The sequence below is a fragment of the Betta splendens genome, chromosome 15, assembly GCF_900634795.4.
Source record: "Betta splendens chromosome 15, fBetSpl5.4, whole genome shotgun sequence".
NCBI classification, from domain to species: domain Eukaryota; kingdom Metazoa; phylum Chordata; class Actinopteri; order Anabantiformes; family Osphronemidae; genus Betta; species Betta splendens.
Genome location: NC_040895.2, coordinates 4577997 through 4650085, shown reverse-complemented (window position 1 = coordinate 4650085; position 72089 = coordinate 4577997). Strand labels below are relative to the sequence as shown.

General features: G+C 41.7%; 2 protein-coding genes across 33 annotated transcripts in view; both read left to right on the top strand.

The window, feature by feature from the left end:
* The window catches only part of LOC114842031 (regulating synaptic membrane exocytosis protein 1-like), a 66141-nt gene extending 56350 nt beyond the window's left edge, over positions 1-9791 (top strand). For 29 of the 32 annotated variants that reach the window (XM_055502587.1, XM_029127455.3, XM_029127453.3 and 26 more), the window contains 10 exons: positions 209-309; positions 515-621; positions 1425-1585; positions 1699-1913; positions 4562-4594; positions 6022-6190; positions 6404-6516; positions 6615-6716; positions 6874-7013; positions 7428-9791. In XM_055502587.1, the coding sequence (XP_055358562.1) occupies positions 209-309; positions 515-621; positions 1425-1585; positions 1699-1913; positions 4562-4594; positions 6022-6190; positions 6404-6516; positions 6615-6716; positions 6874-7013; positions 7428-7646 (1360 nt within the window). In that variant the 3' untranslated portion in view covers positions 7647-9791. The remainder of the gene's footprint in view (positions 1-208; positions 310-514; positions 622-1424; positions 1586-1698; positions 1914-4561; positions 4595-6021; positions 6191-6403; positions 6517-6614; positions 6717-6873; positions 7014-7427) is intronic. The other 3 variants (XM_029127456.3, XM_029127482.3, XM_029127480.3) reach the window with 1 other exon arrangement.
* Positions 9792-20045: 10254 nt separating this feature from the next.
* On the top strand, positions 20046-65416 carry bcl11aa (BCL11 transcription factor A a). The gene is made up of 3 exons (XM_029175125.3): positions 20046-20411; positions 24002-24445; positions 59636-65416. Exons 1-3 carry the CDS (start codon positions 20357-20359, stop codon positions 61873-61875), a joined length of 2739 nt encoding a protein of 912 aa, XP_029030958.1. The 5' UTR covers positions 20046-20356; the 3' UTR covers positions 61876-65416.
* The last annotated feature ends 6673 nt before the right edge of the window (positions 65417-72089 follow it).

Genomic DNA, 72089 nt, shown 5'->3' with positions numbered 1-72089 from the left:
ATCCCTCACTCTCAAACTCAGAACGGTTACTTCTTCCATACCGTATGTTATTGCTACTAAACAGAAACACAACAAAATGTGTACAAAACCGAGAACCAATGGTTTATTAACTTTGATACGGATCTCTTTTCTTGTTCAATGTTTTTCATGATTCTTTTTTCCACTCTTCAACCCTATCATCCTTTCTTCTCATGTTATTTTGTGGTAGGGGCCACCTCCAAGGTGGAACCTCCTCAGTGACGTCCTCATCATCACGCAGAGTGAGGCAACTTCCACAGCTTCCACCCAAGAGCAGCAGCGTAGAACAAGGTACAGTAATTATTGTTTATGTGTGTGGGGAGACGGAGTAGGAGCAGATACCTGCTATCAAACATCAAAAGTGCAACACTAATGTCCCCTGCACTCTACTGCAGTGATGGATTTCACCTTACTATGTAACATCCTCTGTTTAAGCTGTTCCTCTTTTTGCTGATAATACATATCTCTTATCTGGATTATACTGCGTGTGTTGTAGCCCTTGTAGCAGAAGAGCGCGTTCGTCAGCTCCAGATGAGGGTTCACTCCAACCGGGTGTCAGCTGCTAGCACGTCCAGCCAGCAGGACCTCAAGAACAAACGGGAGGTGAGCCACCATTATGTTCTCTGGAAAAATAACCTGTCAGACGACGCCAGATGAGGGCTTTAAAAGTTCCACCCATGTGCCTGCTGAAGTGCATTGCCTTGTCTAAGAAAGCAATTAATCTGGTTAAAGTAACGACCACTTTATAAAATAAAATTTTTTCCAACTTGACAGCCACTGATGGATGCATCCAACACCTTGAATACATCAGTATACTCTGGAATTGGGCAGGTTTTTCTGTCCTCAAATTATGGAAAGCTGACAGTTTGATGGTCTATATGCCATTAGCAGAAGTTTTTATATGCATCATGGGAATGCTGTCTTCATGATGGATGACATTGTCCCCCTTCTGACTGAATGTACAATGATTTAAATCTCGCTGAGTATGGGCACTGTGTAGTTCCACAAAACTGACTGAAGAGTAACAGTGTAATTTTATTGTGTTGAGTAATTTAGTAAATCCTCCATTGCTGAAAATACTGATAACGTCACGTGAACCTTTTTTGCATTGCAGCTCACTGACCGTTTTGTCAAATGTCGGTGTCAAAGATGCTCAGTAATAATTATAATATGATGCATGTATACATATCGGTGAATGACTTACAGTAGTGTTACTGTAATACAGTACAGTTGTCTAAACAAGATTTTTGTTTTGAATTAATTTAAATTGTAAGAATTTGTAGTACGCTTTATATGACTGACTGTTGATGTAAAGGTACTAAAAAGTGCAGGTTCAAAAAAATAACATTATGCAGCATTATGATGTCATGTCATTGATTCATTTGTAAAACAATGTTTCCCTTTAGCTCTACAAGGATCAAAGAAGGAGCAGTGAGAACGTTTCCCATAAGTCCTCAGATAGTGATGTCAGTGACGTGTCAGCCATCTCTCGAACCAGCAGTGCCTCCCGCATCAGTAGCACCAGCTACATGTCCATCCAGTCAGAAAGACCTCGGGGGCGCTTCAGGTACATGCACAAGCAATGATCGCTCACAAGTTAATTTTGTTTTGTGCAATGTTGTTTTTGCTTTGTTTTCACTTAAGTTGTATAAATAAGAGTTATTATTGGTAATTGAATAGCCGGGCCATGCGAGCAACTGGCCGCCACATGATGAAGAGCACTAGCGTGAGTGGTGAGATCTACGGCATGGAGCATGCTGATGGAAGCCAATCAGACACTGCGCTTGGGAGCCTGGGTAGTGGGATCAAGAAGCGTCGTTCAAGCCTCAGTCAGCGAGTTGTTGCCATCCTGCCATCAAGACGCAGCCGGAGTACCTCACAACTCAGCCAAACAGGTCAGAGAGCAGACTGACTAACTGAGAATTTATCACATTAGGCATGTAGACAAGGAAACATTCTGGATAAAGGTCCAACATCTGAATCATCTCAGTTTTTTTTTTTCAACCTAAAAATGTCAAAATGCATCTTACAGTATCTTTAACAATGCTTCTTTCCCCTGGTTTGCACATGTCGTAAGCTCACAAGTCAACCGGACCCCTATAATTTAAATTATTAGGTTGAATGTGATATTGTATAATAAACCTTCCGGAATAAGTCGATATCATGAATTATATAAAGTCTCAAGTGACGAAATTTGCTATGGACAACTTTCATAGCTTATCAGCTTAACATTTTGTGTATGAGGAAAATTTCTTTGTGATTATAGCAGATTTCATATACTAATTCTAGTGGCAGACATTCTTTTCTTTAAGGTAACAAATCATCTTGTTTTAATGTTATTTCTATTTAAATTTATATTATATAAATATCTGAGAAATTATAGAAATAATATAATAAGCATAGTCAAATTTGACCAAGAACAATATTCAAGTGAAACATTCAGTGAGTTTTCACATACATTTGACATAAATGCAAGTGGAGATCAGCCAAGGCATGTTTTGTTCTTCTCTTTGAAATATTTAGTTTATCTAATTATTTTTCATCATGTAAATACAACATAAAACCTTTTGAAGTTTTGAAGTACATAGAGATTTTACAGTTTTTATTGATCGCTTTGACCTGTTTAAATGTGTTTAATCAGACATGTCTAGCAAATGTTTAAACCCGTTCTCATTGGATTGACACATTTTATTATTCCTTGCGCAAAGTAGAACACATGAAATTTTGTTCCGGACTGGCATTCAACATTAAATAAATACAGACACAATAATTAATGATGCAATAATAATGCAAATAAAAAATGTAAAGACAACATTTAAGTCAGTTAAATATAGTTTCACCAATATTGCAACTCACACTTTAAATTAAAATTGACATTGAAACTGATACTGCACAGTAATAAATAATACAATAATAAAACATGAATCAAAAGAACTTACCAAACTAATCCCACATGTATAACAAGTTACCGCCATTACAAAGGAAAACCAAACATGAAAATCACATGACACCACAAATGAACAAACAAAGCAAACACTGGATTAAACAGCGCCACCTGGCTGCTGGAAGACAAAGTGGAGCAGAAACACTTACAGTGAAGTTCTATCTTTGTTTCACCATCACCCAATCTTACTGGTGTGTTCATTGTTTTCCATACATTGGATGATGTAGTATCACAAGGTGTGATGACAGCATCTAAGGACAAAAATCAAAACACACATTTATATCATTTTCATAAATTTTGCATATTTGAACCAATGTAAGAAAATTCTGTTAAGGACACTTAAGTTATAAAATAAACATAGACTAACAGTTTACTAATTTGTTTAAATAATTTTGACTTTAAAAATAGCTGCTACATTGCCATGATCTTTCCAAAACAGTTGCTCGGTGTCTTCTCTGCTGCAGCACACACTTTTCCATCACCGTTTGGGTGACATTGACATTATGATAACCACATACAATATATGAAGAGAACTCAATAAAACATGAATTGAACGCATGATGACCAAAACTTTATTTAAAAAAATAACCTAATTAAATAAAGTATTAATTTAAATATTTGTTTACATCTACAGTAAATAAATTCTGGCTAATAATATATGTTGAAGACAATCTGTAATTTTAACATTGTTTTTTATTTCTAATAAGTGTTTTTTACAACCATTAGCATTAAACATTGCTTCAACGTTTTATCAATGTGACGAAAACAACTGACATTAGTTGAATCGTATGTCAACGTTGATTTTTAGATATTTCTAAGGCATTTTCACAACTGTTAGCATTAAACGTTCTTTGAATGTTAAATGAATGTTACAAATACAACTGACCAACTGATCAACCAAATGTCAATGTTGATTTATAGGTATTTTTTAGGCAGTTTTACAACCGTTAGCAATAAACATTGTTTCAACATTACATCAATGTCACATCGACAACTGACATTATTTCAACCTTATTTTAACATTGAAGGTCGGTTGTGTGCCTGCTGGGTATCTTCATCTGGATCCAATTCTTTGCATAAAAGGGAAATTTGACATAAACTACAGAGACATCAAATAGCAACAGGCTACAATGACAATCAATGATGCACTGATTCACACTGAGATCAGTGGTTTGTATTTTGCTGTTTACGGTGTAATGACAGATTGAACGTGTTCATGTACTTGTTTGCAAGTTGTGTTGTTTAAAGGCAAAATTAGCTTTTGCTGCATATTGCAAGTGTTTTGATGCGGTTAGAGCCTTTTGCAAACAGAACGTTCCATTTTCACATTGAACCAGCTGTTTAGACCTGTATATTAACTGTTTACAAAATGTAGAGTGTCATTGGATAACTGCTTGAAAGCGATCAATAAAAACTGTAATGCACATAATAGATACATATTTGCTCCCTGTGCGGAATCCCATACCGTAGCTTTACATGTCTTCATTTTTGCTGTTTCTGATGTTGTTGTTGTTGTTGTTGTTGTTGTTGTTTATGGGTTTTGTTGTTGTTGTTGTTGTTGTTTATGGGTTTTGTTGTTGTTGTTGTGTGTTATTTCAGAGGCAGCGGGTAAAGCGTCGGACAGACAGAAAGGTAAAAGTAGTAGTTAGTTTGAAAGACAAACAGTCAGACCCTGATATACAGAAGACTGTGATAAGAATGCAATGTCATGCAGAAGGGTTAAAATGATGCAGTTTTTATTAGTTGCACATTTTCTCCTCCCTTTTGCAAATCTGTTAACACTGACATTATTCAATCAGTCCAAATTCCATTGTTTTAGCTTTGTGACCAAAGGAAAACCAGCTGTTCCTAACTATTAGAAACCAGTAAGACCAGTATGATCTCACCATAGCACCTGTTTGACACTCCTCCACAAAAGTCTTCAACTTGCAATCAGCCTTTAGACCCAAAAAATAATGCCAGGTCTGTGTTATTCTTTACCAGCATGGTAATGTAATATCTACAATATTTCAGTTTTCTGCCACAGTTTGAAAAATTAATGTGTGGTGATGGCACAAAGGCACAATGTTTCCCATTACAGAATGTCATTAAATAAATCAAAGCATTTCTTCATCTGGATCCAATTCTTTGTATAAAAGGTAAATTTGCCATAAATTACAAAGACAACAAGGAGCAACAGGCTCCAATGACGATCAATGAAGCACTGATTCACACTGAGATCAGTGGTTTGTATTTTGCTGTCCACTGTGTTATGACTGATTGGACGTGTTCATGTACTTGGTTGCAATTTGTATTGTTTGAAGACAAAATTAGTTTTTGCTGGATATTTCCAGTGTTTTGACACAGTTACAGCCTTTAGCCAGCAAAATGTGTCATTATGACATTGTAGCAGCCGTTTAGACCTGTGTGTGATAATGCAAATACTTATACTTATCTGATCAAAGTACGTGTCATAAAAATCAGTGCCATATAATTGTTTTTAATGTGTAATTTTTTATTCACCAAACTTTAGAACAAGAATAAAAAAGAATATGTGGGCAAAACAATGTAGCTCTGTATGTTTTTAAAATGTTTGTTTAAAAGGGCTGCTATGAAAAAGACACTGTGTACTAGAAAGGTAACAACTGCAAGTGATGTTTGCAATATTAGTATGATAATGTAATAATTGTAAGTTTGCAATATAATATGATAATGACTAAATTTAGTTATTTGACCTTAGTGGCCAACTCCCAGGGTTTTACAGAGACTAAATAGAGCAGAAGTAGAAGTAGAAGAGTACATCTTCATGCATTTTCAGTAAGTGAACAGCATGTTTGTGATATGTCATATTTATAGTATAGTGTACAGTGTAAGGATCTGATTGTACTGAGAAATGCTCTACAATAGGTTCATCAATCTATATAATAGTAGTTTAGATTTTAGAAGAAGCAGAACTTTAGATTCTCAAGAAACCACAACTACAGGCTGAATATGTTGTGGCCCAGTTTCAGGAGATGCCTGAAACAGCAAACGCAAGCAGAGACCAATGACTTAACGCATGGTTATTGTTTGCTACGCAGAAGCGACAACGGGTAAGAAGGCCGGCAAGGCGGGTGGCAGCAGCAGCATTCAGAGGAGTGTGGAGACGGGCATGGCGGTGGACTATCCCCGGGGAGCGTCAGCAATGAACCGACAGGCCAGCAGAGAGTCGACTGATGGCAGCATGAACAGCTACAGCTCTGAGGGGAAGTATGTACACATGCATAATAATAGGTTTGATATTGAAGCAATAATTAGTAATGCAGACAACTGTATTTTAGTCTCTCAATCCAGGCCAAGTCATTGAAATTCCTCTTTAAGGCCAAAAAATCCCTCACTGATTCACTGCTATCTTGTTACCATTATGGATTGAATTAAGGGGAAAGGTGAGGTCAGAGAATAATCTTTGACTGTTTGTGTCAGTCTGATCTTCTCAGGAATGCGTTTGGGTGCTGATAGTCAGTTCAGTGACTTCCTGGACGGTTTAGGCCCTGGTCAGCTGGTTGGACGGCAAACGCTGGCCACACCTGCGATGGGTGCGTAAAAGCTGCATCGTTTCATTAGCACATTTCGGCCATTTTTAGATTTGAATTTGTTTTTGATTTTTTTACTATGCTTGCCCCTGTTTCTGCAGGTGATGTCCAGATTGGGTTGATGGATAAGAAAGGTCAGCTGGAGGTGGAGGTGATCAGGGCACGAGGCCTTACTCCCAAACCTGGCTCCAAATCTCTCCCAGGTAACACAGTTATTTAGATGTAAAAATCAAATACAACTGTAGGCAACCTGATTTCACAAGATTAATGTGTGATAAATTTAGATGTAATTATCATATTCAAACATCCCTTCTCTTATCTGCCTCCACCTTTCCATGTATCACTCTCTCCTTCTGGCAGCGCCCTACGTGAAGGTGTACCTGCTGGACAATGGAAACTGTAAAGCCAAAAAAAAAACCAAGATTGCACGAAAGACCCTGGAGCCACTCTACCAGCAGCATCTGCTTTTTGATGAGAGTCCCCAGGGCAAGGTGCTTCAGGTAATATTCTGTGAGGAGTGTCTTCTCCTCAAGCAACCATTTTTAAAGGCGACTGGACTCATGATGACTGTTGACGTCTTTTATCCTTATAATAGAGAAGGATACATCTGTGCTGTTCAATTTTCTCACTCTCAAAAAGACTTGATATCAAAAACTTGAAACCATACTTTCAATTTAATCTTAAATTACTTTAGAGTTTAGCTGGATTTAAATTAAGTGAGATCTATTTTTTTATGTATTGAATTGTATGAATGTAGACATACTTTAAATATTGAGTCTGACTTAACAGATTAAAACATTTGGTTAAAAGGAGGGTTAACGCTTGTCTTCAGCTACGACAGATATTACTTATATAAATGATGTAACACTCCTTTAGGTCATGTCTTAATCCAATCGTGTCCTTTCTTCTTGTAGGTCATAGTATGGGGTGATTATGGACGATTGGACCACAAATGTTTCATGGGTGTAGCACAGATCTTATTGGAGGAACTGGACCTCTCAAGCACGGTTATTGGGTGGTACAAACTGTTTCCACCATCTTCACTGGTGGACCCTACATTAGCTCCACTCACACGGTTGGCGTCTCAGACATCACTGGACAGCTCAGGACCACCACCGGGCGTTCGGTCCTAGTGACCGCATGGTGACCGCAAACCCCCTCCTAGTATCCCTTAAATGACAAATTAATGGACCACAGCTACTGAACCACAACTGTGCAGAGGGCCTGAACCAGCCCTAACAGCAACAAGAAGCCCTCTGCCAACCAATGAAAAGCAAGACGAAGAGACAGGGAAAGAGAAAGAGAAAGCAATGGAGACAGAGAGAGAGAGATAGAACTAGAACTAGCCAGTCAAAGCTTAGCTGGAGTCTGACAATCATGTCTCACAACTTCCCTTTTCCTCCTCTTTATACATTTATGTTTTCAAAGCTATGCTTTTCTTGTTTTCTTCTTTCAGCTGCAACAGTGGAGGCTTCTATCCACCATTCCTTGTTGATCTGTTTACTGTTTTTTATTCCTTTTATCTCTTTTGTCATGTCGTGTGTGGCCCAAACAGAACATTTGATCAAAGTGGAGTCCTCCACGCACTGACCCTCCAGCCAATCAGAGAAGACTTTACTGCAACGTCACAGGGATGAATAGTGTAAAGACAGGGGTTTGTCATAAATAAGTACAAGTCAGTTGGGGCATGGTTTGGTAATGTTTTTGAGTGAGGTGTGCATGCACAAGCATGTGCACAGTATTCGTTCTGAGATTTAGAAAGAAGCACAAGAAGAGCTTGACTCCTTTATTCGGACAAACACAAACACAAGTTTTGCTTTTCATCTAAAGAAGGAAAGGTAATGGAGGCCAAATTAACAATTTGCTTTTTGGAGTGTCTTTTTTTGTTTTGCTTCAGAATTGTACCATACAAAGCAGACTCCCTCTATGTATGTACGTTTGGGGTTCGAGCAATGGCGGACCCAAGGCTGAGAGTAACGGTCGGGTCAGGCTAGCCCGAACGCCCTTCGCCAGGCCCCTCTTCCTTCCTGACACCTCAGACTCTCCCATGTAGGAGGGAGCAGCATGACTCGGGGACGTCCTGCCCCGGCCCCAAGCCGCATGCACGTTTGTTTGGTTACGTTGCTTTTATTTCTTTTTTTGTTTTGTTTTGTTCTCTACTTTTTTGTAAAATCAAAGTTGAAACAAATTAACAAGCAATTCTCAAAAAAAGAAAAACAGAAAAAAAGACTAGACTATGTGTTAGTTTCACATACTTTTAGGCCAGCTTGTATGTTGCATGTTCTTGTACAGTTTGCTCGTACTGAATATGAATACAAACCAAGAAAAGCCAAGCCATTCCTGCCCCCTAACAGGACCAATGAGGGGGATCAGCTCAACCCAGGCCACGCCTACTACTCTGGGTCTAAAGATCAATTGTAGAAAATCTTCAGAAAGACTTTTTTTTCCTTTCGTTTTTTTGTTGAAACCTTTCGACAATAGTGCTGTTTTTTAATACTGAGCATACTTGAGCCCCTGGCGTATCTGAGGAACTAGGTGTTTAAACTGTAGTTTACAACAGTCGGGGCTAGAGACAGAGATAGAGAATGTGTGTATAACAGCTAAATGTATATGAACTATCATTATGAGTTTGACAGAAATTATAAAGATATAGATATATGAATATAAAGAGTGTATTTGACTGCACACCCATCACAGACACGCACCTAAACACATACAGTAGACGCAAACCGTGTACATACTTATCAGGCTGAGCAGCTTGAACTTAAGTGATGAACAAACAAAATCTTGTCTGACATACAAACCAATTCCTGGTTTTGTTAAAGGGGAATTTGTGCCAGGCCAATGTGTCTGAGCTGCTGAGCGGCACAGAATCACAAAGAGGCGCTAATTGGCCTTCATTATTGTCCCAGTTGAAGTAGAAGCAATTGGAATAACGTCTCCTTAAAGTCTCCCTCCTCTTTATTTATGACTTACGGTTTGGAGTGTACTTCTAAAGCCAATGAGAAATCTGGTTTTGCAGACATATCTCGCGGACGTTTCTGTTGAAATTCTTGGCGTGTGGTTGACTGCCCTTTCCTTTGTCAGTATTACATCAGGAATACTGATTGTTTACAGCCCATGGCTCCCAACTCACATACCACGATCCTAGACGAAAGACGAAGTATTTACTGCAACAGTTCTCGTTTGTACAACAGATGTGGCTCTACTGATGTGTATGTTTTATATTCAAGAGTTCATTTTTATTATTTACAAATAAAAGACTGTGTGGAAGACGATCATAGCTTTTTATGAAGCGGAGTGGCCTCGGTTTATTGTAAGGTGAAGGCACTGTGAAATTGAAACTGAAATGCAGATAAGATACACCACTTGTCCAACAGAGGGCTATCATTCAGGTCAGAAGACTTGTATAACGTGAATATTCACATGCAAAGCTGGAAGCAATGTTATTTCATGTTGTGGGACGAGAACAGACAAAAATAAATCTGAAAGAGGACAGCATTTTTGCTAAGGTCCATAAAGATTAAAATAAAAATGTAAAACCCACAAAACTGTAGGTTATGAAGTGGATGAGATAAAATCATTTTATGAATAGGTCAACATTAAGTCATTTCAATGTACAGTACTAATGCTCACTGACCGTTATGCATCTGGGAGTTTACCCATTAGACTGACACCGTGATTTTCCAGCTCTTTTTTGGGCTCACATATGATCATGACCAGAATCAGAATCTCGTTTAGTGCCATGTACAGGGAAGGTTTCACGATATTAGTATTTGCTTTGGTGGATTGGTGTTCACAAAGAACATAAAGGACATATGACATAAACATAAACCAGTGAGGTAGGTGCAGTAGCAAAAGTTTTTAATTTAAACATCAGTTCAAAATGAATTAGTAAATGTACAAAGCCGAAGTGTGATGCAGAAGGTGATTTAAATAAAGGCTAAGTAAATGACAAAATGAAAAAAGAGGGGAATTCTTTCAAATTTCGACCATTAATTCAACCATTAATCTGCAGACGCTTTGATTAAGTTGTGTCACCTGTGAGAAATGTGCTGCAGTAGGATTGTAGTGTTTTGCTCCGAGTGAGAAAATTCCTGAATGTCTGTAACTGGTCACTGAATGCGTTTTGTGTTATGGCTACTGTATGAAACACCATTACCATGAGAAACTCAAACTACTCGGGCACATTTTGAGCCCTTTGGTGCCATCTTGTGGTCACTAGAGGGATGGAATGAGAAATAGAGATAGAGATAAAATGAAGGGAAATTCACTTACTGTAAGCAGTTCACAAGAAAAACAGTATAAGAGACAGTGTGCAAAAGACATTCACAAGTGTTTCAAGTCTACAACAGATTTTTACAAAAAATAGAAAAATTGCAGTATACAAATACACAAAATAGTGTGACATGGTGGGTAGCACTGTCACCTCACAGCTAGAAGGTCCTGGGGTTGATTCCTGGAGGCGGACGGGGTGCCTTTCTGTGTGGAGTTTGCATGTTCTCGTGTGGGTTCTCTCCGGGTTCTCCGATTCTCCATTGCCCGAGTGAAAATAACATCTGCACATACAATAAGTTAGATATTAAACTGCTCCTTCTTCCCACACTGGGTGGGTTTGACTCTCACTGAATGAGCTGTATACTCTATCTCTCCCTCTACTGTCTAATGTAGCAGGTGACAGGTATTGTCCATAATGGATGTGAGCTTGACTCCAACATCCTCCACAGAGTCCAGAGGCATCTAAGGACCAAGATGGTCCTACTAACGAGCTTACCAGTCATTTCCTGTCCCAGTCTGTGCTGCTTAAACCCAAGGCAAAAACCCAGGGGAGAACTGAGACATCCACAGGGTCCTTGGCAGAGGTCTGCACACTCTGAAGCGCCTCAACCTGCTCAGAAGATGGAGGCAACTTTGACCACTTTTGTGTGTGAATTCCTGTCTTCCATCGCCTTCATTTTACTGGTGTTTAAGCATGAGCATCCTCCAGCTCATTCCCTTCAGACACCAGCACACAATGGCTGAGTCGTCAGAGAAGTTCTGGGGATGACGACTGCTGGTGTTTTATGTGAATCATCAGGTGAAGTGGACCAGTGACAGCAACAAGCTGCACCTGAGGGGCCCAGTGCAGCAAACTACCACCTCAGACACACAGTTACGCCTCAGTAAATAGTTGTCCATGCAGCAGGTTGTTCATCCACCGCTGCCCTTTTCAGTGTTCCTTGCAGTGGTGTTGGCTGAATCTGCCTGAAAAATCAGAAAACATCACGCTCACAGCAGTTCCAGCTGTTTCCGGGTGAGTCAGAACCTGGTGCAGCACGTAAATGAGAGCATTGTCCATCCCAGTGTTTGGCCTGTGGATAAACTGCAGTACTGTCCTGGAAATATATAATTTAAAAAAATGTGCCTCAGTGTGCTGATGTATCGTTTCCCCTATTCATTTGTGGTTGTAGTCATATTTGAGGTCTAAAACATGTTCTTTACAGGGAAGAGCTTTAAATGCAAATAATAACTGGTGAACTTTTCACGTCATGTCATGTTACATTTGCAGTCTGACAATAGCAATCTAAAATCTGTTTGATTCTGAATTCATACATAATATGGACAGTGACTGACGTGTGAATTCTTAATTGCAATAAATTATGTAAAATCAAATATGAGACATATCAATGAGACTAATGTCGTGATTCTCATATGATTACCCAAACCATTGTTGTCCAGTGATGACACTGACAGCCACCATGTTCTAACCCATGAAAGTAAAATTGTGGTAAACTTCTTTTCCAATATAAAATAATTCACTCCTAACTCCACATTTGTTAAGGTTTTATCACACAAACCTGACATCTGAGATATGGGCAAATGTTATGTTTCAGCTCTCTAAATTTGAGTCTGAGTGGTCCTTTTTGACTATTGTGTTATAATGAGGCACAGTAAGACTATTGCATTTTAAGATGCATTTTATTCCTCCAAACTCAAAACCAAAATATCAGTTTTTATACTCAAAAGATGGATATGAAAATAGAATATAAACTCGAATTTAAAGAATTACTTCTTTAAAGTTATTATTTGTTGTGTCTGAGTCACGTCTGCATTTTCGTGTTTTACTTTACTTCTAATCACCAGCACACGTCCTGGCTTTCTTTAAGTTTAGGTTCTAATTGATGAGAGGTGTTTCCTCCGGCGAATATGAAAACGACGATAATTCATTTGGTGCTGCTTATTGTGAATCAAAACAAACAGGGAGCGTTATTTTGAATTGATCACTGTGACGATAATAACGTGCTGCTGTCAGACGTCTGGCATCACGTTGCAGAGTCAGCTGCTGGAGTTTAGTGGAGTCTTCCTGGAGGAGCGCGGCTGCTTGACAGGCAGCCTGAAACAGGGTGTCATGTCAGATTACATTTGTTATGTCGTCCGTCGGCGTTAATGGTTTGAGAGCCCCCCCACCACCCCGGTCTGGCTGCGTGGCAGCGCCTCGGAGCCCATTAGAAAGTCGCTGCCGTGATAGCAGTTATTACCATAGCACCGCTTCCCCCGCGCGGCCCCTCACCGCCGCTTAATCTAATTAGGTAACGGGGCCCGTGGCTTATAGATAGGCTTGATGGAGAGGAGGGAGTTGGGGGTGGGTTCCATTGAAGTCTATTAAAAATACATGATTTATTACTAAACTCTCAGCCAAGCGGCTGCTTCCAAGGGCTCCCCGACAAGGTGTGAAAAAACAACAACAACGACGACAACATATAACAACATATAATAATAATAATAATAATAATAATAATAATAATAATAATAATAATAATAATAATAATAATAATAATAATAATAATAATAATAATAATAATAATAATAATAATTCATGAATGTTGACTTGTTGACTTGTGATATTACTAGAGACTAAATTAAATTATCTGTACAGTATCAATTATGTTTTCCTTCAGTAAATACATGGAACCGATTTAATCGCGCCTCTGACTAATTAGTCCAGCTCTGGACGGTAAACAAATTCATCATTACTCAACACATTTAGGCGTGTCCGTGATTCTTCTGATTTTATTAACCATTTACGTCTTGTTTTTAGAATTGACATTTTACTTATCTTTCCTTTCATCTGCTATTGGTTTTATTGACACGTTACATTTTAGATGCTTTCATATTTTTTTTCTCTTTGTTTTGCATGTTCAGTCTAAAATGTGCTTTCTTTTCGGGGCCCGTTCGTTGGAATTAGGCTGCATGGGCCGCTTTTCCCGGTTCCCTTCGCTCCTGCCATGCCTCTATTTGGACGCCAGAGGGAGGTAGAGTCCGTGTTTGGAAAAAAAATCGAGGCTACGTGTGACTCACAATAGACAGTGCAGCTTTAGATTTTTAATGGTGTTTTAGGTGTTAAGTCCGAGACTCTGTTAGAGAAGTGTGTTCATTAACTCTAAGCCACAGGCTGGAGTCGTCCGACAGCTGGCGCCTGGAGGAGACAACGCCGTGGTCAGTTTGAGCGCAACTTCATTTAACCCTAGTTAACTACATCGTGTCAGTGGTGAGTTTTGTGTTTCACTCGGCTCTGACTTCTGTGTCTCAGATATTTACCATGGTAAAAACGCATAGGCTGCTTGGTGATTTAGGAGTATTACACAGATGTGAATTAAACTGCCAGCGGCCCATTAACCTTTATTGGCAGCTTCAAAGATCAATCGGTTTATGTACAGTCGGACCCCAGCGGACTACCACCTCTCCTGCTGTTATAAAGCTCCTCTCCGAACAGGCAAAAAGCTCGCTGGTCCCAAGTGGACCATCCCTCATTCGTGCCCCCTCCCTCTCGTCCATCTTAGTGTAAAATTAACCACAGCGGCCATAAGCACGCCCGTGCGTTACACGGATAGAAGTGGATTATTTGGTGTTTATGGTGGAAGACTGAGAAAGACAAATTTACACCGTGCACGTCTCGGTGCAGATGCGTGGACCTGCTCCAATCTGCAGCGGAGGCTTGTGGTCTGGGGCCCTCCGGGGGGGTCCTATGAGGGGATTCCAATTGGTCCCAGTGCAACAAAACGCAATTTTACAGTGCTGTCAGTCACTTAAGGTGGATATTCCTGTGAGATTCAAAAAGTGTAGACGTGAATATTTTCCACGGCTTGTTGTGAAGCGGTCATCTACAGTGAGTAGACGCCTGGTTTCACAAACTTGGGGCTTTAATTTCTATGACTGACTGATTAGAAACTCAAACGTCACATCAGTGCCACACATCTTGCAGAAAAGGGGAGGGGTGAGTTAGGGGTGAGGGATGGGGAATGAGGGGTGGGTTTGATAATTTGGTGTATAGCCGTGTAATCCCGTCTGATTTCATCTAATACCACGACCGACGCCACGACGTGCGCACACATCCCCCAGTGTGATAATGGTACGTTGTGAAATCCAGCCCGCTTCAGTTATTGTAAAGCTCGTTGGGATGGAAGGATTGTGGTTTGGATGTGCAGGTGTGTGTGTGTGTGTGTGTGTGTGTCTGTGTGTGTGTGTGTGTGTGTGTGTGTGTGTGTGTGTGTGTGTGTGTGTGTGTGTGTGTGTGTGTGTGCGCGCGCGCACGCCAAGACGGAGACGTGTCGGGGAGAAAATAACGGAGCATCGAATTCCTTCACAGAAATCCACGGACTAGATTAAACAGGGATTCAAAAGTGATTCCAGTCAGAATTGAACACATGAAACGGGAAAAGCTAGAACATTAAATGTATTTATAGCCAAAGCCTAAAAAAACCATAAAAATAGAGAAAGTCTGACATTGGTTATAACCACAAAACGTCAAGTCATGCCTGCTCCTTAATATCGCAGATCACTGGCAGCAGTTCTACGACACCGAATCCCACTATTTATTGTATTAGATTAAATGGGAATAAAGTTTAGTTCGGGCAGGTTCAGCGCTACGAAGACAACTAAAGCAATTTTAAAGGCGATTTTTATATATTCAAATCTAAGCAACCAAGGCGCCTTGATTATAAAATATTTGCGGTTGCGTTCCGTCAGCCGATATTTTGGTTGAAGCTCTTAGATTGGTCCATTTGATTTCCACTGAGTTTGTGGCCTAATCCGCCGCAGTTTACGTGTATTTCTTGAAGCCCTTTAATTGTGACTTTGTATTTAACGCTGTTAAATTCACCTTGCGCCTCTTTGCGCGGTCTAACAAAAGCAGCTGGATAGAGAAAGGAAAAAGAGAGGGGGTAAAATGAAGGTATGAACAGGAGCATGATGAAGGGGAGGGGTCTGATTTATCTCGGGAGCCCCCCTGGTCATTTCCATATATTGAAATGCACCCCCCAAGTCAGTCAATTTTCCCGGAGCTGTCGTGCGTGCCGGGAAAGCGCGCATGTGACCACCGTCAGGCTGATGCCCTGTGGTCTTTTCACGCTCCCTACAAATACCAAATTCCTCGCCTTTTTACCGGATCGTGCGCTCAGTGTATACACGTGCCGCATGTATAGACTGATGAAAGTTAAATAAAGTTAAAGATGACAAAGTGTGGCACACACACACACACACACACACACACACACACACACACACACACACACACACACACACACACACACACACACACACACACACACACGCTGTGCGGCTTGTGGTTCCCGAATGCATTTCTAGTCATCCATCATTTGAACCGCCTGTCCTGTCATTGGGCGAGAGGCGGGGTTCACCCTGGACTGGTCGCCAGTCCATCGCTGGCCACACGCAGACAGACGACACACGAAGCGTTAAAACCCCCGCCTACGGGCATTTTAGCTCTGGGAGAGATCACCTGAGCGACTCCAGGTGCTTTACTGTGTGGGGGCGGCAGCGATAACCACTATACTCATATCTGTCTAATTCCTCTACTTTCATGTTTAAGCTGTGTTTACGCATACAGGTGTACACAGCGGCGGCCAGATGCTCCTTCTCGTGCGCACAGAGCAACGCAGTACCTTCACAACATTAAATGCGAAGTTGTGATTGATTCATGACAGACGCGCTGCAAATGAAGCGCGTACATCCGTCTGCGCGCACCCCGGGTCCTCGGCTCTGTACGGACTTTGATCGTTTTTCTTCCTCGTCTTAGAATGTGTGAGTCTAACTATTGGGGGCTGTGTGAAGTAGCAGGAGTAGGAGGGAGACGGAACGCGGAGTTATTAGGAGATAGAGCGGGCTGTATAGAGAGGTCAGGGTTAGTGCTTTCGGACGTACATATCGGACCGCTTTGAGCCTGGTGCCAATTGAGGGTGACGTGGGACGCTCTTCATCAGCTTTACACAGGCATGTCCAGCAAACCATCCGCTGTTGTGCCACTTTGCGTAAAAGTGTTGAGCCAACAATTTGTCTCGTGAAGCCAATTTTACATCCTGCCAACTTCCCGTAAAAGCTATTTCACAAAGCACGCGTTCCCTTTGATGTTTCTTTTCTTTAGACACTCCCTAACACTCCGGCGTGTCGCCCAGCCTTCAAAGACTTCAGGATCAGGGTAGACGGCACGTTGGCCGCATGTTACGATCCACAAAACAACGAGTCACGCCGGACACTAAGAAGCAAATGCTAAAATCCTCCCCGTTTATCTCTTATAGGCGCCTTACGCCAAACTTCAGCATTTCTTCTTACGTCTAATTATTATGGCAGCGTTATTGGCTCATTTAAGCGCAGGTATAGTGGCATGTATTTACCTTCGTAAGCAGATTTGTTGACAGAAATGATCGCAAAATCCAACTGTAAATCCTAAAATCACACACTTAATCTCACAACGATAACTTCTATCTCAGTTCCAAAATGTTCAATTGAGTTAAATACTGTTGTAGAGAGATTGAAAAAACATAATTTAAGCGCCCAGGGAACGTTTATCATCTGAGTACTTTACTGCTAGACTCCTATAGTTTGTCTGAAATCTGGACAAATCTTTGGCTGTTGTAAAAAAAATCTTTGGAAATATTGTAAAATGTGTCCATGTATAAAATAAAATTAATTAAGTAAAAAGAGTTAAATAATAAATCAACTCTTAATGTAAAATCTCGACTGCGCACAAAGAAAATAAACTATACTGTTCCATAAAAATAACAACATAAATTTAGTCCATTTACTGATATTAAATTTCATTTCACATTCATATTAAAACCACACATGTGCACCTTATGTTACTGAAATCGTGATTTAAAATACGTCGAACGAATATTGTGTCAAAATGCACCAGTGCTTAATTCTCCTGCGTCCTGCTCGGCACCGATCACACACCTCTTCTTTTCGATGCTGTGATCGTTGTTAAAAGTCTACCGGATCTTCTGCAAACTTCAGCTAAAACCTGCAGAAACTTTAACGCACGCTTACAAACAGGATAATCGCCCTATGCCTGTGCGCGATAATCGCCACGCACGCGCCCTTAAACACACACACACACTTGCGCGCGCGCGCTTCTACCACACACCGGCCCCGTCTAATAAGCCACGGAGCGAGTTGCAACCTGCGAAAGATTCCGCTCACTGGTCATGCATTTTCCCCCTTGAACCTCCTCCTCCTCCTCTCTCTCATTCTTATTCACGCTGTCTCTCTCCCATCGCCCCCCTCCATTACCAGCACCATCCTCCTCCTCTTTCTGTGTTGCGTCCCTCCACCACCACCCCCTCTGTATTAAGTGCGCGTCCTCTTCGGTCAGTGTGAGTAGCTCCAGGTCTGCGAAGCACGGCTGCTAGAGTCGCCGCCGCTGTCGCTGCTCCTTCGTCGTGGTTTCGTTCCGGCGCAACCGACGCTTCCTGCCGCCTCCACCGCCGCTGCTGCAGCCGGTGCCACGGGTCTGGTGAATCTCCTCCAGTATGATCCCATCTATTCTCCTGCACCCTGTTGTCCAATGGTTGCCTTCGTGCCATTTGGCGCCGTAACTCTCCGCACTTTGAGAAGAACCGGATCGCGTCAGGTTGCGCTGCGCCTTCGTCGTTTTAAGCCCCGCTTCTTATATTACCAAACCCCCTTTATTACACGACTATTTACAATCTCTTCCCCCTCCTCCTCTTCCTCTGCCGCTGCTTCTTCTTCCTCCTCCTTCTCCTCCTCTCCACCCCTCACCACCATCAGCGCACCCTCCCATGTACCATATGCAGCTCGAACCTGAGGCACATCTGAAAGTTATTACATGGGCGCTCATGGGCCCGCTTGCACTCCCACGATCTGCGCGGGGCCGCGGTTTGATTTCCACGCAGAACAATAGTAAGAATGACAAACAGAAAGAGGGAGAGAGAGTGAGTGAGAGAAAGAGAGGAGTGCTTTGGACTTAACGGTGACCCATCCAAACTTCACCTTCTATGCATGGAGACGCGTCTCAATTCATTGCCAAAGCCTTAATTCCATCATTATGCACAAATGAGATAAAGAGATCTGAAGGTTTGTTAAAACAAAAAAATTGACAATAAAACTTTTTCTTTAACTTGGTGTAAAATTGCAGATTCCTTAAATGATCGTGTTGAACGAAAAACTGTTGTAAACAAGTTTATATCTCTTTTGTTATGGTCATACGTATACACTGTGTCAGGCAATAATTTAGCCCATCATCAAACTTAATAAACACAATAAATGTAAGGAACTGATTTTGCATTAGAATATTTAAATGTGCTGCGGGGTGAAGTGAAACAGGATCCTATCGATGTTTTATTTGGCCTTGTTCTGATTCTGATCACTCTACGGTCTCTCTGCATAGGTGGGGACTCCCAGGTTGAAGCCCGTGTCTATGCTTCTGTTGCTCGTTCAACCTGTCCGTCCTGTTCGCAGCGCAATGGCATTTTAACACGTCTACCTTTCTCTCCCCCAAACATAACCTTTATGTTTATGCACGCGCTCTGAAGAAAAAGGTGGGAAGCACAAACACATACGTGGACGTGCACGCGCGTCCAGGTGAGTTTTTGCTAAAAAGGAGTAAAGCGAGTGCCGTACACACATACGTTTTTCCGGAGCGTAGGGAGCGATTTTATATCCGCCCCCTCTAGCGAGCTCCTGTCCGCAGTTTCCTTTGCCCTGTTTCGCGTCCCTTTCTCCCCTCGCGTTCTCTCTCTCTCTCTCTCTCTGCATATTGGTTTCATTAGACATCTCTGCCTCTCTCCTCTTTCATGCTTGCGCACGCGCGCGCGCGTGACACACACACACACACACACACACACACACACACACACACACACACACACACACACACACACACACACACACACACACACTCCTCCCTCCAAGTGCCTCTTGTCCGCCCCCCCTGATCTCTATGTCCATTGGCTTCCACCGGGTCTATTTCTCATGTCCAGCCCCCCTCCTCTCCTCCCTCCTCCTCCTCCTCTCTCTCTCTCGCTCTCTTCCTCTCCCTCTAATGACCGTCCATTGGTGTTGTTATTGCGCGTCCCTTCCGTCCCTCCTCCTACTCCCACTCCCACTCGGGTGCCTCGGCCCTGCCCATGTTTTCGTATGTCGGGTGTCCGTCCATAGCCTGACGTTCAAGTTCGCCGGGAACGTCACGTCCGTGCACTTGAACTTGCACGGCTCAGAGGGGGGGGTGAGGGGAGGGGTGGTGGGGGGAGGGGGGTTTTGCCATTTTTTTCCATCTCTCTCCCGTTCTCTCTCTCTCTCCATCCACCTCTCTCTCACTCTCCCTCTCTCTTTTTTTCTGTGCACTCCTTTCTCAAAAAAGCCATGACGGCGATCCCGCGATCCATCTTCGCCTCTGCGCCATCTTTGTATTATTTCTAATTTATTTTATTTTTTTCTTGTGGATGTCAAAGGCGTTGGATGAAGACATTTTTTGCCCCACCGGAGTCTCCTCTCTAACCCTCACTCTCCCCGATGTGATCCGCGCTGAACGCCGCCGCCAGCCACCATGTCTCGCCGCAAGCAAGGCAAACCCCAGCACTTAAGCAAACGGGATTTTTCGCGTAAGTAAACATGCAAAACAAAGAGAACAAAAGTCGTGTCTGGGTCTAATTCAGTTCATTCAGCAAAATATGTGGAAGGCAACAAAATAGATGTTTGTGGACACCGGACACACCGCTCGGACCTGCGGTCAACTGGACTTGTCAGTGTGGCCAGAAAGTGCGACACCTCCGTGCGTAAAAGCCGCTCGAAGAACACTGAGAAACAAAGAAAAAGTTTTTGTTTAGGTCCACACGCGTTAATACCCCTCTTTTACGCGGACATCCTGTGCATTTCTATGGTGTTAAATGCACTCGCTTAGTGGCTCCGGTGCCCCCACGGTCGCACCGGTCAGTGCAAACGCGCAGAGCTCCCGGTAGTAGAGCGCGCCTTGTCCGCGGAGCTTTGTGGAGAAATCAGCCCGGAATATCGCCGTCTGTGTTTATCATGGACAGGTTTCTTCTGCTCTTTCTCTCTCTCTTGTATTTTGGGATTATTCTAAAAAAAAACTTGGAGGTGGATTTTTGGAGCACGGGAAAATCTAATTTCCTACTGTTTAGAGCTTTCGTGTCTATCAGAAGCTCAGAAAGGGAAATAATACAGGTCGATTTCTTTTCACACTTCTTTAAATCTTAATAAACTCAACTTATTGGTATATAGTTCAGGTAAAAGCTTCTTCCTGAGTTTGTGCAGCTCAGAGTTAGAGACACCGGCGCAGTTTCAGATGTAGTTATGCTTCAATTTTGAAATATTTTTAAAGGTTTTCCCTTATTAAGCCAAATTTGGAAAACAACAAACAAAAGATCTTAAGATTCCAATGCTTTATTTACAGTTAAGGTAAGACGCAAATATCTTGTGATACGTTGCAGCTGCAGCATGTGAGAAAAATCTTCTACAGATGTTTAGTAAAGTCGTCAAAAGGCGCCGTCATTCAGTAGATCTTTACTTTTGAGACTTATGGGGATTCGTGCGGGCGCGTACGTCTTTTAGCCGATGTGACGGGAGAGCAGACGAGTGTGTATGGAAAACAAGGCGCATTGGGAAAGTAGCGTTTATCACCGCACCATGTGCTGCGCTGTGCGCGAACTCAGAGCGAGTGCGTTCACGAGAGCTCCCAAACAGTAAGAAAGAAGGATATAAATGTGTTTACGGCACAGAGCGCGATTGTGTGTCGGTATGTTGACTAGGTGTCGCCTGTGTTTGGCTTAGAAATAGTGTGTGTGTGTGTGTGTGTGTGTGTACGCGCATATACAACTGTATATATGGCCCCAGTTGGGTGAAAGCACAGTCACCATGGCCATGTACCGTCGCTAGGAGGCAGAGCGCGATCAGAAAAGCAAGCGCTGAAGTTGAACCTTATCAGTTTCACCGTAACCCCCCATCTACAAGGTCTGCTGTTTAGAATAAAGGGATAAAGGGGAAGTATACGACAATACTTTAAAAACAAGGGAGAGGGAAGGAAGGAAGGAGGGAGGGAGGGAGGAAGGGAGGGAGGATGAGTGGGGGCGGTGCGGGGAGGGCTGGTCGCCAGGACACCCCCGTTTCCAAATCTAAAATTTGTCATCATCACCCTAAACCCACCATGTCAGTCTTTTTTTGTTCATTACAGTTTCATGCAGTCACACTGTCATTTGCCTACAAACCTTGTCTTTTTCTCACACTCACGCAAACAAACATTTAATTTCATACAATCGGACCTCAGATCTGTTTAGCACCAGACAGAGTTTCAGTTTTCTGAATCTAAATGACTCTTCCATTATTTAATAGTTCCATTTCAGGCTGGCTAAATGCAAGTTATCAAACACAAGTGCGTTTTCTCAGTGCATTTTTCATCCTCATCTAATGACATTTGATCGTGAGCAGCATGGAAATACGTTTCAAACCACTATATTAAACGTTGTTTATAGATGTATCAGGATTTTTATAAAACACAGTCCGGCAAGAAGGTTTCTAAAGGGAACTAAATTTAAAAGTGTAGTCTCATTTCTCCTCCTTTGGGGATTTGACATAAATCTACAACCCACAGATGCCTTTTCTTCATTACACCAAGCTGCATCAACTGAAATGCTTAAACGGCACTGTTTTTAATTTAGTTTTATTTATTAATTATGTTTGGGTATCACATTATTCCTCTCATGCTTCATTAAATACAACTAAATGTTTTTTTAAACCACTCAAGTTCCAGGCTGTATGTCTGATAAAAAGAGGAAAAGGTTTGGAGGAGGGTGTAGACGCGAAGGAGAAGCTGGGCTGTTGATGGGGTAGTGATGGCGCAAACCAGGAATTTATCATGTTATCTCCATGTCCCAGTTTGTGCACAGATGTCACGCAGGATTGCGGTGTGGCTCAAATGATATTTCTTTGAGGGGGATGTGTTCCACACTCAGACCCCATCTCTGTCTTCCTCCCTTCCCCTCACGCATGTGAAAGCCCCCAGACAAACAAACACGCCAAGTTCCACTCGCTTATCTTTTATCAGACTAAATCTGTACCGATCACCCACACGGCGAAAATTAAAATCTATTTTTTGAATCTCAGTGGTTTTAAGTTCATTAAAATGTGAAATTGGCAGCTGGGTAAAAAAAGTCGACATGCGTTAGGTGGCTGGTGTGGCTGGAGTCACACTCTTCACCTTGGACAGAAACATTTTCTTTAAAAGAGGGACGGTGAATTATGTTCTCCTTTGATTCAGAGAAGTCCCCCCCCCGTCCACGCTGCTGGACCAGCTGAGTACTTAGAAGTTAATCTGACCTCGGAGGGGTGAGGGATCAGCCTGTACGGGTCAGTTTAGGGCAATTTTCCGCCTGCACAAGAGCCTGGTGTCTAAAAACTATTAGTCAGACGCGTGTAGCAGAGAGCAGGCGAACTTTTCCTCCGTCCTCCACACACACACACACACACACACACACACACACACACACACACACACACACACACACACACACACACACACACACACACACACACACACACACACACACATTCTTCACCGCTTGCCTTCCTTGCACTGTCCTCAGCACATACAGTATGTTGGACATGTTTCTGACAGTTTTCCCTGCTGCTTATTACAGGATCAAACCTTGTACAAACAAGGTTAGGCAAGTCAAACTCATCCACATATTTACTGTTTTTTTCCGGTCAAATGCTGCATTTAAAAGCATAATTTTCCAAGCTTCCCCTGTCATTGGCTCTGAAATTGTCATCCTTGAAGAATCTTATTTAAGCTGTGCAGCTATTTGGGATATTATTTCCCACCGTTCATTCTCTATGATGTGTGATTCACATCAGCATGCGTAGTAATTATTTCTCTTGCATTACATGCATTTCTATCATTACAAGGCGCACCACCTTACTGTGTGTGTCTCATGGTAGGCTGTTATTTAGCTTCGCGTCTTCGTCGCGCATCCTCCATGCAAAAGAACAAGAAAGGTTCTGCAGCTGGTTCTTTGTCATCAGTTCCCACAAACAGTTGCATCAATAGGTTTAAATTAAAGGAGAGGAAAGCATGGTTGTTTGTACTGAGAGTGAGCCTTGTCTTTTAATTTCCTTCATTTGTGCTCCCACCCCCCTTTCTTCCCCATCCTTCGCTTTTGTCCCCCCTCTGCCCCACCAGCAACCGCGCCTCTCTCCACAGCCGTCATCTCATCGGAGGAGCTGTCAGAGCGCTGCTCGGATCACTCGGAGGAGAGCGGCAGCCTCAACGGGCATCACCCTGGCTCAGCTGTGAGCCGACTGGCACGGCTGGGTGCCGACACGCACCCCTCTCCAGAGCAGGACCTGCTAACCTGCGGCCAGTGCCAGGCCACCTTCCCCCTGGCAGACATCCTGCTTTTCATTGAGCACAAGAGGAAGCGATGCCATGGGCCGCCGTGCCTGGTTATGGGCCGGGGGCTGGACAAGCCCCCCTCGCCTTCCCCCGGCCTGGCGCTCACACCGTCTCCCAGCGTGGGCTCCATGCGCAGTCGGAGGCCCGTGGAGGTGGGCGTCCAAGCCACACTGGCAGACGACGACGACGACCGGCTCTCGTCAATTTGCCCCAAACAGGAGCCCCTCCCAGGTAATCACTTGGTGCTTTCACACCAGCTGACACAGCTCGTCTGCGGCTGCGTTCGACCACAGCTGGTACACGGTTTCAAAGTAAAACAGAGAAATGGCTGCTGCTGCTGACACAACATATAAAAGACATGAAACAAAGTTCACTCTTCTTGTTTTTCTGGATCGCCTCCTGAATTATGAATGTAGGACGCAGCTTTCATGCTGCAGGTTCTACTTCCGTGTGCATCACCGTTGATGGCTGCGTTAGTAGGCATGTGTGTTTTCTGTAGAGTCAGCCCTTTTTTTCATATTATTACCGCATTAGGTGTCTGTTGTGGTCTGAGAAGCCGGCATAGTCTGCGGTCTAGCCTACACGCTGGCTACAAATCCTACACCAAACTTTGTGGGGGTGTAGTAGGCACGCTGATCCTGGGTCTGCCAAGCGATGTGATTGGCTGAGGCTTGTTTTTGGGGCATGGATGCTGTGCAAGAAACAACAACAGAGGGACGTCACAGGTGGGGAGGAAACCCTTGAGGATGGATGACAGAACAACAAACACACACTGCTTTGATTTAGAATGTTAGTGTGTGAGTGTGTAGGCTTCTGGCTTAATTCACTCCTGAAAGAGAGGGAGTGTGTGTTTGTGTACATGTGTATGATCATGCAACAATCCTTATCAATTCAAGTCTGAGCAGCTGATCTTTTGTTGATCAGGTAAATTCAGTGCTGAAAGTTGTGAGTGCATGTGTTCCCACTTTGCCAATCCGGACCATGGTGACCGAATCCCACAGGCAAAGAGCCCAGGGTGACCTTGACTTTGTGGTACGGTCTGTGTACTAGTAGACTTTTGAGTGTGTGTTTGTATGTGTGTGTTTGTGTGTGTGTGCGTGTGTGCGTGTGTGTGTGTGTGTAACTGGAAGTTGGGAAAACTATGCGACCTTCAGTCTGTGGAGTAACTGTAGCTACGTTCTGGAATTGGGTGTGTGGAGGATGTGCGCTTGCATAATGTGCGTCTGTGTGTTGCTTTTGTTGTTGTTGATAGTGTGTGTGTGTGTGTGTGTGTGTGTGTGTGTATGTGTGTGTGTGTGTGAGGTAGTGAGTGAGTGCCTCTTTCGTTCTCTCTCATGTGGCCCTAGCAGATGTGTCCTGCTCTTGGTGTGGTTCCCCTCCCCTCCTCTCCCCTCCACTGCCACATCGTACTATATCGAGCCCAGCTCTTAATTTCTTTTACCCCCTCCCCCCATAGTTCACCTGAATGCCACACATCATGGGTAAAACATAGATTTTACCTCCAGCTTTATCGCCCCCTGCCCTGGTCCTCTCCGTCTCTTCTCTTTCACTGCCTGAATCAAATGAGAGGCAAGAGGAGAGCGGGCGAAGCCAGTTTTAGTTTTGCTCATAGAGGGAAAGTCATTTATTTAAAATGTCTTAACACCACTAATTATTTGTTGCAGTGCCATTTTTTTCCCTCCTTGTGCATTTTAATTAGCAGTAGTTTTTAGTGGCAGGTTGCCTGTACTAAATTAACTGTTAGAGAGAGAGAGAGAGAGAGAGAAAGGGTGAAGACGAAATAGAGCAGCGTAAACACACATCCGTACACGATTCCTTATTTGCTTGGTTGAATGTGGCTCAGGAAAAATGTAGCAGTTTGTTTCCATTTTGTCCTTGTGTGTGTAAAGTGAGGAATAGAGATGCTTGACCTTTGACCTGTGTTGCCATTCTTTTAGTCAAATTTGTTCATCCCCTCTGCAGTTACTATATATTTCCAAGCACGCACGCACGCACGCACGCACACACACATGCACTCACTCAGAAACCTACTAGCTAAACTGGGTTATTAGAGTGATTTACATCATAATGCGGGCGTCTGGTTGCTTCAATAGCACCGTGTGTGGGAACGTCTTGGTAGGAACAGCTGTACGCTCAGACTGGGAAGAAACAGGACAGCAGCGTTATATATCTCATATGATGTTGACGTCAAGCCGAGGGGCTCGAGACGCGCTGAGCATAATTGAATATTTGCTGTTTGGAAATTTAGACTCAGGAAAAAAGAGAATAGAAAAACTTTAAAACTGTCGGTCATGATTTTATTCCTCTTCCATCAATACATTTTTTTGGACCTTCTCTCAGAGGCTGGACACATACTAGCACAAACGACGCCTCGCTCGCTGGATTTAAGTCACACCATCCATTCTGATAGCCAATAATTAAAGCCAGCGCCCCCCTTCCTCGATCCTCAGCTTTCATTCTAATTGACCCCAAACTGTCACGGTGAAGTAAATATGGTAGATACAGAAAAAAAAGGAGAATACCTGCAGGACTTTCAGCTGCGACTACGTCCATCCAAAAGCAACGCTAATGACAAAAAAAGGAGTGGGGGAAGAATGCGAATGTGTGTGTTTCTGATTTGGAAATGCTGGCTTAGCGTACCATTGTGTCTCGTAGGTTTTCTTTGCAGTACACCCCTCTGCCCCTCTGCTCAGCCAGGAACACTTAAAAAACAGAAAATTGTGAACTCCTGTCTTTTGTTTCTTTTTTGATTTTAAAGACATAAAAATATGAGTTTAAAACTGAGCATTTCTTTTATTCCTATAGGGATTATTCTATAGCGCCTAGTTCACTCTGTCTGGGGGGATTTAATCAGAGAAAATGTGTAACTAATAATAATATGTCACTGCGACTTCTTTCGATGGAATAGGTGTTATCTTTGCAAATGGAACGTGATTTTCCACATGGCGTGTCAGCTGCGCCACTGCCTTTTTGTAAAAATGTGTCTCTGCGTCGGTGTGTCTAACGCGCGACTGGAACAGAAAGTGCCAGACTCGTGCCAAAAAGCCGCTATTTACATATCAAACAGCTCCGACCGAGGAGAGATCTTACCTGTGTGTGTGTGTGTGTGTGTGTGTGTGTGTGTGTGTGTGTGTGTGTGTGTGTGTGTGTGTGTGTGTGTGAGTGTGTGTGTGTGTGTGTGTGTGTGTGTGTGTGTGTGTGTGTGTGTGTGTGTGTGTGTGTGTGTGTGTGTGTGAGAGAGATACCGGTGTACAGGCAAAGTGAGGATCAGTGATGCGAAAAGGGTGCGTACCAGCCGACCCACATGCTCGTACACAGCACACAGACACGTACACACACTGCTAGTGCTCTCTCTTTCCCATTTATTCTATTAATCCCTGACTGAGATGAAAATTCTGATTATAATCCCTGAGGCGCCCCTCATTCAGAAACAGCATCACTAATGTCTCAAAAGAGAGGGGTTTGCGTGTGTGCGCGCGCGTGTGTGTGTGTGTGCGTACGTGCGTGCGTGCGTGTGTGTGTGTGTGTGTGTGTGTGAATTCATGGGTGTAGTTCTCTCATTCAATCTCTCCCTCTATTGCTTTTTGTGTTTTTCTCTTTAAGTGGTCATGGCTGAAAAAAAAATCTGGAATGAATTCTTTGATTGAATCTAGAGTAAATACAATTTCTGCTATTTCCGCTTGGCCCAACTGATCTCGCCATAATTGGCAACATGAAATTTAAACTCTGTGATATTTGTTAATCGGATGAAACTGCTGAAAACTCCTTTGATCGACCAGTGATTTTATTGAGTAACACAAACTGATTTTATTGCTCTGTCATTAGCCAATTAACAGCAATCTGATGAGTTATGGTAAACAACCGGCTGCTGGTGTGTCGTTCTGCTAGAGCGCTGAAGGCTCACGCTGGCTTGAAGCCTTGCAACACGAAAACTGTTCATCTACGAGCTTATCATTGCTGTCTAATGCTACGCACCTCAATACACATTAGAGCATATTTAACACTCGTTCATTGCCTGGCTCTGTGTCAGCTCTCTCTCTCTCTCTCTCTCTCTCTCTCTCTGTCTCTTTCTCTCTCTCATGTCTACTCTCTCATTCCGTTCCTGCATGAGTATGTGTGTGTATTGTCTCTCTTGTGCGTCTTTGTGTTTCCCTGCAACATTAGTAGTCCATGCAAATCCAGGACAGCTAGTGGGTATTGAATCAATTACACTATATTTGGAGTGTGTGTGTGTGTGTGTGTGTGTGTGTGTGTGTGTGTGTGTGTGTGTGTGTGTGTGTGTGTGTGTGTGTGTGTGTGTGTGTGTGTCATCCAGTGAGTATACAAAGAGATTTCACACGCTGGCTGCCATTACTAATCTATTGTTGCTCCCTCTTTCTGTCTGTCTTTCCTGCTTTTTCATCGTGAGATTTTATTTCGCGGCCTGAAGTGCAGCGTTTGAACTCCAGTGTTTCTGCAGCAAAAGTGTGAGCATGTCGGCGTTGGCGCCGTACGTATGCGTGAGCCCGTGCTCAGCAGGGAAACACATCCGGGAGGCTGCTGGAATTAATGGAGGAATGCACTGTGCACGCTGTTGTGTTTCACACTCTACGCATGCCTGGGAAATTCCTGATTAGGGAATCGCTGTGGATGTGTACATGTAGGCGTATGCCTGCAAAAAAATATGGGGTTCACTGAAACGCTGATGACAGTTCAATGTGGAAGCATCGGAGGAATACATAGAATATTCAGAGTTTCATAGAAAATGAAGTACAGTTAAACCTGCTTCACCTGCTTGTGCTGAAAAAGTCCAGACTGGTGAGCCTGATGATTTACCCCTCATCCTGTTTGGTAATACTCACAGCACACACACACACACACACACACACACACACACACACACACACACACACACACACACACACACACACACACACACACACACACACACACACACACACACACACACACACACATGTTTTCACGTATTTTCTTACATAAAACAGAATTGTGGCTGAAGCATTGAATTGATAAATTAAATCTAGCTCCTCTGGTTCCAGAAGCAGTTGGATATAGAAATGCTGGATCACATACTCCCCTTTTAATTCCACGACACGTTTCACGCCTCACCTAACCCCCCCGGAAAAATGCCAGGTCATCTTTTAAACTTTACAGCAGGGGGTCATCAATATGAGAGCCTTCAGCATGCTCTTAGGCTAATTCCCCCCAAGTCGGCAGAAAACTGATGACATCATCTGGGATTGTTTGACTTAACGGTGCTTTGCCGGAGCAGCATAACACAGCTCAGTGGTACGGGCAGCCTTGCTTTCCAGCAAGACAACAGTCTGTGAATGGTCATGGCTGTTTCTATGAACGTGAACTTTGACCTCTCTAGAGTAGACTAGAGAGGAGTGAAGAAGGGGTCGCCCTGCGTAAACAGATTACTGAATTGGCATGAGAGGGCAGAGAGGAGCAGTCTGGGTGAGTGACAAAAACAAACAAAATAAAAATATCTCAAACTGTTTAAAAAACAAGCACATAAATCAAACTACACGTTTAAAAATGCACAGAAAGAGACATTTAATGATGTCCTAGCACAAACTATATCGGTCTAGAGGTCCCACAGTATTAAGTGGATGTGGGGGGCCTTTTATCTGCCTGTGCCCAGGGACCCATTGTCTCATATTCAGCCCATGTCTCCCTGTTGTGAATGTTTGATTGTGATATTATTACATTAGCAGGTCGGGGATAACAAAGCCGTAACATCCGGTGGTTTCGGTGGCTACTTTTACTAAATGAGATTCGTTCGTTTGAATAAATGAAAACGAAAAAAAAGAAAGCAGTGTGTTGTTTTGTACATATGCCTTTTCTTATGGTGTTCACATCAGTGCGCTGGTGTAGTGGTTGGGCGATAACAGCGTGAAAACAGCAGGTTGTTTTGGCTCACAGGCTTTTTGTCCGCGCAAATTACACCAGTTATTGTAGGAAATAATTTCAAGTGGATTCCTATTGCAGCAAGAGAACTTTTAAAGCAGCATCTGGAGAGGCTGCCTAGGACAAGTACATGTGACGTACATGTGTACATGCTTTTGGAATAGAAAATAGAGCCATCGTCACCACTGCCATTATGGATGAACACCAGCACAAAAAAAAAAACAGCCATCCAAGGGGACAGACGTCAGGCAGGCCCACACTCTTCAACGGGCAGCCGATCCCGGGGAGTGTGGTGCAGACGCACCGTGGCGATGGCAACTGGAGGATAGAGACAGATCCGTGAAAAACAAAAGATCTCCCAGATTATTGCTGCCGACAATAGAAACCGCTCTCAAACAATGACTACAGCGGCGGACAACAAGGCATTAAAAAAAAGGCTGGCGTTATTTCCCAGTTTGCACTATTTACAGCGGCGACAGTAGCTGGGTGATGTGTGTGACGCAAAGCCGACTACCGTACACACTGTGATGGAGGATTGTTTATTGATCTGGCTCTTTGTGTTTATGCGAGCTCTTCGACGTCCACGCTACATTTACTCTGTCGTGGTGAGAGGGAAAGCTGCTGTTTTTGGCTCACATGCTGCTCGCTCTGTGTGTGTGTGTGTGTGTGTGTGTATGTGTGTGCGTGCGCGTGTGTGTGTGTGTGTGTGTGTGTGTGTGTGTGTGTGTTTCCTCATGTGCAGCCGTGGACACGCAGACACACATTGCGCTCGGTCTGCTCACAGGGTGCACATGTAACGCAGCTCTCTTATTATGTTGAAGGCTTGTTCATAAAACTGTTTATACACTACAAAGCTTATTTATATAGGCCAGTGGATTACAGACTGGATATGCACACAAACACATCATCATCTGACCATCTATATTGAATCAATTACACTATATTTGGTGTGTGTGTGTGTGTGTGTGTGTGTGTGTGTGTGTGTGTGTGTGTGTGTGTGTGTGTGTGTGTGTGTGTGTGTGTGTGTGTGTGCGTGCATTCAATATACGCTGCTCCATATATATATATTATATATATATATATATATATATATATATATATATATATATATATATATATATATATATATATATATATATATATATATATATATATATATATATATATATATATATATATATATATATATATATATATATATATATGCTGCTCCACATATGTAATATATGGATATATAGAGCAGCACTTGTCTTTTTATATAGCTGTCATTACATGCCTACATGTGCTTGTGTGTGTTTACAGTGTGGCATGAGTGATGAAACAGCGTGTGTACGTATATGTGTGCATGTGTATGTGTGTGTGTGTGTGTGTGTGTGTGTGTGTGTTTACGCAGGAAGTGTGGATGCAGAGCATTCCCACTAAAGTATTCCAGGCCTGAGCTGGTGTGTGTGTGTGTGTGTGTGTGTGTGTGTGTGTGTGTGTGTGTGTGTGTGTGTGTGTGTGTGTGTGTGTGTGCGTGCGTGTGTGTGTGTGTGGCAAAGCCTGGCTCCTTGCTTTGCTTTTATGCCCCCCAATTTGCTGTGTGCTTGCGTGTGCCAGTAAGCAGCAGCGTCCATGAGCGTCTTTATGAGCATGAAATTATACGTCGGACATATATTTCAATAATTTACACAATTAATATTGTTCTGCATCATGCATTACTAGACAGCTGTAAGGTGTGATGGTCAAGATGAGGCTCTTTTACCCCAAGCAGAGCATGGTGTCGGACCCGTTGGTACCTTTGAAAATTCCACGTACAGTATGTGTGTATGTTAGTGTTTAGCGTCTGCTGTGCCTGTCTGCCTGCCTGATGATGAATGAGCATGTTTTGTTAGTTGCAGAAGAGAGCGGTTTGTGTCACACACTACAAAGTGTGATGTCCGTCGTCTTCTAAGACGGGTGAATGGACCGATCATGACTACTTCAGCAGCGGCCCAACAACAGCCATGAATTAACCGTATTGCAGAAATTATAGCATCACATACACACAAATAGGCAAGTAAGTGTCAGCACACACACATACACATGGCCAGGTACACAAAGATGAGAGGGCGACAAATGAGATGAGAGCAATATTCAAATGACGCGGGAGAAGAAACATTTTTGCTGCACCAAATATTTTTAACAGGAAGAAAATCTCCTTTCTACAGGACCATCTTCTCATCTGCTCTTTTTACTTCAGAGAAAATATTTAACTTGTTTTCACTTTATTTCAGGATAAATGTGCCAACTCAGTTGTCACGGGCATCAGCAACTGTCACGTTAAACCACAGACAAGCACAGAAATGCACTTTAGTTCAGAGGAATACACCATTTAATAACACTTAAAAAATCATGCACGTAAACACACACACAATATGTATAAGGGACCCAGCAGCAGCTCTGACTTTCCCCGATAGTTTGCGGTGGCTCATTTGAATTTTAAGCGCTACTTTAATCTTCAAAGCTCAAACAGCCTTATGAATATGCATGCAGTGGGCAGACTTTAGTTCATTACCTAGTTGTAAATTCTAATGACCATTAGGTCCTCACAGTAATTGCCAATTGTTTTGCATTTTTGATTGGCCTATTACCATGCGCATTCGCAGTGCACATCAGCTATGCTTGTCAGAGCCGGCATTTCAAGGGGTGTTTGTGTGTGTGTGCGCGCAAGTGTGTTTTCACGCCATTTCCTTATTTCTGCCTTCTGTGTCTGTGTGTGTGTGTGTGTGTGTTCTGCTAATATAAATGAAAGTTGCATTTTTTTTTTGCTTTTAATTGTGTGAAGGACAAAATATACCCAACGCAAACCATCTGCCTCTCTCGCGCACATACCGGTCATGACATGGTAAAATGATTTCTCACTGCCCATCTCTCTTGCACTCTGTCAGCCTATCCATTTTTAGCGTCATCCCCCTCCCACCAAGCCCCCAACACACACACACGCACGCACGCACGCACGCACGCACGCACGCACGCACGCACGCACGCACGCACGCACGCACGCACGCACGCACGCACGCACGCACACACACACACTCCTTCTTCCTTCAGTTACTTGAACAAACAGATGTCAGATAACTTTCTCTTACTCGGCCCTCCCCGACGCTATCTAGGGCTGCCATTTTGGAGACAGTGATTTGTCTTCCTAAGTGAGTTTCTCTGTAAATAGGGATGAAAACTCTGCAACACGCAAAAAAGAAAGACAGAGTGAGAGAGGGGAGAAAGAGGGAGAGAGGTTGGAAATGAATTCCATTGTTCTGTCCTCAGCAGAAAAATGCATCTCTCTCTGCGTGTGTCACACGCCTGCACCTGTGCACAAACACTTCCTTTGTGCTCTAAACAGGCCTGATCCGACTCTCTGTGTGCTTTAAACATGACAAGAAGACAAAGGAAGAAAGTCAATAGAACAAATCAATTTTCAGCTAATAAAGAAGCAGACAATTAGGAAAATGAGAGCCAAGATGGAAGCGCGGCAACGACGAACACAAACAAGTGGTACACAGGCACTAATCTTTACATATGTTCTCTCCTTCAGTTCCCTTTGTTGCTTTTTTTCATCCTCATCTTCACACCCTCGTCTACACACTACTAATGTACACTTCTTTCTTCCTCAAGTTTTCTCGGTCTGAGTACAAGCGCTGTGAGGGAGATATGTGAACCTACATAGCGATTAAAAGGAATATTTAATTGCCCAGAAATGAGCAATGCTACAAACGACTGTAAAGAACGCAGCCAAGTGGAAGGAGTTCGTGTGTGGGTGTGTGTGTGCATGTGTGTGTGTTTTGAGGGGTTGTCTCCGGTGGGACTCATGAGGCCTGTTTCCTGAAGTCTCTTTTAGCCTCTCTCTACACACACACACACACACACACACACACACACACACACACACACACACACACACACACACACACACACACACACACACACACACACACACATTATATACCTCTGGCTGCTGTTACTCACTTCAAAGTTGTTAATATTCAGCTGGGAAACAGTATCCAGAGCACAGCTAAATTATTAAGCGTATGAACTTTTTAGGCAGTAAGATGAACTGATGGGCCACATCTTCTTCACATGTGTGTGTGAGTGTGTATGTGCCATCTCCTTCTGCCCGATGCTTGGTCTTTGGCCAAGGGCATGCATAATTGATCATGTGCCTGCTATAATTTTCTTGATGTAATTGCCCTGGTAAGATATGATGAAATCTAATGGATAATTTATCCCACAGAACACATAAAATTGAGTTTTTAGGCACTTTTGTCAGAGGATGTGTGTGTTTAGGGGATGATGTTATAGCCAAATAGCACAGCTGTGTGTGGTAAGGCCAATATGGGCCTATTTAGGCCCACAAAGGCTCTTTTAAGGCAGATCCATTATTTCATATTTATTGTAAAAAAGAAAAAATAAGGATCTTTCATGGAAATATTTTTAAATTAATTAACACCTTTAGGGGAAATTGGTTGTTCATTAATATGAAGACCTGGTTTAATTCTTACCTGTAGAGGAAAGCGAGCAATTATTTAACTGAACTGTAAAAATGACAGGATTGGCCTCCACACACATCCCCCCCGTCCCCTCCACACACACACTGAGAAAAAAAGAAACACCCTTAAAAATAAAGACACCTCCGATCTTGTTAAATAAATCTTCGAGTGTGAAAGCGACTGTAATTCCTTGAACTCTTGGCCCGCAACAAACAAGCCGGGAGGAAAAGCCGCTCTTTTGTGCGATGAGTGTATGTGTGTGTACGTGTGTGAAAGCAAAACCGTACACACTCCTTTACTTTCTTTCTCTCTTACTCCCTCTGTCTTCCCCTGCTTGTTCTTTGTCAGCCAGACGTTTTTCCCCATTTCTTTTTTCCTCCTGTGCTTCTGTGCTGCAGTTTTCCGTTGTAAGACAGATGTGTTTCAACACGCTCTGGACTGCAGTTAACACTGCCCGTCTCTGCTTTACACACACACTCTTAGACACACACATTTTCTACCTCCCCTAATTTAATGAATCCTAAACCATCTTGTGGCCCTTGTTTGACTTGTGACTTTTTGATTTCAAGCGTCTCATAAATATCTGTTCAAAGATGTATGTGTTTGTGTGCGTGTGTGCGTGTGTGTGAGAGTCCTTGCGTTTACATCTAAGTGGGGCCCAAAATCTCTTTTTTTTCCTACCAAAGTGAGGCCCTATGGCCACTTGTTGGGTCTTTTGGCTGGGCCGCCTTTTGGAGGGTCAAGATGTGATTTTAGGGTTAAGGTTAGAATAAAGATTTGGTTCAGATTAGAGCAAGGGTTAGACGTCTGCCTTTAGTTGTGATGGTTAGGGTTTGGGTAAGGGGCTAGGGTGTGTGTGTGCGTGAATGTTTGCCGACACAGACAGACAAAGGGGATGAACACATGCTCGCTCTTTATCTCTGGGAGAGTTGCTGGGGGATGGGACGACAAAAAGAAAAGCAAAAAAAAGGGAGATGGGGAGATGAAGAAGGGAAGAGGGCACACAGGCAGGGCACCCTAGGGGGATAGGGGAAGTGAGAGGGAGAGAAAATATGGAGCAAAGTAGGAAAGGCTTGGTTCTGATGGTGGCTGTCCATTAACAGATGAGCTTGGCTGGCAGCCAACTGTTTGATGAGACGGGTGTCACAGGGCCTGTGTGTGGATGAGTGGGTGTGGGGTCTACACACACACACACACACACACACACACACACACACACACACACACACACACACACACACACACACACACACACACACACACACACACACACACACACACACACAACACACTCATTGACAATTACTGCTACAGTTTTAGAATTAATCGTAAGCTCCCATTCCCAGTTATCCCTACCTACATTTTTGGCTTTCTTGCGAACACAGTTCCACAGAACCAGCTCAGACTGGTTTGCTAGCATGATAACTGTTCTATGCAGGATTAAAGAAGCAAAACAGAAAAATTAAAAACAACAAAATCAACAAACACGCACTTAGAAGGAGGACGAAAAAAACCTCCGCAGATTTTCATTAATTCCCCTGACCTGTTGAGCCCTGTGATTCAAGAGGCAGAAAGACAGAAAGAAGGAAAAACGGCACACAGAGAAGCAGACAGAGAGACCGACAACTTGGATAAGAAAGCAGCAGGAAGTAAAATATACATATTTCTTAACCCTTGTGCCACTGTTGCTTGTGTAACTAAACACAAGTTGAGCACATTTATATTTACAGCAGCAGCCGGGGTCAGAAGGTGCAGCAGGAACGAGGGAGGGTTCCACGCTGCCAAGCTGCTACTTCTGCTTCTGTTGGTTGCTGAGCAGGTTCAGTGGGTTTGATGCCTTGCTTAAGGGTGCTTTCACATTGATGGGCTGTCTGCTTGGAGCATGACGGAAAACTGGTTATGAGTTTTGTTTAAACTTGGAAGTCATACTTCTTTGCTGTTGTGACATTCCTTCTATCTGTTGATGGGAAGGATGTCTTGCTCTACGGTATGTTGAGTCCAGCTGCTGTATGTTCTTCTTTTGTTCCCCTTTTGTTGTCTATTGAACAGTAAAAGCACCTTATTAATTTCATCATTTTTTTTATTGTACAACAAAACACATATATATATATATATATATATATATATATATATATATATATATATATATATACTATTCTAACTAACAAGGATCAAATGTGACACGTGGAAAGGTGTACATGTGGAAACATACAGGAAGTGGCCAAGGCCACTGTGAAGCAGCCAGGAGGTAAATACAATTTTCCACCTTATCAGCACAGAAAGCACTTTAAAATGTTTCTTGTTTAGCCCAGGGACACTTCAACATATAGACTCTTCACCTCCTGAACCGCAGCTGTCGCACGCACGCACGCACGCACGCACGCACGCACGCACGCACGCACGCACGCACGCACGCTCATGTGCTTCCAAACAGGAATTATTATTTGTATCTTGATGGAAATATATCTAATACAGCATGTTTGTCAGATGCATTGTCTAACGTGTACATAAAGTCATTAACGTGGATGGTGCATGGAAGGTGCATTTCTATACTTTTCTATAAAATAGGAAATGTGGGGGTTGATGAAAAAGGTCCAGATGTGTGAAACTGTGGTGGGTGGGAACTTGATGTGTGTGAACGCATTTGTCACTGTAGTTGTGAACAAACTGCAGTGATTCAGACAATGTATCATGATGCACATATAAAACATGTCATTGTTGTTGTAGCCACAGACATGTGAGACACATGATAGGGCAGGAGGTATGTGTTTTTAGGTTTGCAGCGTAGGCTCTTATAGTACATGCAATATGGACTGTGTACAGGATACTGTACACAGTCCATATTGCATGCTTAGCTTAGATAAACAAATGGAAAGTAACTGTTGGTATCAGAAAATGACACTCACTATTACAGTCTTTTTCTTCTTATAGAAAAGGAATGGGTCTGAAAGGGTGCGGACCAAAACACATGGAGCAAATATTGCACAATAATCACATGCAAACCGTCACCCTTCTTAAACAGACAACGTTTGACTTAGAGAAACCAGTGTTTGGTTTGAGTGGCGTTCATGTGCACCTGAGTAGGCAGACAGCAGGCATTTGGTCAGTTGAAAATAGTATACATGACATGACAAGTTTCTCTGAACCAGACAAGTAAACCGATGGGACCAAAGCAAAACAACAAAATGCAAAACCACTTTGCCGTGAGGAACTGCAACCAGCTAATAATTCTCTGTGGGTGCATCACTTCCAGTTTCACATTACACGTACTATAGTCACCTAACACCATACTCATATAGAAATCTGAAGCTTTAATGTTCTTTAATAATCTAAATTAACTGACATCTTCTCAAGATATGAACAATCCTTCCTACTGGAGAATTGAGAGTAAAATATGTCAGAAATTCACATGCTGGAGAGGAAGACATATCGTGGATATTTGCAATCAGATACTGGCCACATCACCTAAATTGTAACTGAGCACTATGTATGTATTGGTGGCAAAGATCCTTTAAACATGAATACACACACATGCTATATTTGCTGGTGGTAGTTACTGCTCCTACAGTACCTTTGGCTATGCTCTGCAGGCTGTTTGTGGCAGCATTTTCTGCATTAAAAATCCGAGCAGCTTGGCTCAGAGCTAACATATTGGCTACCTTCTTTTCTCCCTGTGCTCTAATCTTATGTAAACACAGAAATCAGCCCCCAGCTTGCTCTGGCAGATGTGGTCCAGCAGTGATGTCCCACTGTGATAAAGCCCCTCTAAAACCTGGATTAAAAGTTTAGAGGCGCGGATGTTTAGGTGAGGATAGTTAAGAAGGAAGGAAGATGGAGGGTCAACAGTCGTCTGTCTAAGAATAGAGACAAAAAACTCCAAATCTATATTTCTAATAATAGGAGAATGGCAGTTTTTTTAGATATCTGAATGAAAAAGATACGAGTGAGGGAGGGGGACAAACATTCCAAACGAGAGACAAAGATAAAGTGGACTAAAGTGACTGAAAGAAAAAGATATCAACACCATACTGAAAGAAGCATGTTGTGACGTGACCCATGTCCAGCTCCGCGTACGCACAGAAGCATCTGTCTTCAAAGATATATTTTATGTATGTGTGTGTGTGTTTATCCGCGTTGCCTGCTGCCTGTGTGTATCTGTGTCTGTGAATGATCTATGGTTTGTGTTTACCATGCCATATTTTGGCCTAGCCTGCCATCACTGGCGTATGAATGATAAATTGCGGATGTCCATCGGATTCACCCGAGCACCTGTGGTCCCTTGCTCCCCCGGCCGTGTGGCGGGAGAGCAGGAATAATAAATAAATAAGGTAAGTATCAGATTAAAACAAAGATCTTGTGGAATGGCCTTTTCTCTGTCTTTGTGGCTTTTTAGGAGGCAAGACAACATTTTGGTTTCTTTAGATTTTAACTTAACCCTCTCAAATCAGCATGTGGCTAATTTCAAGTTCAGACGCACCCATAGCTTAATTTTACTGAAGCAAATGATTCAAACACCCAGCCTGGCTTTTACTAGATAGTTCTGTTAACCCCCAAATGCTTGTATTTGCATTTGATATGATACCAAATACTGTAGATAAATAAATTGAGTTAATCTTGGCAGCAGTCTTCAGGCTGACCACTGAAATATTTTTATTGTGTTCATCAACTGCTTCATCTTCATTTGCACAGTGGGATCTAAATAAATAGAAAACAAATCAAATATGTGCTACTTTAGTTTTCAAAAACATATAATTAACTGTTTGTCAGCTCCTAAATCTTCTGAACCATAAAATGTCTTCATCCTGATTCACTAGTAATTGGAGATCCTGTAAAACCTGATACTGTAGGAACAAAAATGAGATTGTTGTTTTAGTGGTTCAAAGTAAAGGCAGAATCATTGTACTATTTTCCCAGAGAGCAAAATAGGTGTTTATTTTGATAGAAATGTGCCTTTAATTAAGCAGACTTAAGTACTAGAGGGTCCATGGGTTCTGGTTTAAGATGAATGTACCCGCCAGCTGTTGTTCAAGTGTACAATTATTACTGAGCGCAAGAAAGGGAAGAAACACTGGATCAAAGTGATGCGATCCTAGCTGGGAGCTGTTCTCTGCGGACCTACTGGACAGAAAGTGGTCTTTTTGATGATTTTCACTGGTTTAGCCCATGAAGCAGGTTTGGAATGATAAACGAATGTGTGCGTAAGCATGCCTGCATATAGGTCGCAATTACAGCCGGCTGTAAGTAGTGTGAGTGGATTAGGACTTTTGTGTTTTTGGGTCACGCTCAAATTAATTTCCGATGGAAACCACTTCGTAAGCCACACTTGAACTCACACACATTTGAACACCAAACCTTTTACCAGTATTACATCGGTGCCCTACCTAAAGTATTGTTCTTTCTCATAACCCCCACTAGCACTGAGTCTTGTATGTGTGCAAGAGCTTCGAATTAGTGGCCTGATATTATAAAGTGGTCATGAACTTGTAATTCATCTCTTTTCTGCCCTTTTAAAAACATCCAGTGGTCTTTGGCACATCAGACATCAAACAGGACCGGGTTCGGTTGATCACTGAGGCCAAACTCCTTCCTTTACTTTTCATTCTTTTTCAATTTCCTCCTGCTTTTCCTTTCGGTCCCCTTCCATGCCTTCCTCCTTCTTTTCCCATCGGTGATGTTTTGTGTTTTCTCAGTCTGCTTGTCTCACTAACAGTAAATACCCTTGCTACCTGACACAGATCCACCTTTCTACTTGACCGCTCACACAGAGAAGGGCAGCTGTTTGTGTGTGCGTGCCAGAGTACAACACAAAGTGTATTCTCCACTGACCCTCTACCCCCTGGTTTTAAGGACTCGGGGAACTCACACGCTCACACGTACACAAACACACACTGTGCCCCAAGCAGCCCCCTTCCTTGAGATAAAACACAGGTTTGATCTTTGACACTGTGTCCAAACTGGCCTCTTTTCAGGTGAGGAGAGCCTCCTGGGAGTTTGTGTTATGTGTGTGTGAAGCTGTTAGTTTCAGTATGACCTAAATGTGGAGGACAATAGCCTGGAGGCTGAGTGTGTGAGAGTGTTCACGTGTACATCCTGTACAGTATGTGTTGTCTTTTCTGTTACCCCTGTGTGTGTGTTCCACTTTTGCTTACTTCTCTGTTTGCCTCCAGCTGCTTAGCCTCTTTCCTTTTGTTAGTTACTGACAGGAAATTGTCAGACACTGTCTTTTAAGCATAGTATAGACAGATATAATGTGTTACTGTAGGTTATTTGGTTTAGTGTACTTTTTATTACACACAAATCTGCCTGACATTTCTGCAATAATTACAATACAGAAAATAAAAATTAAACAGCAATTTTTTTTTAAGTTTCTGTTATACAGTTCCTGTAACTCTCACACAGTCAATGGTTTTCACTTTTTAATGTTAAAAAAATCATTCTAATAAAAATAGTTTACAGTTAGCTCTGTCAGTTACCCAGTGTCACCAATACACTGTTTCTGGAAAGAAGCATTTCTTCTCTGATTGACTTCTTCAACAATGTAAACGCCACAAAAGAAAATTGATTTACTTTAATGTTGCTGGAATGCAGGCAGAATCTCAGAATGTGTTGAAATGTTTTACAAATAAAAACTATCTGCATGGATAAATACCACAAGAGGAAGGGGTAGATAAATTTAAGATGCTTTAACATATTAAAAGCGTCTCATAACAGTTTAATACATTATAATTTATACAAACTGTAAAATATTAATATAACAGATCATAAATACAAGTACACATTGTTAATGGTGTAAGTAAATGGTTTAAACTAAATTAAGTATATATATATATAAAATGAAAACAAATGATCATTAGCATACAGTAGAACTTGGTCCAGTTGCACAAGCGTTTACATTTAATTTTAAAGACTAATTAATTGAAAAAACTTTTTACCATGTCGAAAAACTGTATATATATTTTTTCTCCCCAAAATACAAGAGTGTGTAAATATTGGCTTTCCCTCTACAAAAATACAAATGTTCCATTCCACAACCGATCGATATTTTGTTGTTTTCAGACATTTTTCTGTAAATAGTTTCGATTTATTTGTGCCTTGCATTGTTGGGCAGCAAATCAGTCGACTCTAAAATGTTGAATTCATTCTGAGTTGTCTGAGCATTTTGAACAATTTTTCATGCGCTTGCCTAACAAACAGAAAAGTATTGGAATGAAACCTTGGTTCTGTTCTTTACTTTTCAGCAATTGTCAAATAATGAAGCTCTGTAGGTCCAAATATCAGTCAACAGCAGCCTTAAGGCAGTACATTTTCAAACACATGGTTGCGTTTCTATAGATTTTAGCATGTATTGTTTCCCTCACGGTGTAACCTAATCATGAAGCTACAATACTCTATAAAACTATTATATATACATACCTGTATGAGCATCTACGCTGTAGGTTGATTTCAGCTACAGTAGGAATAAAGCATTTTTAGTTGCTTTTTCCGCTTCGCATTAATATTATCTAGACAAGTGATTAGAAGGAAATCAAGCGGGGACTAACTTACTGTAACTTACTGTACAATACTTGTCACGCTAGTTAATGGTCATGGGTGTTGCTGTGATGGGTCGAAGCACCACAAGCTGCTGACTGCCTGAAACTGGTATTTTGTGCCAGCATCTCTATAAAATCCCAGAATTCTTGTTTCTCTTGTTTATATTGCAGTGTTCTGTGATGGTGGTGCTGTTTCAAATGGAGATTTTGACCTTTTAGCAATATTTACCATGTAATGCAATTATACTACTAATGGATTTGGCCCACTGATCTTTTTATGCACTGTGTCAGCGGGCCATTAAAACATTGCTGGCTTTATTACAACACACACACACACACACACACACACACACACACACACACACACACACACACACACACACACACACACACACACACACACACACACACACCATGCAGACCAGTCTCTGGCCCTTCGCTCATTTGCGTGTGTATGTTCAACATCTATAATCCTCCCTCCCTTGTGCAATCGCACACAGGCTCAACGCACTTTCAAGCACATGCACACACACACAGGCACAAGTGCACACATGCACACCAGACCCCTTGTGAGTGTGTGTCTGCCAAGTCTGGCGGCAAGCTGCCAGCAAAATAGGGGCTGTGATTGGGGTGAAGGCTCATCTGCTGGGGTTAGCCAGTTATAGACCCCCACCCCCCCCACACACACACACACAGTGACCCAGTGCCCATTTAGATTAACAGGGTTAATTAGCTCAACATGGCCCCCAACCCGTGGCCACAGCAGAGGGCTGCTGGTCTCCGGCCGGGTTATGTGAATGCTGCACAGTTTATGTGTGTAATGCAAATGTTATTAACCACTTGGTTCAAACTGAGTTGAAATAGAGTCTGCTAGTGCTAATATGCTAAATATAGATATTGATTTACACCACTGGATTTCATCACCTACTGATGGTGAGATATAGATTTTAATAAACAAGGCCAGATGTGCATCATGATATATAAATAATACATAAGAACAAATTAATTAATAGGGAAGACGGTGTTTGTGTTTAATAGATCAGTCCTGTTGTTATCAGCTGTTACATCACTTTCTACTAAAAAGAAACTCTATAAAGCTCAGCATGCCTGTATGAATGGAGAGTTACTAGAAGGTAGTTTGGGTAAGTAGTTGATGTTCACAGCCATGTGAACAGTGTACTCTAAGTCTCATGTGTGGTTACACTGTGTCTAACCAACTAAAGCACTTTGGTTAAGGTTAGACAACGATTGTGGTTGTCTTTAACACTAATTAAATATAAGCCAGTGCACATTTTTCGATATGTAGCCAGACCGCAATCTTTTTTTTACTAAATGCTAAATGCTTAAGATGTGTTGACCGCGCAAATCAACTTTTTGAGATGGTACAGTGTTTGGAAAAAACACATTCTGAAAAGTTTGCAGAAAACATTTCCCATTTTCACTAAGTCACAATCAAGTCACTAACTGGTGACACCTGCTGTACCAACTATAATCAGGCATACTATATGACAGTTGTTCCTCTTTCATGCTTCTTTTACACACACACACACACACACACACACACACACACACACACACACACACACACACACACACACACACACACACACACACACACACACACAAACATCTGGCTGCAGGCCTGACAAAAACAGGTAGTGAGACATGTGAAAGGCTGTTGAGGCGAAACACGTCTGTTGGTGATGGGATCATTTTAGAATTACTTGTATATGAATGAGTGTAACTGTGCATGTGTGTGTCTGTAATCTTCTCTCTTTGTGACTCATGGTGGTTTGTGTTGTCTAGTCTAAATATACCAGTGGACCATGAGAAAAATTCTGTTTCTTTTTTTGGTGAGAGGCCACCAGCCTCCTGACAGATATTAGTATCTTGCTGCCTACTTTCACCTACGATATTACATTATTTGCAAAGGGAAAAGATTCAAATAAGGACCATTTTAAGGTTAGAAATTGCACATGCTGTGCTGTTATGGCCATCGGGGGGTTTTGGTGACATGTGCTGCTGCCTTGTTGAGACCTTGAGGCACCCGAGGTGCTGTAGGAGCGACAGTTTCAAAAATAACGGCAAAGGAAAGGAGAGTGATAGGCACGTGCCGGGACGAACACGGGGAGAGAAAGGGAGCACATGGTAAATACAGTCAGTAGAAAGAGTCTGTGTATTCACTGTATGTTAGTGTGTCCCTAATATGGCATTTGTTTCTCACATCATGTGCTCACACGCACAAAGTTCCGAAAATACTGTATTTTAAAATAACACTTGTCACAACCTGGCTTAAATAATACGACAATTAAACGGCTTAGACAAAGGATGTAATGAAAACTAAGATGACAAAAAACAAAAAAAAAGTGATGCCTTGTGGATGTCAAAGGGAAATGGAGGAAGATACAGAGTCAAAGGAGGACATGAAGCAGCTTTTATAGTAAAGGAAGCCCAGGCACAGCTTCACTGTACTGTAGATGATGACTGTCCCATGTCAGCCAGTCTTTTTAAAGTCACAGCAAACTCAGGAACAAGAGAGTCTGTGACACACTCACATGACACAAATCATGAAGTTAAAATATAAAATACTGCGCACAATACATTGGACGTCATGATGCCAGATGCCAGATAGAGGCTGAATGAAGAGTCAGTCAATTTTGCCACCTAGATTTACTTTATTGGACTGACTGGATTGTTAATCATTGGGCAGAATGATGCACATAAAGTAGGGAACCAAAAGACACTTCCATAGTTTGAGATGTTAAAATTTTGTTAACAGAGATGTTAAATGATTCCAAATCATAATCTTTAAACTTCAGTCAGAGTGTGATTAGATTTTCTCCCTGCACTACTTGAGTTAAGTGACCCTGACAGATAACACCAACCCCATTCCCACGTATGTGCACACCTTTGTCCCCTCTGGCACTTCCTCTTCCTATGGGTAGAAATAGGCAGCATGGTAAGCAACATACTTTACTGTGTATACATGTATTCATATATTCAGCTATGTTTTACAGGGCTAAGAAGGAGACAGAGATAGTAAGAATAAGAAGCAATGTAGCAGTTGTTCAATGTTTTAAACATGAGGTGGAGGATTTGGCAGAGCCAGGGAATGACAGAGACCCTATGGCTTTTTGTGTACCTGACACTGCTGTATGTCCTCCCTACACGAAACATGGATGTGGCAGAACCCCAAGTGCACAAATGCATCTAATCACATCAATAGGCCCTTTCAAATGCACCAAGACAGTATAACATCCCACACCCCAGCTTCTTACAGCCCCAAAATACATCAATCATTTTATAAAAATGACTGGAAATGAATTAGCAGTAAACACTTTGTCAATTAATCTCAGTTGCACCGTGATCGGACTCACGTGGCATACAGTACAATGGACAGTTTTAAAGTAATTTCTTCCCTGCGTGTCCAGTCGCAGGCTGTGCAGAGTTTTTTCTCCCAGGCTGAGTGGCCTTCTCATCAGGAAGCCTTTTAAAAAAAGATTGCCTAATGACTGTTATGAATATGAGGCCCTGTATGTTATTAAGGGCTAATGAAAAGGTGAAAGATATTGTACCCTAAATGTGAGGTTTGCGAGTGAAGCCCAAAGGGCACCTGGATGTTTACTCGTTATTACTGGTGTGCTTTCGCTCCGTTTCATTATGAGGACACAGAAAATCTAGTGTGAGTGCTGAATGCGTGGGGTGTTGCTTATTGTTGAATATGGTCATGATTTTTCTTTTTACAGTAATAGTTTAAAACAAGTAAAGATTACAAGTAAAAGAGGATGAAGGCCAGTTTGCTAAGCTCAGCAGCTCTTTTATGGAAAGATTTGCTTCAGTTCGTTTTCGGTTCTTAAATCATGTCTGAACCTGGCCTGACATGATTCCCCAGTGTTCTCCACTTGCAAGTATGGGCCCTGTTTATTCTGGAGCCGGAGTTATTTTCTCCCTATCAGAAGTCTTGATGACCCGCATTCAAATCTGAGGCTTTAAAGCACACCGAGGAGGTTTAGAGATGCTTTGTGTTTTCATCATCTGTCATTAGGTTTTTGGACATTACGAATCGTTGTGGGGATGAAAAATAGGCATAGTGTATGTATACTATACTTACATACAAAAGAAAATAAATTGCCAACCAAACTATGAGAAAGACAACCCTGTGCACAGTGACTGTTTTTTCAATAAAGACCAGAACTTTTATTACAGCTGGGCTTTTTTTAAGCTACTCAACTTGTGCTTATTTAAATGAAGTCTGAGTAGTTAATGAAGTTTGGCGTTAGAGTCAATACTTCAAAACCCCACATTTGACAATCCAAATATTTTGTACTGAGTGATACAATGTGTCTTCAACAACATGAGCAGGTAAAACAAAGCAGTGTTTTTTATTTGTTTGTTCCATCAATCTTCTACAGCTTATTCCCATGCAGGGTTGCGGGTGGCGCTGGAGCCTAACCCAGCTGTCCTTGGGCGAGAGGCGGGGTACACCCTGGACAGGTCGCCATCATTGGGCAAGACATACTGTAGACAGACAACCATTGATACGCTTATTCACACCTACAGGCAATCTAGAGTGACCAATGAACCCAATGCATGTTTTTGGACAATGGAAGGAAGCAGGAGAACCCGGAGAGAACCTGGGGGAACACTGGAGAACATGCAAACTCCACACAGAAAGGCACCCAGTCGAACCCGGAACCTTCTCGCTGTGACGCGACAGTGCTGCCCACTGCACTACCGTGGAGTCTTATTTGCGTTTTTAACTTTTTACATAAAATGGGAATTTTCTACAGTAAAAAGACTGGAGCTTACACAGTAAACTGAACATAAATTTGCTACAGGTTGACTGGACATTCTAAACTGCCTGTAAGTGTGAGCAGCTTGTCTGTGTCTATATACAGTACTGTATATAGCCTTATGACGGATGGGCAACCTGTCCAAGAAATGCCCGCCTCTTGTTTGATTGACAGCTGGGATGGGCTCCAGCTTTTCTGCGACCCTTACAAAGACTAACTGCTTCAAAGTGAGTGAGAGCGTTTCCTAAGTAGTAACTCTGAATTAAACAAATAGATACACAAGATGCAGTATTAAATTAAAGCCAATTTTAGATTTTGAAGGTGCTACTCTTTTGCTATTCTGCTCCGAAACAACCGTTAATATTTCACAATGTATTAATTTGAATTAATACATTAATTAAAAACTATTCAGGTATTGATAAGTCAAAAACTCAACTTTAACACCAAGATAATAATTGAACTTTATTGATCCCACATTGGGGAAATTATTCTCTGCATTTTGCCCCATCCCCCTGCTCATGTGACAGCGCAATGCCACATGAGCAGCCTGATAGCTAGTGCAAAGTGTCTCGATCAAGGACACATCTGATGCCAAGGCAGAAAATCAAACCGCAGACGTTTGCCTTCTGAGTTCGCTCTACCAACTGAGCCAGCAGGCCACCAGAACAAGACAAGTCCACAAAGTCATAATACGCAGGGAAGTCTCTGAATGTCTTTAATGCGGAAAAGACAAAGTTGCTGGTCTTCTTCTTGTTACTTTATGTGCTGTAGTACTCACTTTGTTCAGAGCAACGCATGGACACTCCTCTACCTTTATCTCAGGGGGGAAGTATGGTTTCTCAATTATCCTTGTTTGGCTATCCCCTTCCGACCTGTGGCTGTATTTACGCGAATGCCCATTTTATCCATGGCTTTTAATGGCATATAAAAAAAATCACTTCCCCTACAAAATGCCCTCTCCTAATAGCTTTTCAGAGTTGTTTGGGTGCTGTTTGGGTTTGGTCATTAGTGGACCGGGAGTGTGTGTGTGTGTGTGTGTGTGTGTGTGTGTGTGTGTGTGTGTGTGTGTGTGTGTGTGTGTGTGTGTGTGTGTGCGCTTTGGCCCAGGCTGAGAGGCGCTACTAGGTCGTCCTAGGTGGGATAAGGATTGGTGGAGGGTGGAGGGTGGAGGGTGGAGGGGGGGGGGGGGGGGGTTGTCCACATCGTGCCCATGAGGGTGGGGTTGGTTAGGGTTTGGGAGTGTGTGGTGTGGTGCAGCACTTAGGCCATACTGAGCCTGATGGGATTGCCAAATTCCCACAACACTTTCCAAATCACTACTAATGGAGCATCTCTGTCTCACACACAAACAAAGACTCACCAACTTTGTAGAGGATCAGATATTAGAAATGATTCTATAAACATACTGTATTGTTGTAATATATGCTATTTGTGATACACTAGTTTAAAATGCCTTCCTATAAGTCCTCTGCCAAACACTTTCTTTTTCCCTACTGGCTGTTGTGTCATAGGCATTAATATGAATTACATTAGATTAAACTTCATTGTCATTACACATGTAGAAGTACTGTATAACACAACGAAATGCAGTTCAGCATCTAACCAGAAGTGCAATAACCAGAACTGTAAGTGCAGTATATACAATATACAAGATTATTACAGACTTACTGTACTGTAAATAGGAACTACTACGAGCATTTTATACAGATAAAGGTATGTTTTTGTACATGGTCCCTAGTTTTCTTTCCTCTGTTTTCCTCCTGAATGGTAGAAATCACTCGCAGCAGTAAATACAGCCTCTGGGTGTCTGTTGTTTGCTAGTGACCGTATGAGGTTCGTTTTTAGCCAGCGTAGTCCAGGTTAGATGAGCGATGTCTCCCAACAGCGACAGAGTCTGTGCATCAAGTTTTGGTGTAAAGACACAGTCCTCCCCCACTGTTACCTGTAAGTGATTGCCATGTCACCATGTCATCTGCATTCTACAGCCATTCATAAACACCCTTTATGCCCCTGCACTGATACCACAAAGGCCTGTGGTGGAGCCAGTGTGGTGGCCTTGTTTGGTGTTTTTTAGGCAAAGCTACAAAAATGACAGCAATACAAGTGTATTTTTTTTACCATACTGTGCCATTAAATGGAGCTTGCATGCCTCTGCATCTTGGCATTGTTTTTAATGGTTTAATACTACATGTGAATTGATTTTCTTTAGCTGTTCTGGACAAATCATATTATAGGATGAAGGCTGCAGACCAGCAGACCACCCGTCTTTCCCACAAAACCCATGGACTGAGACACAGTAATTTTGAGTCTTGTTTTGGTTGTTTTTGTATCATTGTGGTTTCAGTTATGATATTTTTTGTCTTTCTAACTATAATGCGTGTTCACGGTGGTTGTTCATCTTTTTGGCTGTATTTGGCTCACATTTGTTGTCAGTGTCACTTTGTGCCGTTTTTACCTTCTGCAGGCTCTAGCCTAGTGACACCCTGGCCTGTCTGGCCTCACAGCGTGCTTGGGAATTCATCCAAGCTGCCAGTACTTGGTAAAGAGACTTTTTTACGGTCTGGGGTTAAAAGCAGAGCATTTGATTATTAGCTTTTGACTTTGGAGACTTTTTCACATTATCAATTGTGACATACTGATTTCATATCACCCTACAAAAATTACTTGTACAAACAAAGAGGGTTGCTTTGTAAACTGGCTAAATGTGACTGAAGCCCCCTTTAACACTGACCCTCGCTGTCTTTATATGTTTTCGACTGGACGTTTCACACATCCCCCCAAAATCTCTCCATCATCTGATTTTGATTCCAGCTGCTGCACACCTTATTTCTCTTGGAGGGCGAAAGATTTCCTTTGGCATCAAGCGAAGGGGGGCTTTTCTCTATGGGAGTCGTCGCAGTCGCCTCACTCGCTAGAATGAATTTAAAGAGGCAGGTAAACTGCTGCTCGCTTCATATTAACGGAGCCATATATTCAGCCTGTCTCTACAGCTGTCTTTTTCTTTCTCACCTTTCTCCGTCTCTCTTTTATTTTCTCTCCGCTCTCAACCCCCCGGCTCTGTGGAAAACGTCTAGGGGATCGATAGGGCTCTCAGGGTGTAGTGACTGCAGCTCTAATGAATCAAGCCTACAGTGTTTGTTAAGTAGACAAGGTTGTGAAGGAGCACTGGAGGGGAGTTAGTCTTCGTGCTTTATCTCATCACAACACTCCTTCTGCTATTTGTCTCCATAGGAAACACAACAGTGACCAAATCTGGAAACTTTGATAGGAATTGTAATATTAACCTTGTCACATATTTCACCTTTTTTTTACCTTTTTGAAAGAAAGGTATTTGCGGTCACAGCTAGAAATGTCAGCACACAGAAAACCCTGGTAACACACACAGAAGCCCCAGAGAAGTTTAAGTCTTGTTTTTTAGGAAAAAATGAGAAAGAAGAATTCTTGTGTTTATGCTGCAGCTTAAACTGTATCTCTCCAAGGTCGGACAGTGAGACGGTGGGAGGCTGTTTGTGTTAAAAGCAGGATGGCTTGTATTTCCTCTACTTTTCCTCCTCTTTCTCTCTTAAACCACAAGCAAATGTTATCCAGGAAAAAAAACGGCTGATGGCTGTTAGTCATAAATTTGTATTAAATATGTCCTGTATCGATTGGCCTTGTTGGATGAATACAATTAAAAAGACAGCGCTGAGTGCTTCCCACCTGGGAGGAGAAAATGGTGGGATTAAACGAGGGAGAAAGACAAAAGAGCAAGTGGGCGGGATGGATGGACTGACAGGCAAAAGGGTCTTTTTTGGCAGCAGTGTTGCTGCTTTGGTCAAGTTGGCTCTTCCGTAGTAAGTGTGTGTTGAATGTGTGGGCGATTTGTGTGTGTGTATGTGTGCGCGCGTGTGAGAGAGACTCTCATCATGCTCTTTTTCTTTGCTTTATCCCCATCCATGATTTTTCCAAGAATCCTTTTCCCCTCTGCGTCTTCATCTCGAGAGAAAATAGGCAGCAATAAAGGAAAGCGAAAGAAGGAATTTGGAAAGTAAGAAACGAGGGGAGCAACAGGAGAGAGGGGAAGTTAACTGACAGAGACAGGGCAGCCACCTGTATGTAGCTTTGATGGACAGATGGAGGGATGAGACCAACTGGGGAGGAGGAGGAGGGATTAAACCAAGTGAGACACACAGACAGCAGACAACACACGACACACACGCACACTGATGACTGAATTGTCCTGCTTGGCAGCTGCTATAGGTCCCTGCAGATCACTCAATGCCAGACTGGCTTTGCATATAAGTGTGTGTGTGTGTGTGTGTGTGTGTGTGTGTGTGTGTGTGTGTGTGTGTGTGTGTGTGTGTGTGTGTGTCTCCAGTGACCATCAGGCCCCTTGATTATGCCACTAGAGAAAATCTGTTTCCTCCTAGTGTGTGTTCTTTATTCATCAGGGATTGAGTGTCAAAGAGAGCTACCAAAAAAACACACTTACACACACGTACAGTAGGCTACAGCCCAAGTAGAAGTGGACAATACAGGAGAAAGTGTTGAGTTATTAAACCTGAAGTTAAGGTTTTTGTGTCCATGTTTAACACCACCAGCTTGTTTACATTTAGGCAAACGAGTCACTTGTACTAGTTAGTACATACAAATGTGCAAAGAGATTTGAATTAATGTCATTGACAGAATTATGCATAGGTTAAGAAATCTATGTTGTGTATGGATTTGCTGGAGAGGTGTGTGAGGCACAAATATTTTAAATTTTTTATATTCCATCACTTTCTATGAATACAAATTGTCAGGAGTTCAAGTGCAATTTAAGAGCCCAGCACTTCTGGATGTACAGTTAAATAAATTTACCCTGTTGGGAAGATCTGCATCACAAATCTTGGTAAAGTTTCAAATTTCCAATTTGTAAGCAGGGTCTTTCGGTGAAGCAGGTGCTGTAAATGTTTTCTACTGGGTGTTTTATGCAAACTTTAATCACAATAGGATGCCACGAATAATATAAAGTTGTGTGAGCAAAACTACATTAACAATAAAATAATAATAAGTCAAATTTGGGTCCAGATGAAAGTCCACAGTATATACATGATTTATACAATGATGACATCATTTATTTATACACAATGAATACATGATTCAGTATTGAATGTGTTTGCATGCATTTGTGTTTCAGGACCAAGTTTCCTCTTTCAAACACCCATTTCTCTGTCTGTCTGTCTCTTTCTCTCTCTCTCTCTCTTTTTCTCTCTCTCTCTCTGTGCTCACATAAGTGCTGTAATTTGGATGCTCTGTAATCTCACTATGGCGGTTTAGGGTTAAGTGGAGGCTGTCCCTACCATCATGAGTACCGGTCTTCCAAACGGACACAGCTGACTCGCAACACACATACTGTACAGTACACACGCTAGATTGCTGCCACAGTGCATTTGAATGCTCCTGCAATGACAGGTCCATTTGATTACTTATAAACAGAGTTTAAAAGTCTAAGACGTGTTATTAGAACGGAACTCATGAGATATGCATTTGTGTGTTTGTGTGTAAGTGTGACAAAGAGAATAATGAGTGTAATGAGTGGTTGTCTGGACACACACACACACACACACACACACACACACACACACACACACACACACACACACACACACACCAGTAGATTCTTAGTGAGAGAGTTGCAAATAGCAGTCAGCAGCCTGGCAGGGATTCCACACACACAGACAGAAGGTATTGATATGTACCCCCACCCCCCACTCTACACACGCACAGGGACAGACTATTGATATTTCTCCTCATCGGCCTCCAGTCTGGGGCTGTTCAGGCAGAATCACGCAAGTACACACATTTTCACACACAACCGTGTACACACAGCATGTGATCAGACAAGCTCAATAAGTCATTGTTGTTTGTGGTAATTCAAAAGGTGTCTAACATGGAGGCTACTATTTTCGAAAGTCATTCGGAATTATTTTCCAGCTAATGCACAATAGGTTGCACCTGTGAAATTCCTCATTTCTGGACATTTTATTTTGTTCTTATTGTGCTTTCAATGCAGCCACATATACAGCACATATCTTCTTGGAAATATTCCAGATAATGTTGTCTATAGGTTTAGTTAAGTTAAACTTTTTACTGTAGGTCTAAAGGCTTATGTTCTAGTATAACTCCTCTAGTACAGTATATAACTATTACATCATTTTTCATTGTGGTCACAAAGAAGTCGACTCTGATAACAAGCCATACAGTGATGATGAAACAAGTTGAAGGTACTGTAAAGAGTAATGCAATCACAGGTTGTTGAAATGACACATTTAAAACCATTATCTTTCACAAAGATGAGTGATGACGACAACAGAGAGATAAACAAAGCCAAGAGACAAGATCATAACTGCATCGACTGACGACAATGATCGCGGACCTGAATTGACATTAGATTAAAAAAAGTGTCTTAATAGATGAATTAGCAGGTTTTTAAGCAAATTGATCTCTGTAGGTCACATAGATTAAAACTATTAAAATTGCACCAAAGGTATATGTTTGTTATAATGTCTTTCATACATTTCTTTGTCTCTCTTCTAATACCATCAACTAATGACCTAGAGGTTCTCCTAATGGGACAAATGGCATCCCTATGGAAATGGTTTAAAACACAGTTAAACACGTTACACAGAAGTCATGGAAATTCTGATAAATCTGGACATGGCTTCTCAATAACAATGTGACTATTGTTGCATCAGGATGGGCACACTCTTCTTCAGTAGCACCATTGGAGGACGTCGCTTTGATCTGAGCTGTTGACTCACTGCCGGTAATGGAGGCTGATTCTCGTCTGAGCGGAGTGCGGCCGTTTTTGAGCAATTGCAGCGATATTGTTAGTGGACTGTGCTGTTCCCCGGAGTGAGTGGACAGGACTCCAGTTACCACTTTTTGCATTCCAATTGTTTGCTGTCCACTTAGTGAAAGAGCTTGTGCATAGACAGAAGAAATAATTGGGGGTGAGGATAGTGTACATCCATCTTCCTGGACCACACTGGAAGTTGTTAGAGAATTTATTTTGACAGTATGACAGTTTGTGATACCAAAATAGACAATTACAGTTGAATAGGATGCCAGCCTAAGTGTGCAAGAATGTTTTCATATTTTTGTTGTTGTCCCAAATGTCATAACAGCCTTGTTTTTGAACTAGAACACCTTCTGATTTTGAATTTAACTGACTGGGTTTTGTAATGACTTCATACAGTACGCTCAAGCGTCACTGAATTTTGCTAATCTTTAAAACATTAAAAAAGTCCTGATTAGTGCAACAGGATTTTCATACAATCATATGGGGAATTTGTTTTGGTGGAGGGGAGAAGTGTACAGTAGCTCAGTGAGAAGTGTTGGCAGAGTGACACTTTGATAGCTGGTGAAGGTGTGAGGACGCAGGGAGGAAACCATTTGACAGTCAGATCCTTTGAGATGATGTAGTAGCATGACTTTTAGAAATATTTAGATATTTGCTGATGGCCCTAGTAAGGAGCTTCAGTTTTTAGAAGTGTGATGATAGCTAAGGTTAAAGCTATAGTGTAACATTGTTTTATCTCTGTATGGTAAAGCGGGAGGTGATCAGGGGTGAGCGGCAATGCCTAGATGTAAATATAAGCAGCGGATCCTAAAAGCCTGAGGCTCAGATAGAAATCCCAAATTGTGTTAGGGGACATTTTCCCTCATTCCCCGTATGCGTACCTAATCCTGTTTCAGCGATGTTCCATTACCTCAATTACTATCATCTCACCTAGAGGTGGACTTGGCCAAGGACACCTCCGGAGAGCCACTGATGGGTGGAAAAAGAGAAGGAGGAGGAGGAGGCAAGGGCGAGGACTAAAAGTGAGAGTCCTGTATGGTACAGAAACCATATTTACAGGCATAGAATATGATGCGAGAACACATTCAAATATAGAAAATTAACATCAGACTTAAAACAGTAAAACAGTGGTCATTCTGTCCTACATGAGCTGGTAGCCAAAGCCTAGCATTCATTTTCACTTCCCAACTGATCAGGGAGGGATCTAATGGTGGTGGTCCAATTATGTAAACAGAATGGCTGAAGCTAAGAACAAACAAACACAGTCATTCTGCAAAGGGCTACATGAAAGGTATAAATCAGATAAAATGTGAATCCTTGGTGCCTTGGTAAGGCAGATGTGTTGCGTGAGTTTGTGGACTGGTAGAGACATACATGTACAGTGAGAGCAAGTTCTCATCATGAACACAACAAAGAGATCAATCACTTTACTTAGCATACTATGATGGGCTGTAGAACCTCATAACATTAGGACTAAGAACCCCCCCCCCCCCCCCCCGCTAGACTGAGTACAGCTTGTCTTCCTCTGTGTTGTACACTGGCTTCTTTCTTTTTTACTGGAGCCACTGGAGTGTTACACATTTTTTCAGAGAGGTTTTGATAGTGCCAGGGGAAGTTGCTGCCCAAACACACACCTGCACGCACACACTAAGAAGTCGTGACACATGAGCCAAGCTACCTTACCTCTTCTCTCTCCCATTTAGCACCACATAAGTGTGCAGGCAATGCCCTTGGCTTAATAGGGCTTAATGCCTGCACTTGTCACTGTGCTTGTGTGTGTGAGAGTGAGAAGCTGTGTGTAAAGGTGTTCTCTGGAGTCTCACTAGTGGCTGTATGGGTTTGACATTTACCCCAGAACCAAATGCTATTATTTACCCCTACCCGCCCCCCTTCCTTTTCTTCCTTGTTCCGTCTCCGCTGTCTCTAAACTTAAAAGTTTCAGCAGTGGGGTTTTCCCTCCTCTATCCTAACCTAAACCGGAGTCATTGCTGGTGATATCCTTTTCTTTTCTCTTTCTTTCACTCTATTCGTCTTAATATCCCATTTTCCATTCTGCCTTCTCACTTCATTTTTCTGCCTCAGAGTGGTGGAGAGTTTGCCTAATGAAGTGGCTGATGGGAGTATATTACAGAGAGACAGAGTGGAGCAGTCGCCTACTCTAAAATCCATTAACCTTACAGTTTCAATCAGGTGCAGACAAGTCTGAGCTACGAGTCAAAAAGGAATGTATTAGCCTAAGAGTTATGCCATTATGCCTTGAACCTGTTTTTCTCAATATTTTTCTTAACTTTAGGTGCAAACATAAACCTTTTTTTTATTTTATCGCCTTCACGTTCATCACAGTTATACACAAATTCACAAGCCTAATTTTTAGGACTTACCAATATTTGGACGGGGCTGAGAGAGGCCTGGGCAGCTTCACTCTGTCCTCTAATTTCATACAGATTTAGCTGTATTTCGTCATCTATTTTAACCTTCACATATTAGTATGGCATTGTTTTCTGTATATTTTTTGCATCCTGTCATGGACTCTGTTCACGATATCTTTCCTCATATGTGTTTTAAAAGCCCTTAAAGCATTAATGGACATCAGTTTTGGGAGCAGATATAGGCTATGTTATTAATCTTCTTTCCTGTCCCAGATATCCCAAGCCCAAGGGTGTGAATTTATAGACTACTGTCCCTGAATGTCTCACACAGCAACAGCATTGTTGACATCGTGCTCAGACTGCACTTTCTATGTACCTTAACATAAATCCCTCACACAGTGAAAAGAGCAGAGCATACCTCCAGAAGAGGTATCTCACATTTCCCATTCCAATAATATTAGAACAATATTTGTTGTCTTAAAAATGCTCTGTCATTACACACACACACACACACACATATATATTTATATATATATATTGCATTACAGTATATACAATGTGATACTGTCAGAGGCAACGAGAAGTAAGAGTGTGTTAGTGTTTGAAGTATGCAATTATTGCACAATAATTTGTTCAATTTAATTTCCCAGAAGTAAAAATGTTTTTTGTTTGAACAGAAACATTGAAACTTTATGAGAATGATGAGGTAAATTCTTACACATATGGTCAACTAGAGGAAAGGCGTGTCTCTTCAAGTGTCTCCAGGTAAATGGCATTACAGTTTTTATCGGTCACTTTGACCTGTTGTGCATAACTAGGTTCCTTTTATTTTCATTCACTATTACAGCAGTGCATCAGACAAATGTAGCAAATGTGTAAACCCGTTCTCATTGGATTGACAGATTTTCTCCTCCCTTTTGCAAAACAGTTAACACTGACGTCATTCAAACACTCTAAACTCCATTGTTTTAGCTTTGTGGCAAAAGGAAAACCATTTGTTCCTAACTATTAGTAACCAGTAAGACCAGTATGAACTCAGCATGGCACCTGTTTGACACTCCTCCACAAAAATCTTCAATTTGCAATCAGTCTTTAGACCTAAAAAATGATGCCAGGTCTGTGTTGTTCTTTACCAGCATGGATGGAGGATGTCTAAAGCAGAGACTGAGTATCAACAGTGACTGTGTCTCATCCTCCAATAGATTTGACTGTATTTTCTGTAATATTTACAATATTTCAGTTTTCTGCCACAGTTTGAAAAATGAATGGCATGTATAAATCAAAGCATTTCTTCATCTGAATCCAATTCTTTGCATAAAAGGTAAATTGGACATAAACTACAAAGACAACAAATAGTAACAGGCTACAATGACAATCAATGAAGCACTGATTCACACTGAGATCAGTGGTTTGTATTTTGCTGTCCACTGTGTTATGACCGATTGGACGTGTTCATGTACTTGGTTGCAAGTTGTATTGTTTGAAGCCAAAATGAGTTTTTGCTGCATATTTCCAGTGTTTTGACACGGTTAGAGCCTTTAGCATTGGAGTTGCTGTTTAGCTGTTTAGTGTGTTAACTGTTACGAGAATGTGTTGTTTCACTGGACGGCTGGGTCAAAGTACTGATAAAAACTGTAAAACATGGAGTATAATGTGTTTCCAATAAGTAACCTATTGTCTGGTTTAGTTTGTGGCATTTAGATGTATGAATCAAAAAAATAAAATAAAATAAAAAAATAAATAAATAAATAAAGCCTCTGTGGTCAAGATAATGCAAATGATATTCACAGGTTAGATCAGTTGCAGGTGGCCACAATTAGTGGTAATTTGTGCCGATTTTAATGATCCATAATTTAACCGGCTTTCGAAACTGTTGGTTATGTGGGATAAGTGTGTTTGCGTGCAGACAAGGAGACAGGGAGAGGCAAATGGGAAAAAAATGAAAAGCAGAAGAATCAGAAAGGACGTGTTAATTTTTTCTTTTTGACGTTAGGTTCGTCCATGTGAATAAAAATGTTAATTTATTTATTTATTAATTATGTATACTGTATTCTGAGAATTTAAATCCTACCAATGGAGGAAAATTACATCTCATACAGACACCCAAACAAATGTTACTTTTTTGTGGAAGCTTTTTTTTTTTCCCACTATAACCTCTTTGACTCTCTTTTTCTGGATACCACACATAAATGGTTTGTTGATGCATAAAAGCGTCCGTGCAAACTGTCACATCCTTTTAGTATCACTGCTAATTTGTCATTTTGTCAGTAATTGGCTGGTGATATGTCTAAATTTTATGTACTTTTGCGAGCCACCTTAACGGTTTACATATTAATGCAGTGTTTTGTAATTTATTGTTCATGACACTTTACAGAAAAATCACTTTTTATCTCTAGCATTAGAGATAATTAGCATCATTATTACAACCCCCAGAATGACCTGTTTATTTGTTTTTGCTACAATATTGTTGTTTGCTCCAATTTACTATGTTATTTATATTTATTTATACATGTTATGTATGTTTATGTGTAATTGCAATATGTAACTGGAAATAGCTAGTTTTTACTAACTCAAAGTATAACAGTTATCCACTTATGTTGTAGTGTATAGCTTACTGTATCCACGTTTTGCATGCTCCATATGTTCCACCCCTTATTGAAATGACAGTACATGTAATATATATTACATATTGTTATTTCAAATGTTCCACTCTTCACCTTTTCAGAGTGACACTTCTCAGCTATTTAAGAGAGAGTAACTTTTGAGGCAGGTTTGGGTGGTATCTCTGTGTGCTGATGAGTGTGTATGTCTGTATAGGCAGTGCAGGGTATACAGGGAATATAACTTTAAAATACAGTGTACATTAATACATTTGCCAGGGTATGAAAACCATTTCTCAAGTGGTATTTATTCACTGGGATATATTTTCTGGATAGTTCTAGATCATGGGGTATAATGTATTTTTATGCCTTATTGCCGGCCCAGAACTGCTGGGATGTTATTTAAAGGTTTAAAGGATTCTTTTGGTGTTTCTGCTGTGTCTGTGCATATGTGTGTTTTCCAGTGAGCCTCTGTTTTGGTAGATCAGTGGGAAGTGGTAGTCCGCCGGGATAGCACAGTTTCTTTGTTCTCCTCCTGACAATGGAGTACTCACAATCAGTCTAAAGGTTGAAATTGTGTCCCAGAGCAGTCTTGGAGAACAAATACACACATACAGACTACTTCTCACATGCTACTCATGTGGGGCATGACCTCAATAATAGCTGTTGTTGTATGTGCAAAGTCCTCAACACCATGTGCTGACCACTTTTAAAAGTTGTAAGAGTCTGACCTAAAGTTCATATGAAGAGTTGCCATTTGTGGATTTCATATTGTACATTCTTTATCTGACATTGTTTTAATATTTTTACATTAGCTGCATTATAGCATTTTCACTCTAAAAGTAGTCCTTTTACCTTATGTCTTTCTTTTGTGTCTCAACAGGTAAGGAGGAGCCAACCACTTATACCTGCACTACATGTAAGCAGTCATATGGAAGCGCCTGGTTCTTACTGCAGCATGCTCAGAACGCCCATGGCTTCCGTATTTACCTAGAAAGTGAACATGGCAGCCCTCTCACTCCACGCATGGGCGGGCCTTCCTCACTCGGCGGCGGTGCAGACTGCCCTTCTCAGCCTCCACTTCACGGCCTCCACTTGCCTCCCGATGCAAGCCCATTCAATCTCCTTCGCATTCCTGGCTCAGGCTCCGGAGGTAGGGACAGCGTCGGTGCAGGAGGTGGAGTCGTCACCGCTGGGACAACTGGTATTGGTCATCACCAGCGTTTTCCTCCCACACCACCCCTCTTTAGCCCTCCTCCAAGGAACCATTTGGACCCCCATCACCTGAGCCCAGAGGAGCTGGCGCTGGCAGCCCACCACCCTAGTGCCTTTGATAGGGTGCTGCGCCTCAATCCTCCTCTTCCCCTGGACCCCCCACCAACAATGGACTTCTCAAGGCGGCTACGAGAGCTGGCAGGCAACACCTCAGGGTCCACTCCCCCATTATCCCCCAGCCGGCCAAGCCCCATGCAGCGCTTGCTTCAGCCATTCCAGACAGGTGCAGGAAATGGAGGAACTGGAGGTGCTGGAGGCAGTAAAGCACCGTACCTTGCTACCCCACCAGGCTCCATGCAATCACCGGTGGGTTCTCAGACAACCCCGACTACTCCACTTCCCTCAGGAGGAGTTACACCTTCGTCGACCAACCCCTTGAAATCAAAGCATTGTGAGTTCTGTGGCAAGGCCTTCAAATTTCAGAGTAATTTAATAGTTCATCGGCGCAGCCACACTGGAGAGAAGCCGTACAAATGTCACCTGTGTGACCATGCTTGTACACAGGCTAGCAAATTGAAGCGCCACATGAAGACACACATGCACAAATCATCTTCACCAAACACAGGCAAATCAGAAGATGGGCTCTCAACAGCCTCCTCCCCAGAGCCTGGTACTAGTGAGCACATGGGCAGCGCAAGCAATGCTCTCAAATCAGTTGTGGCTAAGCTGAAAAATGAGAATGACCGCATACTACAACAAAACGGTGAAGAGGAAGAGGAAGAGGAGGAGGAAGATGAAGAAGAGGAGGAGGAAGAGGAAGAGGAGGAGGAGGAAGAAGAGGAAGTGGAAGAGGAGGAACAACAAAATGGAGAGAGAACAGCCGCCAGAAGAAACAACATTTATCACTTTGCTTTGAATCTTGAAGGAGCACGTCAGCATGAAAACAATAGCAGTATTGGAAGTCGACTGGGTGGAGTGGCTGATGAGGGATCTATCCCACGCTCACTGCCAGAGGTGATGCAGGGGATGGGTCTGGCCGCCAGCATGCAGCACTTCAGTGAGGCCCTGAATGCGCACAAACGTAATGCCATGGCCCAGGAAAACCACCTGCACCATCACCTCAGCCGAGATCATCACCACAGTCGTCAGATGTGTGATGGGGGCTCTATCCTGGAAACAGATCGTGGTGAGGAGGGCTCTGTCTCAACAGTAAATGGGCGAGGAGCATCTCCGAATGAATCTGCCTCTGTCGGCCTGTCTAAGAAACTGCTTCTGGGTAGCCCTAGTCCAATGAGTCCTTTCTCCAAACGCATAAAGTTGGAAAAGGAATTTGACCTTCCAACACCCACAATCCCTAATACGGAGAATGTCTATTCCCAGTGGCTGGCTGGATACGCTGCCTCCCGACAACTCAAGGACCCTTTTCTGAACTTTGGGGATTCCAGACAATCGCCCTTTGCATCTTCATCTGAGCATTCGTCAGAGAATGGCAGTCTGCGTTTTTCAACTCCTCCAGGAGAATTGGACGGCGGAATGTCAGGCCGCAGTGGTACAGGCAGCGGGGGCAGCACACCACACCTTGGGGGTCATGGACGGCCCAACTCCAAGGATGGCCGCAGGAGTGATACCTGTGAGTTTTGTGGCAAAGTTTTCAAGAACTGCAGTAACCTGACAGTGCACAGGCGCAGCCACACAGGAGAGAGACCATATAAATGTGAGCTGTGCAATTATGCTTGTGCCCAGAGTTCCAAATTAACCCGCCACATGAAGACCCACGGTCAAGTGGGCAAAGACGTGTACAAGTGTGAAATTTGTCAAATGCCCTTCAGTGTCTACAGCACTTTGGAAAAACACATGAAAAAATGGCACAGTGACCGTCCATTGAGTACCGAAATAAAGTCAGAGTAGAAGGCCGAACTATGGGACCTTTGCCTCTCTGTTATGTCCGCCATTAGTCCCCTGTTTATTCCCAGCCCATTGTATATTTTCCCCAATCCCAACACTCAATTCTCGCCTGGTGAAAGATTAAGACCATGTGCTCTGCACCAGCACACCCCGTTTCCATTATCCATTGAATGCATGATCTGTATCGGGGCAATATTCTTGCATTGACGCAAAACTTCGAGCCTTTCTCTTGTGCAATAATTTACATGTTGTGTACTATTTTCTTCGTTTTGAGTTTTCCTTTTCCATTTTTAAGAATTAGTCAGCATGCATAGTATGTTTTTTGCTAATTAAAAAACAAAAAAACTTGTCCCTGGTTGGTTAGTTGTTGAGTAAATGTGTTGCTGTTTTTCTCTTGTTCAGTTTTTCCCTTTTTATTCTTCAAAAAGAGAAAAGACAAGAAAGATACATCCGTGCTGCATACGTTCTGTAACACATATCATGTACAGTTTTGCTTTGTTACATTGGAAATGACAAGTCTTTGACTTGACCCTGTTCTTACAACCCTGGAAATGCACTTATCCTGATCTTTCTAAAAGACACCATGTTTACACAGGGTTAAAACAAATATTGCATTGACATGTGGACTAAATCAAAAGCAACAACAGCCTTCAAATTATGAGAAAAAGGACAAGGGTGTGCTAAAAATTGAATCTGTACTATCATTTGGTAGAATAAGGAAGAGTGCCTTTGATATCTCAAGACTGCATTGGCCATAATCTTATCTGGTATAAGTTGGGGTCACACTAGAAAAGGTTGATAGGTTTAAGCCACCCAGGAAAGGTCCTTGCATCAAGCACCTGACTGTTTAAATGACCTGTGACAATTCATGATGAAAGATCATTAATCATCATTTAGCTACCTAATTACATGTTCAATGGGATATCTTTAATATGTGGTTTCATGGAAAGCATGGTACAAGCAGTATTGTGTATATCTGAATTATTTGTAATTTTGGTACTTGGTAAGGAGGTACTATTAAGATAAAGGTAACCTGTAATGTACAATCCTGAACTTGAGGGATACAGAGCATGGCTAAGAAGAGACATGTATCTGCATTAGCACAAACCTACAACGCTGCTTTGATATGTCAGTGTGTGGAACAATGCATAAATATATGAGCTACAAGTGAGGCAAACTTTAGAGCATTGAAAAAAAACTACAAGCTAGACAGACAGAAGCCTACACAGGACTGGAAGCTGCATACAGTAAATATTGAGGGGATCACATGCAATGTCTTTCACTTACATTTGTAATATCAAAACAGGGTCTATGAGTTGCAGAAAAAAGAAAGAATTGCAAAAAAATATATATATATAAATATAAATAAATAAATAAATATAACTGTACTCCAGGGCTCTTAAAAAAAATCAAAATGTGATCATTGAAATCAGGATGCACAGGCAAATGCAGGGCACATTTTTGGTTGCCTGTTGTTTTTTAATCCAAAAGAGAGTGTTTCTTATTCCCTGTTATGTTTCATTGAAGCTGTTACATCACTTGTCACTCTGCCTGAAAGCAAATTTAGAAAGCATCTTCCCACATTGGTGCAATGATGAGTTAAATTCAAAAGGGCACATTGTCATTTATAGGACATGAAGCGCACTGTTTTAAATTTTTAGCTTAGAGGAAAACGTTGTTAAAATGCCGTCAGATGATGAGGGTCCCATTGTTAGAAGCTCAAGCCTCCTAAACTTTAACCTGTACACCCTTGCCATTTCATCATTTCTCAGTATGTTATCCCTACAAATGCCAGTTCTTTGTCTGTCTAGAAAATTCACCTTGCCTTCAAGGTCTGTTTATGATAAGGTTGTGATGCTTCATTGTTGCAAAACAGACACACTTCTCCCTGGCTGCAACAGGACCAAACCTCCACACTTACAAAGCTGTATAGTGACATTGTCATCATCTCCAAATAAATCTAGACCATCACAGCCAAACAACTAGAACCTAAATTGTGTTGTATTCACTACACTAATACTTTTTTACACATCTCCCTTCAATTGATAATTAATTGTTTATTTGATTTAGGTATAACAAGTTTTGCAGATAACATGACACTATATTTTAGGGAAAACTATGTTTTTATCTCATTGTCATTTCTCTTTTCATCAGCGTCTTGGTGGTGTTCAGGACTCCGATCACAGTAAATATGAAATGTACAAAAAAACAAATCTGACAAAAAGAAAAGAATTTAAAAAAATCTGTAATGGTTTTGTATTTTATTTTGCCTTGGCTCTTCACAGCTCTTCAGGTTGAAAAACAATTTGCATTAGGGGAAGGATTAAGATTATATATAAATATATATAATAAAAAACTTAAAATATAGGAAAATGCACACTCATGTCGATTCCTATGCTTAAACACATTTATGGTCTACTTTTTTCTGTATTTCTAGAATTGTATTTGAATTCAATGTTCACTTAGCGTAGGCACTATAGTATTTATAATGAGGCTCGTATTTTTAACTGTTGCTTGTTCTCTCTAAAGGTATTTACAGTACCTTTTTTGGTAGTGGAAAAAAAATCCCAAGCTGCCACGGTATATTTTTTTAATTTGGCAGGATAATATAGTGCAAATTATTTGTATGTTTAAAGAAATAAAAGGAAAAAACCCATAAAAAGCAGCTAACATGTGAGGCATTGGGAGGCATTGTGGGTCATCAGATGGCTCCCACTTTGTTTCCTGTCCACGGAGGTGGTTGTACATATCTACTTTGAGTTTTTCTGGTTTCAAACCCCCTCCTCCTCCCTAGACCCCCCCAACAAATCTTCTGCCCTGCCATTCTTGTATGCAGTAATGCACGCTGACGTCAGCCAGTTCTGTTTTGTGCTTCTGTCTCTCTCACCTCTTCCACCTGACTACATTCCAACATCAAGAGAGAAGAAAAAAAAACGTCATATGCAGTACATGGATTTCAAAAAAAAGTGTCAAAATAAACTACATTTGAAAATAAAATAAATGTTTTGCTTTTTTCCATTGCCAAATACTAAATGGTGCTTTATATTTAGATTGGGTATACTTTCATATGCAAAGCATATTTAAAAATGACCTGGGGGACATGGAGAAGCCTGCTTGAATTAAGACTTTTTTGTAAATGGCAATGTGGAATATTTTGTTATCAGCCTTTTCTATTCCTGTTCTGAGAGCTGTTTGTTGTAACTTGAACTTGAACTTTATCTTTTACTATGGGAGTTACTATTTATTATTATCTATATGCTCTGTTCAAAACAGAGACATGGAATGAATTCTTTTTGTTTGTTTGTTTGTTTTTTCATTTTTTTTTTGTTCTATAGTTTTTTTGTTTCCTTTTGTAATGGTGGCCGATGGTCATTTGACAAACCTAGCTCTTTATTTCTGATATACTTGTTTGGGGTCTCTGTTTTGTTGTATTGGGAAAACCACTGTCTGTGTTTTCTGGCAGATGTCTGCATATTCCTGTTCACACACCCATTTTGTCCCTTTATCGAAAAACAATTAATAAAAAAATGAAAGTATAATGACACCTGACGCTTATCTGCAGTTTCTGTGTGGAGTTGTTTCAAGTGTGTTTATGCATGAGTATGTGTGTGTTATTTCCAGCCCATACACATGGACCCCGTAGTTAGCTTCAACCTGCAATTGTATGATGTCTCCATATTTTTTATATGTAAAATGAAAACTATGCATGTCACTGCTGGTACAGTAAAGTAGCTGTTGTTAATTATAAAAAAACTGTTTGGTACAGTACATATCAGTTAAGTAAATATAATTATGTCTACCTATTTGCTCAGTCATCACAAAGCCACATAAAAGCATTAAGATCAATTAGTGTTATATCATCTAGTACACACCTGTACACATGCTCCACCCATTCAGCTCTCACGTTCAAACCTGCACCCGATATTCAGTATTTTGTGCTATTATATAGATAGAGGGATGACTGCACTATCGTATACACAAACCATATTTATAGCATTTAGCAGGAAGTTTACTATTCTATATGTACGTTATTACTCTGCTGTAAGAGGGTGGAACAAAACTTTCTTTCGCTAAACACTGTAGGACCCTTAACCACAAGAGCAACCACCAACTGTTCAGTGTGTGCAGCAGGTTCTACTCTACAGCCTGAATGTGCTGTGGTTGAATGATGAGCAGATTGCTGCTGAAGAAGAACTACAAATGAAATGAAAAACTTAACCAAGTTATCCCAGTGCAGTGAGAGCCTAGGATAAAAGTTGCTTCCTATCCTGTTAAATAATGCGACCAGCAGCACTGCCTGAGCAAATAAAACTAATATGCAATAATAAAAAAAATCTCCTTTTTAGAATTTTTCTGTCCTGCTTTCTATTATAAAATCATTATGTTAAAAAGCTATGATGTATTTAAGTCAGTTCATTAGGGGCCCTAATGCTGGTTTATGTTAATAAGGACAATACATTTGTCACTGTTATAAAATCTATACAGCCACAACCTGCAGTGCTTTATACAGTGACTCCAACAAATTTGTATCTGGCCTGCAGGGTTTTAACAATAAGATACTTACTGAAGACTACAGACACCACGTTTCCACACTGTTGTTGTCGCTGTTTGGCCTTGTCACAACAATGTGCCAATAGAAAAGAATGTAATGTGCGTGTATGTTTGAACTGACTTTCTTTCCACTGAGTGTACTGTGGTATCTGTATACATATTGTATTTTGCCAGAGAAGTGCACTATGGCTTGGCCTGCTGTGGTCTACCAACACTTCCATACATATGGAGACTGCAGCGGTCTATAGAAACTAGCTCCAAAGTAAATGCCTTTTACTGTAATGGACGTTCAGTGAATGTTATTTAGCAGATAGAATAGCCACAAGGTCAGTCTAGCAGGTCAGATAATCTTCTTTACTGACATCAAAGCCCTTAAAGAAATAATGCATAGACATTGTACCATTTTAACCATAATATATTAAGAGCTCCCTTTGTCAAGTAAGGGTTAGTGTTTAAGATACTTGATTTAAAAAAAAGTAGGTGTAACTCAATCAAACAACCATATCTCTGACCTGCTTTCAGTTCATAGTTGAAATATTTCATTTGAATACTGAAAAAAAACCTACAAAGCAAAATAGGCAGATATTTTGTATTTTATAGCAAACTCTTGTTTTTTATGTAATATGAAGACCTTGCACGTAAAACTAGTAAAAGATTTATATTTATTACTGTGCAATAACCCAGTGACCTCATACTCACTCTACCTGTACTGTACTGCATTGTACTGTGCCAACACGAACTGTTCTGTCGCTGTATTCTCTAAATCTGTACTTGCTGTTGTGTGAAGTACTTTCCCCACTGTGGGACTATTAAAGGTGTTTCTTATCTTACAAGCTGTGGATTTGGTGGCAGAGTGCTTGTCCATCAATGGTTCAGTTTTTGACTCCTCCTGTAACGAGAGCAGAAACCCCCAGAGACTGGACAAATGGAACAGAAACTGAGATATAATCACGTTTATTGATAATAAAATGAGATGTGCGAGAACCCAGAGGATCAATCAGTCTCCAACGAGGCTGGACACTGAGAACACAAAAATGCAGGGTGAGAATGGATTATAGGATAAGCTACCAGATATAACAGTGAGTGGGACCTACCTGGGTCAGCTACGTTAACCAAGCAAACTCAAAGAAGATGTGCAGAGGACGAGCTGGACTGAGGAAGGACTCGGCAGCAGGAGAGGGCGGTGGAGAGAAGGAATATGTAGTGTTGGTGAGTATTCCAGGTGAAAGCGGAGCATGTGATCGAGGCACGGAGCTGGTTGGATAAATCCAGGAAGGAATAGATACCGGCACTGTGAGTCGGATCTCCTCACAGTGCCAGAACTGATGTTTCGGCACAGGCCTGCTGGACAGTGCGATCCTGAATCCCTTCACGCCGAGATGGCAGGGGAGTGCGCTAGCCAGGCTATGCAGGCTCAACCAAAATAAAGTCCCACAAAAACACACATTAGGATGTAATAGTCCATGAAAAACTAACAGAATTTGGTTCAATTTAATTACATACTAAACAAAACTAAAAGAAAACCTAAACTTTAAAAGGGTAGGAAGATCTTTCGAACAAAAGGATGTACGAAAAGATACAGGTAGCAGAAGACTTAAATTAACGACAAGCTTCAAAAACACAGCATGAAACAAAGGCAGAACCAGTGAGAAAACTAGATCATACAAGGAAAAAGCCACAAGCTAGATTTAAAACAAAAACTTTCAACATAACCTGTTATGTGGTGAGAAGAGCATGAACAATGGCATGGCTGCATTACATGAAGATGCAATACTCCGGCGCTGTGAAGAAGGCATGAGGGCACCAAGTAACCTGTTGATTACAGGAGGAGGTGAAATTGATCAAACATGAAGCTCTCAGCAGACAGGAACACTGGACTTTTTATAGAGCTCACTTCCTGGTTCCAAACAGGAAGTAAACGGTGAGAAGCAGTATCAAAGGACTTTGAGTATCAAAAAGATAGAAAAGTGTTATACTGTATACTGTACAGATCAATTTCAAAAGCCCAGCCAGTCAACAATGAGAAGCACTTTCATTTATTTTTATTTTTATTTGAGAAACACTTTTTGTTGAGTCAAAGAAAATGGGATGTGTCAAAGTTGATTTAAGACAGTTGCTGTTAATATGCCTATATTATTGTTTGTCTTACCGTTTTTTTACTTATGAAGTATTAGGAGTCATTTTATCTTGTGTTGGATCAATCACAGGCCCCAGACATCTGAAGGCTTTTGGGTTGTTTAAAAGACATAGAGGTCAAAGAAAAGCCAGAAGTAAGCAACAGCCATAGCCGTTGGTACCTAATGCATCAGCAGGATTAGTTCAGATGTTTTGCATATTTTGAAGTGCTGCATATCAGGCCTTCAAGAGTGCTTATCCACTCATCCACTGACATGTACATGTCACATGCAGCATAAGGCCTTCTAGCTATCCTTGGTGTAGCAGACGCCAGATCTGTCCAACGCAAATGACTTGTCCTTTCACTTACAGTGCACAGGAGCCTGCGCTGGTGACCTCATAGAACCTCATAGAACCCCATAGATCAATACTGGAAGAGGCAGTAACCGAGTGGTTATGATATGACATGAACATAACAGACTATGGAAAATATATTTATTTACATTATTATTATTATTACAAAACTTACTTTATTTACTTTATTGGGTATGATTAGGACAACAGAGAAGGCCTTGATTGCCCTGGTAGCCCACCACTGTCAAATCACATTTACAATTTGGGCAAACACTGGCAATAGTAAAAAAGGTTACAGTATGTAATGGAACTATACACCTTTTTTGTGTTTGCAAACAGAAGTGATATAGATTACCTGTGTGAACATTTTGAAATGTTAATCAAAGAAGATCACAGCAACATTTGAAGCTGTGCAAGGGCATTAAACACTAAACAAGTTGACTTTGACAAACACTAACTAACATAAAAAGTTTAGTCAGTTGTTTCAGAATTCATCAGGCAAAGCATCAAGATGGGCAGCATGAAGCCTGGGTAATAAACAAACTTGACAGCTTAATGTACTGTACCTGCATCAAGTTTTACCCTAATATTGTTCGCTAGCTAGCTATGTTATAATTATTTAATCAATGTCCCCCATCCATATGCTTGTTCAGTGGAATGATTGCTTTTATAATAGACATCATGGCCAGACGTTGTTGAGTGTTGATTCAAACATTTGTGTTCCTCATGAAATTAGGTAAGACCTGAGTCGAAAATACATATGTTATGTCTATTATAGTATATCCACTTTGCTGTTGCTCAATCACTGATAATGTTGTAATCACTAGTGCTATTGGGCTCAGTGTTAGGAGTGCTCCTTAGACAATCACCACCTTAAAAAAGAGCACACACAGGCTCTCACACACAAACAAAAGCTAAGCTGAAGCATGAGAGGTCAGAGTCTATTGATAGATCATCAGTGCTGGAATGTAACATGGCAAAGAGAAAAAGAAAGAACTCAAACCGCTGTGGCTGGTGTGGTGATTTGTGTCTTTTCTTCTTGTCTCTCAGCCAAGTTCACATCTTTATATATGTCTTAAACCCAGAATATGTAAGCGGGCTGATGAAGCTTGAAGAAGGGCTTTCTTTTTTAGGGTCATAAGGTCAGAGAGTGGGTTTAGAAAGTTCCTTTGCTCCCTCCTCTTTTCATTCTTTCACTTAGCACCAGACTCCGAAAGTCTGAAGTTCAAATTCATTCTCGCCTTAAGTCAATGAATAGAGGATGGGGGAGGGTCAAAAAGAGCAGTGCAAAATATAATATATATAAGTGTGTATGCTTGGTTCCAACCTTGTGTGGATAAACATGTAAAAATTTAATTTCTAAATCCAAATCTAAATCTACACTGCTGCCTTCAAGAGAGGACTATCATGTACTGTATCAAAGACATGATGTGTTAAATCGCCTTCCTGACTGTGTTCTATCCCTCTGACAGGGCAGGCTGTAAGGGATATACCATGTTTGGATCCTCCAGGGTCAGGAAGGGCCTCCCTCTGACCTTTGACCACAGAAAGAAGTCTCATGGCCTGGCTGGGCCAATGGAAAATCCCTGGGGCCTGAGCTGGATCAAAGGATGTCCAGGAAAGTCATGGATTATCAGTGCACATGTGGGTTCATGCGTATGTGTGTGTATGTGTGTGTGTGGGTGGGTGATGACATGCTTTTGAGACTCATGCCTGGCTTGTGTAACAAAGTTTAAGACATGCATGTGCACGCGCACGCATGGCGCACACACACACACACACACACACACACACACACACACACACACACACACACACACACACACACACACACACACACACACACACACACACACACACACACAGGGGTAATGGAGGTTAATTGCTGCTCTACAGACGAGGGGGTTGGGTCACCTTCACTGAAAAAGCATGTAGGTGTGTGTGTATGAGAGAGAAAGACAGAGAGAGAGAGAGAAGACACAACAAGTACTGTGCTAATGTGTGAATGTGAATGTTTGAGAAAGACAGAGAGGTGAGGGAACATTTTTCCTATGTTATGTCTGAAACAAGTGTCTCTATGTTTCTCAGTCTACAAGCAGACACACACAGATGCTACACTGTGTGAAAGGTCAGAGTTAAACCTGTAGGTTTGAGGGTTGGGTTTCTCATGACTGAACTCCTTGGTTACTTGCCGCAGGGGGAGGATCAAATGTAGGTGTGTACTGTATGTACAGGTACGGTGTGGGTTGTATTGCCCCATCCCTTGGACCTATGTCCAGATGTTAATGTCTGATGATTCTCTTAGGATTATTTGAGATAGATACTTCACATACATGTCATGCCATGGAGTCATGGCGACATTTTTCTTCAGCAGAGTGAAGCAGACCAGTTTTGTCTGCTTTAACCAGAAACTCACATGAAATAAATCCATTTATTTTGCCTTTTAAACTCTTACATCTCGTGATGATCCTTATTGCTGTGATGCTGAAAAAATGGGTACAGTAACTTCTTCGAGCGGAGCAGTGGAGTGGGCGGCACCACTGCTTCTCAAGAAGGTATCGCAAAAAAAGGTGTTTCAGGGTTTTTTTAACTGCCTGTACAGCTTTACATATGCTGTAAAGCTGCACACAGTAAACCACATTCCATATCTACATTAGGTGAGGATTTTAGACCACTACAAACACGCTAACCTCCTGAAACTGGCCATACCCAAACAGTAAACTTAGTCAGTGTAGCTCTTGTTATTTTCCGTCCCTTAAATTGCAAAGGCTACTCAGAAATGAGGTCAAACTGGTTTGTGAAACTCTAAATCTGTCTGTCGATGACAACTTTGCAACATGTTCTTGCATATGGTTCAGCTGCAGTACTGTGATTTTTTGTGGACTCACAATGTCAGACTTTGTTTATTTTTGTGCCTGTTGACAAAACTCTGTGACAAAGCTAAAAGATAATTGCAACAATTTACTACAGTACATAAACAAACACAGATGAGACACTTTCTTCACAATTGGAAAAATTATTATTTGTGGGAAGCGGTGTTTTAATGACTGATAGGACAAAACTGCAAACTGCACACTGTGCTAAAGAACACAACTGAAACCTGATGAATAACTACCAACTCATTCTTTGGTGAGACAAAAACAAAATATATTGGATTAGACCAAATTTGGATTAGACCATTGGATTGGATTAGAACA

Coding starts and splice junctions, on each gene's coding strand:
- bcl11aa (XM_029175125.3), top strand. CDS start 20,357: ATGTCTCGCCGCAAGCAAGGCAAACCCCAGCACTTAAGCAAACGGGAT. Junction 20,412..24,001: donor AAGCAAACGGGATTTTTCGC/GTAAGTAAACAT, acceptor CTGCCCCACCAG/CAACCGCGCCTCTCTCCACA. Junction 24,446..59,635: donor CAAACAGGAGCCCCTCCCAG/GTAATCACTTGG, acceptor GTGTCTCAACAG/GTAAGGAGGAGCCAACCACT.